The following is a 72089-nucleotide window of genomic DNA, read 5'->3' on the forward strand; positions in this document are numbered from 1 at the left end:
TTACCAACACCAGATACATAAAAAATGTTATGTTATCTAGTATCTTATTTTCTTATTCTTGTCAGCATTACTTTTTTTTTTTTTTTTTTTTTTTTTTTTTTACAAAATATGATGTTAGAGTTTTGAATTGCAGAAATGAAATACTTGGACCAGAAGTCAAAAATAATTAATATGGCAGTTTGGAAATACTTATATAAAAACAGAGTAAAATTAAATAACAGTTGAATGAACAAGATAGATGATGAAGTAGAACCTATAACAAAGGATGCATATAAATAGAAATAAATAGGAAAATTTCCTTAAAGAAATGAAGCAATGTTGATGAACAGAAGTTCCATTCCATCACATAGGAAGAAACTGGAAGTTCAGTCACAAATACCACTTTAATTTCTCAAGATTTTTTAATTTTAATTTTTATTTATTTTTTTTACAAGCAAACTGTTCCTTCCTTTACTTTATCTCCTTCCTTCCCCTCCTGTACCCCCTCCCCTTTGCCGATCCCCTACATCCACTCCTTCTCCATTTCTATTGAAAGGATAAAGGAACTCCCATGGATATCAACCAAACATAACATATCAAGTTCAAGACTGATCTAGGCAATTCAGTATGAGGAAAAGAGTCCCAAAACATGGCAAAAGAGTCAGAAACTACCTCTGATACCACTGTTTGGAATCCCACAGTCAGATAAAGCTACACAACAATGTCATATATGCAGAGTCAGTCCCATACAGACTTTCTGGTTGTTGGTTCAGTCGCCATGGGACCCTATGAGCCCAGGATAGTTGAAAAGCTTTTAAACAGTGACGTTGATCTCTTTTTCAAGAGTTGAAGATGACTAGATAATAAGTTGCAGCTGTTTATGCATACAATATTCTGCTTCCAAAGATCTCCCTATGCTAATATTATTTGAAGTGCAATGATTTTACAATAGGAGTATCATTGATGATAGAAAGTTTGTCATTGGCTTTAACACACAGGCAAGACTTCTGTCGTTTCCAAATGCCATAGACCTGTTTGCTTCATTTCCTACATAGCTGTTGTCAAATCTTCAAACGATAATGTGTTCATCTTTTCAACATGTATAACTTTAACTCTCCAGTTAACAAAATCTTTTCCCCACACAATGAATTTAAAACAATTGCCTGTAGAAAATACCCTATACTTCATTTACTTCAGGATCATTTTGAAGTGCATTTTAAATTTTTGAAGTTCAATTAAAATCTATTGCTTTTACAAGAACACAAATTTATTAGAAAAATAACCATTGAATTTACATTGAAACATGAGGTATAGAATAAGTAAAGTGAAACTAGTAAATATTCATTAAAGAGGGTAATCAAAACAACTATGAAATAAATATGCCATCAATCAAAATAAGCAGGAAAATTTATAGTCATGAGTGCTATGCGTTTATGCTGAAACTTGCCATATTTTGAGATCTGCTCAATTTACTCTAGTTTGGTGTTAGAACAAGTGAACAGTTTTACTGATTTCAACTACAAATTACAACTTTTTTCTATGTCATCATTACATTTTCCAGGGGAGGGGGAACATTATTTATAAGTGTACAAGTTTGTGTAATGCAATACGGTTTAAAACCACATTTTTATTTTCAGTTTTTGAATAGCCTCTTTCACATCCTTGTTCCTCAGACTATAAATCAGAGGGTTTAGCATGGGAATCACAAGAGTATAAAACAGTGAAGATATTTTGTCTTGATCCGGGGAATATGAAGAACTTGACCGAAAATACATGAAGAGTACAGTTCCCTGGAAAATGGCCATTGTTGTCAGATGGGCGCCAATTGAAGGTGTAAGTCACAAACAATGCCACACCAGTTTGGAATTATGATTAATAGGATGGTATTTATTTAAAGGGGAAAAAACTTACAGATCACCATCCCAGACAACAGCCCTCTGCGCAACCAGGAAGCGAGTCTAGTTGCCAGCGGAGCAGGAAGTGAAGAGAGGAGAGGGAAGTGGCCGCTTTTTTAAAAAAGATACCAATGGGCTGGCATCTCAGCGGCAATAGGCTGGAGGAGCAGAAGGACCTCCCGCAACACCTCCCCTTTTTGTTTAAATAAGAGAGTTCTAAACCTACTATGAAATTATATACAATAAATACAAATATCCTATTCTAACTAGCTTAGGTCTTGTATAATAAATAACTTGGCCAAGTAATGAGAGAAAAGTAACTGCATTTATATAGTCTTCAACCCCATTGAAGATCTGAGAAGGGAAATAATGTTACCTGGGTAATTAGGAAGTTCAGTAAAACAACTTCCAAAACATGCAACAAATCAGAGACAACAAGCTACCTGAGCAATCACCCAAAGTCACGTTAGCAGCGTTGAAGCAACCAACTTTGGCTAAGGCCTAACATAACTGACATACCATTTTCAAAGGCAAGCAACTTTTCAAAACTATCTTACCCTGTCTTGGCAGGACATGACAGTCCTGTTTTATCCATTCATGCATGCTCTGTATCTCTGTCAGTGGTTGAGGTATGGGCATTTCTTTGCCCAGAGGCCAGTTCTGCCAAAAAGAAAGGCTCCAGGTGGAGTGTCTTTGGTGCTCAACATTCTCTCGAGAATAGAGTGGTGTTGCCAGGAGCAATTGTGTCTCACTACCACAAAACTCTGAGTTAGATTAAAGGCCATTTTCTACAGCTCTTTGAAGAAGTTGAAGATTATCTATTTGTAAAGAATATAATCTCTATGTATCTAAAGAACCTGATTAGTCTAAGTATAACTATGACAAACATAGATGACTATTGATCTACAATTCTTAATATCTCTTTAACTTAAAGACTAAGACAATAAACAACTGTGCAATAATTGAGGACAATGACCTCCAAATGTAAACAATGTAAAAGTATCTTGATCAGAAGTAGAAATGTACACTGCATTTGGTAAATATATATATAAATACATAAAAATGTTTTAAACAGAGATAGAAACATGCATGCATACAATAGTCAGTATAATTTATCTTTGTATCAATATACAAGAATCAATACCAATATATTTGTCTAAAAACAGTAACTCACAATTATAAATCTATTATCCCATCATCCTTTTTTTTTTCAAAATAAAATTCCTCTCCCAAGCCTCAATCATATACTAATTATAATCAACCCCTAAATTATATCCCTAAACCCAAGGGCAAACTTTACTGGGAGAGGGAACATCGTCCTCTAGAATTACTTCCAGCTGTCATGGGGGCGACGTTCTTTCTGGGGGATCTTGTGAAATTAAAATGATGGTTAAATTTCAAGATCAATGTCTTTTAAAATTGCAAATAGTCTCTGAGTATTTTGTGAAGGTCTGGCCAAAATGTTGTATAAGATGTGCACCATTTCAGCTAACCAAGTTGGAACTGTCTTGTGCAGCTGGTACCCAAAGCAGGTCTTGTAGTAGCCCTATCAGTATCATGACGTCATATCAACCAGGTAGAGTTGTTGTTATGGGGCCTCATCTTCTTTCTGGAAACTTCAAATGTCACTTCAGGAAAAACTCATTGTTCATTGTGAAAAACTTAAACATTAATCATATAGACATATATATATATATATGTGTGTGCGTGTGTGTGTGTGTGTGTGTGTATTCAATGAAAGGCATGATAGATATATTCAATGAAAAGTATGATAGATATGAAGAAAAGCAAAGATGTTTCCTAAACTCACATATTTCTTTCTGTCCCATATCATGGCTCTTGACATGAGACAGAAACTCCAGAAACTCTGGGTTTTTCTCTTACTAATAGGCTTGGAATTGGAGAGGGACTGAGCAAGAGTCCAACTTCAAAACCAGCTTTATAAATTTAGAAATATGGGTTAATATATTTTACTTACATAAGCCATTCAGTTTTCTTGATATTTCCTATTGGGCATGTATTTTTCCATCTGTCAGTATCCAAACATCCAGCTTCCCTTGAATTTTTCAAAGATGAGTGTTTTCCTGTGGAGATAAGAACAGAACCCTGCCCCCATTCTATATGTTTTTCTTACCACCTGTATGAATATCATCATTGTGGATGAATTGTCATTTCTCCTTTCCAAGAGGTTTCTCCTCTTCAAATCGAAACTTTATTAATTTTGATGGTATCCACAATTTTTCTTCTCCTGTGGAAACAAGAGCAAAACCCCTTCCCCAATGTAGCACATCTCCTGGCTTCCATTGAGAGGTCAGCACATCTTTGAAATAAATCGGTTGATTTAGTTCAGCAGACTTTTCCATTATCCAATGTCTTTCTGCTGCTGTCGTTCCTTTCTCATTAGTGTTAAGAAAATTCAAGGTTAATAAAGCATTGTGTAATCTATTTCTGGGGCCCCACGTTGGGCGCCATTTTGTTGTAGTAGGAGCGGCAGGGCTGCATCCCCAGCACCCCGGCCGCCTGCTAACTTATGCCCCAAAATAACAACACACAAACTGTATTCATTTAAACACTGCTTGGCCCATTAGTTTAAGTTTCTTATTGGCTAGCTCTTACGTATCGATCTAACCCATTTCTAATAATCTGTGTAGCTCCACGAGCTGGCTTACAAGGAAAGATCTTAACCTGTGTCTGTCTGGAGTGGAAGAATCATGGCGACTCACTGACTCAGCTTCTTTCTCTCAGCATTCTGTTCAGTCTAATCCGCCTACCTGAATTCTACCCTATCAGAGGCCAAGCAGTTTCTTAATTACTTAACCAATGAAACGACAGATAGAGAGATGACCCTCCTCCATCAGGAGGTGCATGTGGAGAAAGCTTTGAATCTCCCCTCAGCAGAATGGATCTTCAGGACTGATAATATGTTGTAACAATAAGAGACTAGAACTCCTGAGATGGTGCTCAGTTCAATGAAACCAAAAACAGTAAATAAAGTCAGTTCATTGACTTGTATGTCTGAGCAGGAGAGGAGATAAAGTGGAGGCAAATCACAAAAGAAGTGATTGATCTCATTAGACTAACAAAAACATAAGCGGAATTGCCAAGGATGTATGTATTAAACCATCTGTTGTTGCTACCAGGTAAACCCCAGCCATGAGCATGGAACACACCATGCTGGACATGTTCACTGTATAAAGCAAGGGGTTGCTGATGGCCTGGTACCTATCAAAGGCCATCACTACTAGCAGAAGACACTCAGAATCTGCAAAGAGACAGAATGTTAAGAACTGCAGAGCACAACCAGTCATGGGAATTGTTTTCTCCTTCGCTAAGAGATCCACCAGCATCTTGGGTCCAATTGCTGTGGAATAGCAGAGGTCACAGAAAGAGAGATTGCTAAGAAAAAAGTACATGGGTGTGTGGAGCTGAGAGTCCACTCTAATTAAAATGATCATCCCAAGATTGGCCAGAAGAGTAATGAGATAAACAAGTAAGAATGTGGTGAACAGACCTACTTTTGTACCAGGGTTATTGGTAATTCCCAAGAAAATGAATTCATCCACAGAAGAGCAATTTCCCCTGTTCATTTTTCTTTCTTCTTAAGTAAATTTTGAAACATATTTCCAAAATTGAGTAGGTGTATTCTAGTTATACCTGAAAATGAAAATAAATCATTCTCTGAATTTTGATCCCTAAGAAATATACCTGGTCATTTTCTACTCTGAAAGTAGATATTTATGATATTGATCATAATAAAGCATACCTGATAATCTTAGGGTTAAGTTGTCATGACTTTTAACATCCAGTTAGCACTGTGAAATATATAACTTCTTACATATTCAATATTTTTGAATCTCCCTTCCCCTTTTGAAAATAAATTTTGATTAACTTAAACTTACTTAATCTTCAACATATGTGGACAAAATAAAAATCATAGTAATGTGAGGCTGTAAAAAAAATGTTTGATATTTCTTCATATTTTAAAACATTAACCTGAACAAAATATTAATTACTAGTATCTATAGTCTCCAAATTCTAAAAAAAAAAAAATTGTCAGTTCAAATAGCAATGGAATTCCATGCCACTGGTTAGGTAAAATTAAAATCTTTTTATTCTAATACTCTGAAGCATATAACATTCAATAATAGGGAATAAATCAGATTTTTAATTAAGAATATATTTTATTTTCACTTGTTTGCTCCAAAACAATGATATAGACAGAAAGCCTTAGAATCTGGTCCTTTAAAGAGATATAACCAAATTGGAAAATTTATAATTTAATCCATTTATATTTGTTTTATGTCAAGTTCTTAAGTCAAAAATTGTATTTTGAATTTTAAAAGAGCATAAGAAAATAAAGTTTGCAGAGATGTATATGTTTGACTTTTAGTGTATGATACATTTGCAATATTATATGTAGACCCCTAAATGAAACACAGGGAGGGGAAATGGATGGATATACACTGAATACTTTTTCTATTATTTTGGCACAATAATTATTATGTATGACTTGCATGATGTTGAAGTGAAGTTGAAATTTCTCAGGTTGTTATTTATAAAGTGGTATTTCCATAACCTGTTGTAAAATAACATAGAGAAATAAGTGAGCAGATAGAAATTGATTCATGAATATAGTTCATATTGTTTTCCGAAGAAGATCAATATTTTTAATCTTGTGCTTTTAAATGTAGAAACCCAGGAACTTTCCTGAGGTGAACAGATCAATGGCGTATGAATATTGGGCAGCTGGTGCTGTTTTGTACCAGTGAAAATTTCATGTATATATCATCCATCCTTAAAGTTCCATCCCTAAGGCTTTGGTGTAATAAAAACATTTAATTTATTATGTTTCTAGTTCTCTGTTTTCCCTAGTGAATACATATACATTGTAGACAATGCTTTAGTTTAAGTCTTGATGACAGTCATTAATTTTACACTCTAAAATGTAATTTATATGAATGTAATTTGTACTATAAAATTTTATCTGTATTCCAAACTGAAATGAATTGAACTAAAATGTATTCATACTTAAACATTATTTATAACCTTCCTGTATTTATTTCATTTTGAACCATTATTTTAAATCCTCTATTGAATTATTGCTAATTTTCACTGTTGCAATTTTGAGATATAATTAATATACAATGAAATTCATGCAGATCTGAAAGTAAGCACTATTTGCTTTTCCATTACTGTAATTATTTTAAATCCTCTATTGAATTATTGCTAATTTTCACTGTTGCAGTTTTGAGATATAATTAATATACAATGAAATTCATGCAGGTCTGAATTTGCTTTTCCATTACTGTAATTTGATTTTTCTTTCTCTGTGCTTACTGAGCATTCATTGCTTCAATATGAAATACACAAGGCACTTTACTATTTACCTTTGTTCTTTAGAATGTTGTAAAATACTTTCTGATTCCATCAAGTTTGTTTGTATTTTATATATAATATATGTTATATTATATATTAATTTGTACATGACTTATATTGCTTATTAGTTTATAAATCAGGTATATAGAGCTCTATATTTTACAAGATCTTTGCTTTTTCTCTTTTATGTACTGTGGCCTGAAAAAAATACTGGATTCTGAAACCTTCTGTTTTGGTGGTCTATTTTGTTAGAGTATTTGCAAGTCATGCTACTAAACCCTCTTTATATATACACGTATGTGCATTCTGTACATTTTGTTTCTCTAAAGAAACCTGACTAAGGCTTGGCAGGTGGTCAGTACCAAAGGAACAGAGGGGTGAGAAATAAGTAATACTAAGGATGTCTGAAAACTAATAAGGAATCTTATTTTATAGTTACCAAAATTTACATGTAATACATAATATGTATAGAATATATGTATACAAAACATGTGGAAACTCTGAGTAGTTAGTCATGAGAGTCCAGTTGACTCCTAAGGTATATAGGTTATTGCTGTTGACCTTGGTTCCCTTTAAGAGGTTGAAATAAGTCTCTATTGCTGAATACATGGTTAAAGATTTAAGACTTAGAAGACTCTAGCTGTATATGACCTAAATGCCTCTGCCCTGAAGAGGAGAATGCAATATTTCATATTCTCCTAATTTGCCATATAATCTGTCAATGGACAAAAGTAGCCAAAGTCCTGCCTAGATAAGATATGTATTTATCACAGCAATGACCAGCATGATACTACAATGGTGCAATAGGGGGCTTTGCTTGTTCTTTGACATTGACCATCAGCTATCTGATTGGATTGATGTACTCTTATCACTAAGGGAATCATGCCTTGAAGTGGAAGCCTAGACAACCATTCATGCACAGGGCGTCAGGGCTCTCAGATGAGAATATACTGCTCAAACCTGAATAATCTTACAGAAACTATATTAATTACAACGTTAGGCCAATAGCTTAGGCATATTTCTAGCTAACAATTATATCTCAAATTAACCCATTTCTATTAATCTGAGTATCACCATGGGGCTGTGGCCTCCCAGAAAGTTTCTGACAGATGGGTGGCGTCTTTCTCCTGCAGCAGCTACATGGCATCCCTCTAACTCTGCCTATTTTCTCTCCATATCTGTTCAGATTTCCCGCCTGACTTTACTAATCCATTGGCCAAACCTTTTCTTTAATAACCAATGATAATAAAACATATTCATAGAATACAGAGAGGAATTCCACATCACCCTATGATGAAAAGTATGGTATATTTGAGTTTATTTATTCATAGTCTTTACAGATAAGGAGTGCTGGGTAGCCTGGATTCACTCTCAGCTAATATGGGGAAAAGGAACCTCATTTAACCCTGCTCAAACCTTAACAGGTTACTAATATGTAAGGTACTAATTTTCACCACGGTTTATTGATGCAAGATTTTAGTCTAGGAAATTAACTGTTTGTGTCTTAACATTAAAAAATAAGAGGAAAAGACTCTCATTGTTCATTATTTTATATTACTTTTTCCCATCTCTTTAAAGACTTTACTTTAAAACTACTCATTTTTTTATGACTGTCAATACCCCTTTTATTTTCTTATGACTATGCACAATGTTAGACACACTGGAACTGGTTTAGAGGGTTTTTTTTTTCTCATCCAGATATGTATTTACCGGGTATCTCTAGACTCTTTTGTCTGCATGAACACAGAACTGCAAAGCTGCTCAGCCAGGAGGACCTCTGCTGTGACTTTGGCAGCTGGTTCTGCCCTCTTCTTGAGTGTTGAAAGCCACGCCTAAATCTTGATTGCCTGGTTGGAAGTAGCCGACAAAGAACTGTGTTTAAGCTCCCACCTCTTCTTGCACAGTGGCAGGCATTTTTCTTTTTTACTTTGTATTCTTTTTCTATTTACTGTAAAATGTCTGTTTAAATGTTATGTTGCAGAGTTTCTATTCCCTTTTCTTCAGCTTTCTCAGGTCTTACATACATATATGGATATCACATTGGAATGCCAAAATGTACTTAGTTTTGTTTTGTTTTATTTCTTTTTGGGAACCCACCACCCAGCTCCCAAATAAATCCGTGGAGACTTGTTCTTATTTTTAGGAATGCCTAGTCTTAACTTGACTTGTTTCTAGCCAGCTATTCTTAAATTATCTCATATATGTTTTTGCCTCTAGGACTTTTATCTTTCTTTATTCTATATATTTCTCTTTCCTTTCTTCTCCATGGTTTGCTGTGTGGTTGGTGGGCTGACACTGGCCTCCTGATCTCATTTTCATTTTCTCACTTCTCCCTCTTCTCTCTTCTTTGGGGCATAGAATTTTTCCTCCTATTCATTCTCTTTGCCTGGCAGCCTCAACTGTTTTTCTCTCCTGCCTAGATATTGGCCATTAAGCTCTTTATTAGACAAATCTGGCGTTTTCATCCAGGCAAAGTAACACAGCTTTACAGAGTTAAACAAATGGAACATAAATGAATACAACTCATCTTTGTATCATTAAACAAATATTACAAAGCATAAACAAATGTAACATATCTTAAAATAATAGTCTACAATAGAGGTTGACAATAATGCAATTTTATTTTAATTAAGCAAAGATATTGAATATTAAAATATTAAATTAGTGGAAAATAAAAGTAAGTTGATAGAAATAAGCAACCTGGTAGGAATAATCAAAGTTTTAAGCAAACCTTACTCAGTACAACTAAATATTAACATAAGGGAAAATTCCTAATATCCATAGTGATTAAGAAAATCAGAGATCTATTTCATGTTACTATAATGATACTATTATTCTGATTCTTGTCCTGTTTTATTAATTTTAATGCTTTTTTACAATAGCAGACTTAGATATTTTATTAACAATGGTTCTAATATTTTGCATTCCATGATATTACATTAACCTTGTTTATATGAATAGTATCATGTTAAATTAAAAAGAAAACAGTGACAGAAGGTAAACTCAAACTCAGATATTATATCATACTACCCAATAAAACCTGTCAACAGCTAGGTAGTGGTAGCACATGTCTTTAATCACATACTCAGGAGGCAGAGCCAAGCAGATCTCTCTGACTTAGCGGCCAGAGTGGTTTATCATGAGTCGAAAGAGCCAGAGTGGGTTTCGGGAAAACCAGGGCTATACAAAGAAACTCTGTCTTGAAAAAGAAAAAGAAAATCATGGAATAATTTAAAATCTATACAGGAATACCAACAGTTAACATAAAGCTTTAAAACCATATGACTCAGCAATGAAAAGCACGGCCTGCTCTTCCAAAGGTTCTGAGTTCAATTCCCAGCAACCACATGGTAACTCACAACCATCTGTAATGAAATGTGGTGCCCTCTTGAAGAAGAGACCTGGTCAGACATCCTTGTCAATTTAGACCATGAAACCCTATCTGGAAAAGTTTGACAGAACTGTCATACACAGGCTGCCCACACATGCTTCATCATTGTCAGAGCATAAATTTCAAAATTTCAATTTTCAAAGTAAATTTCAGGAAAGTCAGTTCTACACAGAAAAACCATGTCTTGAAAATAGGGGGAAAAAAGAAAAAGAAAAGTAAAACCTGGCAAAATGTAAAACCTATATAGTAACAAAAAGCTTTGGAACCTTAATTTTTCACTTATTTTTATTTTTGTATCTTTTATTAAACATAGGATCCCCATATCACGTTAAGTGTTCGTTCAATTTCTGTAAAGAGTCCAGTTGTAGTTTTGATGAATATTTTATTTAATCCGTTGCTTTTATTTTATTTATGTATCCCCCTTATATCTCTAATTTCTCCAGGACTTTTATCATAAAGGGATATTAGATATTGTCAAAGATCATTTCTGCTTCTAATGAGATGATCATGAATTTTTTCTTCTTTCATTTTGTTTATATGGTAGATAACGTTTATTGACTTTTGTATATTGAACCATACTTGCATCTTTGGAGTAAAACCTACTTGATTGTGGTTGATAATATTTTAATATGTTCTTGAATTTTGCTTGTAAGTATTTTATTTAGAAATTTTACATTTTTGTTCACAAGGGAATTTGGTCTGTAATTCTCTTTCGGTTTTAAATCCTTATGTGGTTTAGTTATCAGGATAGCTATATGTTCCTAGAGTGAATTGGGCAATTTTCATATGTTTTTATTTTGTGGAATAGTTCTAGAAATATTGTCTTTATTTTTTTGAAAGTCTTTTTAGAAATCAGCAGCAAATCAATCTGGTCCTGAGTAGTTTAAGAGTAGGCACTTATTGCTATGAACTGGCTTCTTAGGTTTGCCTTCAGAAGTCCTTCGAGTTTTAGGATGCTATCTTTTCATTTTAATTAAATTCTAAGACAGATTCAAATTATTTCTTAATTTCTTTCTTGACCCATTTTTCATTTAGTAGTGAGCTTTCAATTTCCATGAATTTGTAAAAGTTTAAAAGCTTTTGTTGTTACTGCTCATCTTTTACCCATGGTGATCAGGAAGGATTCATGGCACTATTTGAAACTCCTTGTCCCTTTGGAGAATGGGTTGCTTTTTCACATTCATTCTTTGTCTTTTTATTTGGGAATTAAGACTGTCCATGTTGAAAGATATCCATAAGATGTGTTTGTTGATTCCTGTTATTTTGTTCCTGTGGTGTGTGTGTGTGCATGTGCACGTATATGCTCACACGTACTCCCCTATTTCTCTCAGATCTACTCCTCCTTCTCTACACACTCAAATAGAGTGGTAGAGGTTTATTTAGGTTGTTAATTAAAACATATTAAGTTAAAACTTCATTCTATCAGTATTATATTGAGTGAGAGTGCAGTTTTGAGCTGAGGAGCCTCTTGACCGTCTCCTTCACATCCTTGTTCCTTAGGCTGTAAATGAGTGGGTTCAGCATGGGGATCAGGACAGTATAGAGCACAGTTGCCACTTTGACCAGGAGCCGGGAGCTGTTTGCGTTGGGCACACAGTAGAGAAGGAGGATGATCCCGTGAAAGATGCTGATGGCAGTCAAGTGAGAAGTACAGGTGGAAAATGCTTTTCGGAGCCCACCCTTAGAAGGCATTTTGATAATAGTGAAGACTATGAAGACATAGGAGGCCATGGTGATAAGCAGGCTACTACCCTCACTTAATATGGAAATGACTAAGCATGCCATCTGACTGAATGAGGAGTCAGAACAGGATACAGAGATGATGGCAGAATACTCACAGCCAAAGTGATCAATGATGCCAGGTTCACAGTAATAAAGGGCAGTGAGAGTGTATGTGATTATCACAGCACACAGACCACCCCACATATAACTTCCAGCTACTAAGAGAGCACATAGCTGACAAGACATAGCAACAGTGTAGAGCAGGGGGTTACAAACAGCCACAAACCTGTCATACGCCATCACTGCTAACATGAACATCTCTGTAATCACACATGCACAGCCAAAGAAAAACTGGACTATGCAACCTTTTAGGGAGATAGTTCTCTGTTCCACAACCAAGATCTCCAGTAATTTTGGTGTAAATACACTAGAATAACATATATCCAGAAACGAAAGATGGCTCAGAAAAAAATACATTGGGGTATGAAGTTTAGGGTTGATCCTTCTGACGACAATTATACCAATGTTGCCTACTAGAGTGACTGCGTATATGGCCAGAACCATAAGAAAGAGTGGTGCTTGGAGGTGTGGGTAGTCCGTGAAGCCCACCAGAATAAATGTGGTCACAGAACTCTAGTTTATCTTTGCATATACCATGAGTTACCACTTACAAAAACAAAAAAAAAAAAAAAAGGAAAAAAATGAAGAAATTTTATCAGTAGAACTTGATAGGGCAAAAGCTCAGATGACACCTGATATAAACAACAACAGCAACAAAAATCTGATGATCTTGAACTCAGTGGTGTTCTGCTTCAGGATTTATTCTTTACCTCAAACTGTGCATTTCTTTACAAGTTGGATCTGTTCTTTAATCCTGTAATGTTCTCACCTGGAATAAAAATAATTAATTATATGAAATGCATATAAAATCCTCATGATTATTTCTGATCGTTGGAATGCTTCCTCACAGAAAATAATTTCAAATGAGACATTCAGCTAAATAAGAAAAATCAATATGGTCTGTGCATTCATAGTCTCATGTTTGAGAAAACTGGAAAGTTAAAAACATATAGCATACAAGGAAAATAAAATAATAGGAACTAGTCATACAAATTATTGACATAGAAATTCACAATTCTTTATATTAAAGGTGTTTTATTTTGTTGTGCTATATTTTGTTTGATTTTTTGTTTGTTTTAGTAGTGACTGAACCTATGGCCTTGTGACTGCTAGACAAGAATGTGTCTATGCAGTTAACAAAACCCTCTTTTTACTTTTTAAAAAAATTTGAGGATAACCTGACTTTGGTGCACTAGCTGACTGGCATTAATTTTGTTAACTTCCTAATTTACATCAGAATCAAAACAACATTGATGCAGATTAAAACCAAATGATTGTTAATGACTTCTTTAGTTTTTACTTCCATCTTACCAATACTTTCTCTCTCTTTTTTTTCTGAGTCTCCGCTCCTAACACCTGTAACCTCTTCAGTTTGATTTGACAATAATCATTACACTGATCATCAAAATTAATTCCATATTCAGTTGTGTAGAAGGGAGGCCTTCATTAATATTTACTTTTATTATTATTACTACTAGTAGTAATATTTTCATTAGCTTTCTCAGACTAATTAAATATATATGTATATATATACAATAGTAACAGAGCCTCTATAAAATATTATTTTTATTTTTTATAAATCTTTCCATACATATGTGTTAATCAATTTCATCTCTTTCTTCCTTTAAGTCTTTACATAGTTTTTCAATAGTTTTACCCTCACAAGTTCATATTTTTTAAAAGAAACTATTATAATATTGTCCTGAGCTAAATTCAGTAGTAAAATCGGGATCGACAACATTAGAATAAAATTGTCATAGACAATAAAATTATGAATTAGGAGACCTACTATGAATTTTTTACTCACTGTATAACTATTAAATAAGAATGTAAAGCTGTTTGAACTTATTAATTTTACTGGTCTACAAAAACTATTCATGCATTACACATCAGACAAACACTTCATTCTTATGTACTGAGAAATCTTAGATAAATTGGAGGTCGCCAGTTTATTGTTAAATTACAAATTCCAATTCCCTTTGTTCTAAATTTCTAATATGCCTTTTTTATCAATTTATATGTTATCTTCTTGAATCTTTGACACCTATTTGCCTTAATTCAGGACTCCCAGAATACATAGTATCATTCAGTAAAATTCCAGTTTCCCGAAATTATCGTAAATATTTGTCATAATCTTATCTTTCTACATACTATTAAAATTGGAACATGTATCAATAGTTTTAACTGCTATCTCACTGTAGAAATTTAAGCTCCACACTCACACACATCAGTATCATTTCTTTGGTAAACACAAAGAAGATGAGCATGGGTCTGCATATTCATGACCCAAGGACTCAGGAGTCTTTTGCAAGTGAATAATGGGTTGTAAATTAGACTGAGTTACAGAGTAACACTTTGCCTTAACAAAATTCAGGAAAATCTACAAGAGCACAGTAGCTGAAATATAATGTTAATGACATATTTTTATGAAAATAAAGTTTTCTTTATAACTAATTAAATTAAATATCCTAACTACTTTTGGGATTACTGCAAAACCAGTGTTTATATCATTCAAAATAGAAACCATAAGAGCAGGGGGCTTCAAATATGTATACTTACTCTTAGATTTTTATGATTAACATTCAATTTTGATCTCTGGTGTCCAATGATTTGTCACCCAGGACTCTGGGCTAAGTCACTCGACTTTCCCCTACCATCTTTCAGTTTTTAAGGATTTTCATATACATTCCAGAAGATTCAAACAGTTTCAAGTAACTCACCAAAAGCATGATTTTCAAGATGTGCTTTTAAGATTATGTCATTTTCTTATTAATAAACATGAGCGATATCCTTCAAAATTAAAATGTTTTAAGTTTCTCAAACAAAGGCAGGAACTGATCCTTGTAAAATAGAAATTAAATAAAGAATGCAATCATCAAAATATTTCAAAAGAAACATATAAACATCTTGAAGAAGACACAGGATTTAATCTGTATTAAATATGGTATTATTTAATATGAACCAACTACTTGACTTTGGGGAAATGCACCCTAAAGAACCCTCACTGAAGATTGTCTTGGACTATAAACATCTAATTAGAAGAAATTTCCTCTTTTGTTTTTAGAATGTATAATTTTGCAGGACAATATTGTGTTCTTTTTCAGACCTCATATACAAAGTTTCGCTCAATAGGATTTATGTTTATGAGAATTATTAAATTAACATGTGAATGGATATATGGACAAATCTAGTGGAATTCACCAAGAATAGTTATACTAGCTAAGGTTCAGGGAATTGTCCCATCATATGTACATTTGGAACAGCTCTAACTGAACTTAGTGGTTTATAAGAAAAATGTTGGGAATTTGTAGTGGGCAATGGGAGGTATATTTCATTTTATTTTCATTGTACACATTATACATACAAACATACATTCAATTATAAATGAAACTTTAAATAAGAGAGATCATAATTCTTTATTGCATGTGATAGTGAGTCAAATATATTAGTCCAAAAAATTAAATAAAGATAATTAATATTTTGTTTTAAAGAAAGGTATCAAATGCTGTCAATCATATAACAAATGGAAAATGGATTTGGTTATGAAATTTATGGTTTACTGCTACAATAAGTATGTATCTAAGGAGAAAAGAGAGAATAATGTTGATACATAAGAACATGTCTTTTAAAAGATATTTTATGATACAGCAGGCTCCAAGTTTGAAATAAAAACATATTAAAAATTGTAATTGTCATTGTTTTTATTTGCTTTAGAGTTAAATGTATATTTTTATTTAGCATAAGGATCTGGACCACAGTTGAAAGGATTTTTATAGAGGATAATAAGGAGATGCTAAATTATGTGTAGAGACGAAGAATATGTTATTTATATGCATGAAAATGAATAAAAATATATTATTATGTAAAATATATGCTAATAAAATATAAATACAAATAATTTAATTTCAGTATTGAAATTAGAACATATAAATAGTATTAAAAAGATAAAATACATCCCAAATTATTCCCATATTACACGTGAATTTTGAGAATCTTGTCTAATATTCCCAAACACTAATTAATATATTTTGCTATAGCATTACAATAAAACGTCACTGTAATTTGGTTTTGAAAATTTTCATATTTATATACCTACTCAAATGTGTGCATTTTAAGTCCTCACTCTACTTTAATCACCTGTCCATCTTTGTTAATCTAATTTACTTTTTAATATTCTTCCAAAATACCAACAAAAAACAAGGTTGGCAAGGAAAGTGTTTGCTTGGCTTACACTTTTATTTCACAGTCTGTCAGTAAAGAAGTCAAGGCACAAACTAAAGTAGAAACCAGGAGGCAAGCACTGGAATAGAGGCCAAGGAGAAATGCTATTTACTGAAAAATCTCAGCCTTCTTTCTTATATAAACAACACTACATTTTTAGGTGCGGCCTCAATGTCAATAGACTGGGCTTTCTCACATCAATCATGCACCAAGAGATGCTCTTTGGCCAATCTAATAGAAATAGCTCTTCATGTTCAAGACCAGCCTGGTCTACAGAGCTAGTTCCAGGACAGGCTCCAAAGCCACAGAGAAACACTGTCTCGAAAAAAACAAAAAACAAAAAACAATAAACAAAAAACAAAAAAAAAAAAAAAGAAATAGCTCTTCATGCTATGTTTCCTCTCCAAAAATGACTCTACTGTGTGTCACGTGGACAAAAACTAACCAGCACTCCTACTGAAAGCCTTCTCAATAAACTGATACTTTGATTACTTTTTATGTGTTTTGCTTAATTACAACTGCTAATAGTAGCATGAATGGATAAATATTCAGTGGATCATGGCAATGTGCATACCTTCCCCTACTGCCAATAACATACCTACCTTCCCCTACTACCAATAACTATCCATAGTCCACATTCCCTCATGCATAATGAAAAGAATAAATGTTCAAACTTTGTACTGGTCTGGTTCAAATAAACACAGTTGTAGTATAAGTGCCAATTTTACATTATGTCCAGAAGGCATGGATTCACAGTATTTCTTCAAGACCTCTCATTAAAGTCCTATTCTTCTTCCACAATGTGGAAGACTTGAGGCTTAGAAGGGAAGGTGTCCTGTTTTGTAATGAAGAACAGTAACCACAAGCTAAAGGAATTCGTACAAATGAAGAATACTTGATCAAAAGGACCCCATTATGAAGTCCAAGCACCTCAAAAGACAACATCAGAAATGCTTCAGCAATCTCAGTGTTTATGGATTACTGCTTTGTTATTACTACATATAGTTTAAAAAATTTAGTCAGTTAAAAAACTGACTAAAAATTTATGTCAGTTTGATATAATTACACATTGTTATGATCTATTGGGGTAGAAATAATCTAAAATTTCCTAAATAATTTTATGAATTATCCAAATAAAAATTAATAAGCAATTGTAGATATAATGTCACATTGAAATATTGCAAAAACATTATATGCATATTTATAAAAACACATATTTGTTACAGTTGTTTAGACAAATATAAATTACACTATGAAATGTAAGTGATATGTGCTAGATTCCATAAAATATAAGAAGAAATGAAACCATGTGTAGTGGTGGATATTTTTAATCTCAGTACCTGTAAGACAAAGAAAGACAAAAGGAAGTCAGGTCTGCAAAGCTAGCTTTATATGATGAAACTCTAATCTCAAACAAGGAAAACAAAAAGCTTCATAGAAATTATATCTTTATGTTTATACAAATAAAACTTTCCAATAAAAATGGTCAATGTAGAGTTAAATGTAAAAATTTGTCAATACTTATTATTTCCTGTTTCATAGTTCTGAATATGAAACTTAAATTTCCTTCATACACAAATCAGGATAAATTTCCTTTATATACTTAGACAAATCTTCTAAAAACCCACATAAGTTTTGAAATACAAAATATACTAAAAATCCTACTCAGAAATTATACAACATTTTAAGGAAAATAAATACATAAAATATTTGATTCAAATAGTTTGAGTATCAATCTATAATGATATTTATAGGTTTTCTACTATCAAATCTATGCTTGTGCTGATCTTTATCCTCATAGACTTCTCAGAATACCTGGACCTCCAGTAGCCCTTGTTCCTCCTCTTCCTGATCATAAACATGTGCTGGGAAACCTGGGCATGTTTGCCATCATCAGGCTCAATTCCAAGCTCTATACCCTATATATTTATTTTTTCTTAGTCTCCTATCCTTTGTGGATTTTCTTTACTCCATTGTTGTGATGCCCAAACTCCTAGAAATTTTGATTGTGGAAGATAAAGTTGAACAAATATCTTTGTGCTATGATTGTGCATCCTTTGGGTATATGCCCAAGAATGGAATTGCTGGGTCATGAGGAAGATTGATTATTAATTTTCTGACAAACCATCATACTGATTTTCAAAGTGACTGTACATGTTTGCACTCCTACCAGCAACAGAGGATTGCTCCTCTTACTCTGCATTCTCTCCAGCATGAGCTATCATCAGTGTATTTGATCTTAGCCATTCTGATATATGTAAGATGGTATCTCAGAGTTGTTTTGATTTTAATTTCCTTGATGGTTAAGGATGTTGAGCAATTCCTTAAGTGTCTTTCAGCCATTTGTAATTCTTCTATTGAGAATTCTCTGTTTAGATCTCGACCCCATTTGTTGATATGATTATTGGGTGTTTTGATGTCTAGTTTCTTGAATTGTCTATTTTGGAGATCAGTCCTCTGCTTGATTAGACAAGATCTCCTGAGAAAATTAGGAGTGGGGAGAACAGAGGGCAGAAGGGGGAGGGGATGGGCAAGGGAGAGGGAGGAGGAGAACATGAGGGATCTGGATTGTTGAGGTGAAGGAAGGATAGAGAGGGAGAGAAAGGAAAGTGATATTGTGATTGAGGGAGACATTATGGGAGTAACAAGAAACCTGGCTCTAGGGAAATTCTCAGGAATCCACAAGAATGACCCCAGATAAGACCCTAAGCAATAGTGGAGAAGGTGCCTGAACTGGCCTTTCCCTGTAATCAGGGACTACCTTAATTGTCATCATAGAACTTCATCCAGCAACTGATGGAGGCAGATGCACACATTCACAGCTAAGCAATGAACCAAGTCTCCACAGACCAGTCCAAGAGAGGGGGGAGCAATAATATGAGCAAAGGGATCATGACCATAATGGGGAGACCCACAGAAACTGACCTGAGCTAGTGAGAGCTCACTGACTCTGGATTGATAGCAGGGGAAGTTGCATAGGACCAAACTAGGCCCACTGAATGTTAGTGACAGTTGTGTGGCTTGGGCAGTCTATGGGGCCACTTGCCCTAGGAACAGGATTCATTCCTAGTGCTTTAACTGGTGTTTTGGAGCCCATTCTCTTTGCAGGGATACTTTTCTAAGCCTATAATTAGGGGGCAGAGCCTTGGCCCTCTTCCCTAAAGTGTGAGACTGTTGACTTACCCTTTCTGAGGGGTGGAAGTTGGGCTGGGATTGGAGAAAGGTGGAGAGAGTGGGAGGAGTGGAGGGAGTAGTAAGTTTGAAGTATTCTTCAGAGAGAAAAATATGGCCAAATTTGGCCACCTGGGTGCTGAACTCTTGGGTAGAGTCTGTTGGGGCTTTCTGTAATATCTTCTCCAATTTATCCACATAGTTTCTCTGGAAGTCAAAAGCTGAAGAGTATCTTCACCACAAAGTTGAGGTAGCAGCTGTTCCCCATGCTCTGAATGCCTGTGTAATCAGGCTCAAACAGGCTTGGTGGCCACCTGACTCCTGGATCAGCTCCCATTAACCAATCCTCTGGTTCATGTCTATCTCCAGCTCAGTCTTGTCTGTCTGTCTTCAGCAGAAGTGAGACAAGTGCTCTGCCATGATAGGGTCCAGAACCATATCATCCTTATCATATGAATAGAAATGAGCTCCATCAGGTGTGATAGTGCACAGTTTAACAGCTAATGGGTAGCCAGTCTCTCTGTAATGCTCCACAGCATGGTTGTTGTCCTCACTATTATCAAATTAGCATTGGCAACAGAGGATGGAGCCATTTGTCCATTTCTCTTTCATGTCACACTTGGATCACAAAATGGCCAAAATTAAAATCACTAATAACAGCCTATGTTGGAAAGAATGTAGAGTAAAGGAAACCATCTTCCCCTGGTGGTGGGAGTGCAAACTTGCACCTTGGAAATCAGTATGGAGGTTTCTCAGAAAATTTGAAATCAGTATATCTCAAGACCCAGTAATACCATTCTTAGGAATATACCCAAATGTAGAAATATCTCATTTTTATCTTAGTAAATAAATCTTGCCTGAAGTGCAGAGAGTAAAACGGACACACTGATCAGCCTTACATACTAGGCAGTAGTAACACACACCTTTAATCCCAGTAGCCAATCTAGTTTGCCTTAGAATCCAGGAGGTGGTGGTGCATGCCTTTAATCAAAGCAACAGAGGGTGGTATAAGACTGGAGGAGACAGCTCTCATTCAGTCTCATTCTGAGATTCTTGGAGACTTTTGGACTCTGATAGAGGTAAGAGTCAGTAGCTAACTGCTTTGCTTTTCTGACCTTTGGATTGAACCACAGTTTCTGACTTTGGGTTTTTATTAAACATGCTATACCCAAAGGACATTCAACCACACCTTAAGGAGACTTGTTCAACTATGTTTATAGCATTCTTTAATAGGCAGAACCTGGAAACAACCTAGATGTCCCTCACCCAAAGAATGAATAAAGAAATTGTTGTATATCTACACAATGAATTTTTAGTCAGGGGCAAAAGCAATGGCATCATGAAATTTGAGGGTAAATGGATGGAACTAGAAAAAAAATCATCCTGAGTGAGGTTATCCAGACTCCAAAATACAAACACAGTATGAACTTGGTATGAACTCACTTGTAAGTAGATAATAGATGTAAAAGCAAAGGATACACAATCAGCTCCAGTGAGGATAGGGAACAAGGAGGACCCTAAGAGAGGTGCATGGATCTCCCTGGGAAGAGTAAGTAGATAAAAAGTCTTGTGTAAACTAGGGGCAGGTAGGGAGGAGTAGAGGGGAAGGGATGGGGCATGAGAACAGGAGGGATCAGGATGGTCAAGTTGTGTGAGGGATGGAGGAGACAGTGGGATCTTGATAGAGAGGGTAATTTGGGGGTTAGTAATGATGTGGGAGTCTTCTGTTTTGTGTTGATTTCATTGGTTAAATAAAAAAAAAAAAACTGCCTTGGCCCTTTAATAGAACAGAAAATTAGGTAGGTGGAGTAAACAGAACAGAATGCTGGGAGAAAGAAGCCAAGTTGGGCAGTCGCCATGATTCTCCCACTCCAGACAGACGCAGGTTAAGATCTTCCCTGGAAAGCCACCTTGTGGGCTACACAGATTATTAGAAATGGGTTAGATCAATATGTAAGAGCTAGCCAATTAGAGGCTGGAACTAATGGGCCAGGCAGTGTTTAAAAGAATACAGTTTCCATGTAATTATTTCAGGCAAAGCTAGCCGAGTGGCTGGACACAGCCCCGCCGCTCCTATTTTCAACAGAGTGGCACCCAACGTGGCCAATTAAATGCACTTAAAAACCTGAGAGGGCTTAAAAATAGAGAGTTTACCACAGCTTTTTGCTGTTTGCTAGGGCATGCTGCAAAGAAATTTCCCTGACTCAGCAGCCTTAGCAGGAAAAAAGCTGCACGGGTTTAAAACGCAGCTTCCTGGGCTGTACCACCAGTGCAAACTCTGGCTTTAAATTATTTCAATGGCTTATGGAACTAGATGTTTGTGTTCCCGCTCAGGATCTGGAGGAAAGTAGCTGAGACCATGTCCTTGGCTCAGCATTTCCTGCCTGGGCAGGTGGCAGAATCAGACTTGAGCAGGCGGGAGAGCCTGGCGGATTCCCGCTGCCATTCACAGAGATGTTTTCAGACTGTGCAGTGCTCTGCGTGTCAGATTTGGATGTAACTTGGATGAAAAGAATTTCTGTGCTGCACGCTCAGTCTCGGAGTTAAAGTGCTGAGTTCAACTCCTACCTGGTGGCCCCAGAGCTAGCACAAAATGGTACGTCCTCCATTTTGAAATTTTCCTGACTCAGCAGCAGGACAAAAACTGGCTGTTTTAAAATGCCGGCTTTCTGGTCTGTGCCACCATTGCGATCTCTGCCTGGCTCCTGCGGGAGACAGAGCTTTTGAATGGAGCATTTGGAGTAAAGTGCTATGGCTTGCTTGATGGCAATGTGGACTGCTGTGTGCCTGGAACTGTGATAGAGAGGGTAATTTGGGGGTTAGTAAGAAACCTGGTGCCAAGGAGGCTCCCAGGAACCCACAAGGATGACTCCAGCTAAAACTCCAAGCAATAGCAGAGGGGGTTCCTGAACTCACCTTCCCCTGTAATCAGATAGGTGATTTCCCTAGTTATCATTATAGAGTCTTCATCCAGTACCTGATGGAATCAGATGCAAAGATTCAAGGCAATCACTGGGCTGAGCTCTAGGAGTCCAGGTGAAGATAGGGTGGAGGTATTATATGAGCAAGGGGGGGGAGAGTCAAGATCATGATGGGAAACTCACAGAGACAGCTGACCTGAGTTTGTGGGAGCTCATGGACTTTGGTGGAATAGCTAGAGAGTCAGTATAGGAGCAGCCTAGATCCTCTGCATCTGGGTGACAACTGGGTAGTTGAGACTTTTGTGGGGACCCTAGCAGTGGGACCAGGTGCTGTTCCTGATTCATGAGCTGGCACTTTGGAACCTATTCCCTATAGCAGGATGACTTGTTCAGCCTTGATGCAGAGGGGAGGAGCTTGGTTCCAACTCAGCTTCATCTGCCATGCTTTGTTGATTCCCATAAGAGGCCTTATCCTGTCTCAGTAGAGACAGGAGACATAGGATGAGAGTGGATGGGAGTATAGGGGAAATGTGGGGGGAGGAAAAAAAGGTAGGAAAACAGTGATTTGTTGTACTAATAGGGGTGGCAGGGCTGCGTCCCCAGCACCCCAGCCACCTGCTAGCTCATGCCCTGAAATAACAACACACAAACTGTATTCATTTAAACACTGCTTGGCCCTTTAGCTCTAGCTCTTACAGGCTAATTCTCACATCCCGATCAACCCATCTCCAATAATCTGTGAGCACCGGTCTTACCGGGAAAGGTTCAGCATGTCTAACCTGGTGGCTTGCTTCATCGCATGCGTCTGCCCGGGAGAGCAGAGCATGGTGTCTCTCTGAGGCGTCTGCTCCCGAGAGGAGAGCTGTGGAGTCTGAGCTCACTTCCTCTTCCTCCCAGCCTTCTGTTCTGTTTACTCTTCCCACCTATCTTCTAACCAATAAAATGGGCCAAGGCAGTTCCTCTATTAGCCAATGACCTTTCTCCATCAATTTGTATCTAAAATATATAAATAAATGATGAAGGAAGAAAAAGAAATAAATAAAAAACTTAAATTCTGGCTCCAAACTTTGTTACAAATGTATATCATCACGGCCTTGAAGATCAAGACATTAGAGATAATCACTGAAAATTTGCCTGGGAGGCTAAAGTTTGATCTAACATATTTAACCATGTCATGTGTGATTGTATGTTACATCTCTAAAGCTCTGAGGCATTCATTCTATCAATTGTACTCTAATCATAATGAAAATGTAGTGACTTTAATAGATACAAAATGCAGAAAATCATGGGAAAAAGGGCAATAGCAGTTCAGCAAATCATATATATGGTTATTATGTACATTATTTATGCATACATGTGTGTACTATGTCCTACATGCAACAATTCAAATATAGTCTAAATAATATCTATAATATATAATGTATATATAAACCATTAATATATAAAAGTTTATATATAACTAAAATTATTGTATATATGTAATATATATAGAATTTCCTTAGCTCTCTATGTGCTAATATATAAATGTACATTTATATTTACTATATATTACATCATATCATGCATTATATATAATTTTTGTTCTAAAATATTATATGTGTATGTAAATGTATATGCACACACACACATACCTGTCTTAGACATGTGCTTTTTTATTTCTCTTGATTATTTTACTGAATCAATATTAGGACCCAGTAAATAAAATTTTAATGACATAATCCTGTTACCTTTTAAAAATTTATTTATTTTCTTAGTTTATGTGTAGTTGGGTTTTGTCTGCATGTTTGTCAGTACACAGTACATGTGACTGGTAGACAAAAGCTAGATATGAGTTGGCATACGTGTTACAGGTGACTCTGAGCTCTCATGTTGGACCCAGAAATTTAACTTGGCTTCTCAGCAAGAGCAGCCAGTATTCTTAACCCCTGAGCTGTCTCTTCAACCTTCTTCCCACTCTTTTATGTATGTGTATGTGTCTTTGAGATTTAATGAAGTTATATGCAGGTTAGGTCTTGTGCCTTCGTAGGCCAGGGTGTCTTAAGCTAGAATTCTAGATACTGGCAGACAATACTGGGTCTTATGGAAATATAGGATATGCAATTAACCACTGAGCCATCTTTATTTCCACAGAAATTCATTGTTACAACTAATCACAAATTATTTTCTGTGGATATGTTTGATGTGTGTGTGTGTGTGTGTGTGTGTGTGTTTGTGTGTGTGTGTGTGTGTGTGTGTGTAATATTGATTGTGATTGGGTAACAAAACTTATCAAAACACTTGCACTAGAATGAACCAAATATCCAGACATATTAAATTATATAATAAAAACCTATGCACATGGATGGAGTTTAAATGATAAGGCAATTTTAAATTCCTAACAATTAGTTGCCTCATTTTATAAAAGGCTTGAATATTATGTTTAATAATATTTCTTTATTTATATAGATAATAACCACTAGCTACGATAACTAAAATGCATAGAAAAATCATGTCTGGAATATTCCCCTCTCAGATCCACAGGTTAAGGACTTTAAATTTATTAGCTTGACTGTATATCATCTAGATAAATATGCATATCAATGCTACAATGACATAACATATCACTACAGTAAATATGGATATAATAGTAAAAAACACACCAAAACTAAAGAAAACGTTAATATTTATACAACTACAGCAACCATCTCTGGCCAGCTTTCATGAAAATATCAGCATTTCTGAGGAAACAATATAGACTTGTGGTAAATACATACACATCTATTGTTATCAAATAAAATTTCAGTAAATAACTATAAATATACAACTACTTTTCAATAAATGACTTTACATATTTGTGAATATTTTCAGTGCTATTTCTGATGTATTTTAAAACAAAGTGTGAGCAGAAGTGATTATTCAGTGACTAAGAACATACAATGGGCTTACATTGCGCCATTAAGTTTGGTTCCCAGCACCTACAGTGGTTGTCTCAAGGTTGTATACTCAAGCTTCAGGGGAATTTATGCCATCTATTGGTCTCAAGAAAGAAAGACACACACACACACACACACCAGAGAGAGAGAGAGAGAGAGAGAGAGAGAGCCTACACACATCTAAATAAAATTAAAACAAAAATCTGTTTAAAAGAAGGAGGCACAATGTAAGGGAAACTGGTATTGACATGTAAAAAATTAATAATAATATAATAAATAATACCAAATATATTTTAAGTATACTAATTCTAAATATGGCAAGAGTTATTTTTAAGATTTTTATTGCACATTTGTGTCGAGCAAAATGTCCAGTGTAAAAATAACCGTTAAAGAATTACATGAAGCTTTCCTCTCATTTTCATTACTGGTTATTGAATAGCTCTAAATATTTGCTTTCAAATTATTATATAAACTTCCTTGATGAGTTGCTTTAGATCATCTGAAAAGTCCTGTATTTTCAATATACAACTTGAGTTAAACATTTTCCTAGGCAGCATTATGCTAGCATACACAAACATGGAAATATACAAGAAGTAATTGTTCTTAAAATATCTGAATAAAATATGGGAAAATGGCCTGAGATTCATTTTCTAACAATATTTAAAGTTTGGAGGTTATTGTAATGCATAGTTTGTGAATTGGAATATTGGAATGATTTATATAGGGAATCTGAACAACAAGATTACTGATTGTTGTAACAGACTATGGGACCTTAATAAAAATACCCCATCTTTCTAGAACTACATTTTCTTTTTTAATATTTATTCATTTATTTATTTATTTATTAAAGATTTCTGCCTCCTCCCCGCCACCGCCTCCCATTTCCCTCCCCCACCCCCATCAAGTCTACATTTTCAATGACCAATGAGAGCTCATTAGTTTCTTCACTGCCTCCTTCACATCCTTGTTCCTGAAGCTGTATATCAATGGGTTCAGCATGGGAATGATGACTGTGTAGAACACTGAGGCCACCTTGACCAGCAGCCAGGAACTTTTGTTGGTGGGAACACAATAGAGAAAGAGGATGGTGCCATGAAAAATGCTGATGGCGGTCAGGTGGGAGGCACAAGTGGAGAAGACTTTGTAGCGTCCCCCAGTAGCAGGCATTTTCATGACAGTAATAACAATGAAAAAGTAAGAGGTGAGAATGATCATCAGACTGCTTAGCTCATTGAAAGTGGCAAAAATGAAAATGATCTTCTGACTAATGGAGGGGTCAGAGCAGGATACCGCAACGATGGCAGCATGCTCACACACAAAGTTATTTATGAACTTGGTCCCACAGAAGAACAGAGTTAAAGTATATGAATATAAAGGAGCAGAATATAGCCCACGAGTACGATGCAGCTACCAGGGAGCAACAGAGCTTCGGAGACATAGCCACTGTGTAGAGTAGGGGGTTGCACACTGCCACAAACCTGTCATAGGCCATCACTGCCAACATGAATGTTTCTGTCACCACAAATATGCATGCGAAGAAGAACTGCATGACACAGCCTGTGAAGGAGATTCTTCTGTCTTCCACAACCAAGTTTTCTAAGAGTTTGGGTGTCACAACAGTGGAGTAACAGAAATCCACAAAGGACAGGTGACTGAGAAAAAAGTACATGGGGGTGTGAAACTTGGCGTTCAGCCTGATGATGGTAATCATGCCCAGGTTTCCCAGAACAGTGACTGAGTATATGGTCAGGAAGAGGAGGAACAGGGGGACCTGCAGGTCCGGGTATTCAGAGAAGCCCACGAGGATTAAAGTCACTGCAGAAGTCTGGTTTTCAGGAAAACTATAGAGAAAAGAGGAAAGGATTATCTGTTAAATTCAGAACTAATATTTGTAATAGAGAAAAATTAGAAAAATATAATACACAGTTTAACAGGCACTATAGAATATGCCTGAAAATAAAAGAACTTCATTTCTAATATTAATGCCTATTTACAAAACATGTATCCCATAAACCCATATTATTTTATGATTTAACTTAAAGTAAATTTCTTGATGAAAGGAGAAAGATTGTGGCTAGATATATTTAAATAAAATGATTCAATACTATCACACATAGCCTCCTGAAAACATCTGTTCTAACCACATACATTAATTGAACTAAAGGTAAGGTGGGAAATTTGCTGGAGGAACCATACATCAAAAATTTCAAAACTTTTCATGTCTTTAATGGTTACTATTATTTACCACATAGATAATATTATATGCTTTGGTTTCCAGTATTTGGGAGTTAAAGCAGAAATGTAATACTATGGTATATTTTATGATACTGCTTCACAAACAAAAAGAAAAAATTAAAAAACTTATCTTTTTAATTTTATGTTAACTTCGGTGTTATATTGGTCATTTTAAATTTTGCTCTGAAATGCTATATTTTAAATTTTGAAACAAATTATTGGAGACATTATGGATATATACTGTGGTGATATAAAACATTTAAATTATTGATTAATTTGAATTAATCGTATTGTGTGTACAACAAAATACAGACTTTGCCTGCCATGATATAATAGTTAAAAAAAGCAGTGAATATATAGCTGCTCTTTTTCTGAGTTTTGGTATTTTTCAGAAGATAGGAAATACAGACACAATAGCCACTGTGATACACTAGAAATACAAACATATTTTAAGCCATTGAAGAAAATATTTTCTGGAATTTTAAAGAAATGCCAAAAATAAGTATTAGAACAGAGATCTAATATCCTTGTTTTTATACTTTTAGTGGAATCCTAATTAGTGGATTTACTAATATGAAATGAGGTTTATGATGACATATAGTTTATAAAATACACTGTGATAGATAGCAGATACAAATCACTAGTTCATCAGGCTTTGAGACATTAGTTTTTTTGTTTTATTTTTTAATGAACTATAAATGTCTCATAATCAGGCCCACATGTGGACAGCTGTCTGTAGTGTTCACTGCTGGGGATTGAATAATCACAGTCTCTCTCCCTGAAACTGCAAAACTGATATGCAGAACCTCATCTGGGAACCTAGTCAAGGAATTCTTGAAGGATGTCTTCCTATCCTCTTGTTGCCTGTCTTTTTCCTTTCTCTGCTTCCTCTGGGCTTCTTCTTGTAGTAGCAGTATCTGTCAAAAAAACATATCAACCAATTGCTAGACAACACTCAACCATTTTAAGTACAACACGTCTGGATTCTGATCATACTATTACCAATATCTATAATTTTAAAATCATCTTTGTAACACTATGAAGATAATTTACCTCACCACTCAAACCGGATTGTGGTGATTTTATTGATTTACATATTTTATTAAGGAAACATAAAATCTACATTCTCCTGACATCTAACATTATCCAGCTAAACATTTTCAATCTCAGTACTAACAACACAGATTCTATAACCCTATGGTTTTATCTACCTGATATATTGTACATATTCATCACAAATGTTAGCTCTTCCATGGCATTCTCAATACTATGATACATTACTGTACCGTGGTATATGGCAAACTACCTCTTGTTCTCTGTATGGAAGCAGGCAATAAGGTTTTTAGCTGTCAATTACAAAACCTTTATTCTATTTTTTCCTTTTTACTTTTTTTTTTGATATAAGGTCTCATAAAATTCAGGCTGATCTTAAACTCCTTTCATGTCCAAAGCTAACGTCACACTCACAATTTAGTCCAGAGGGGTCTTGAAATGTTGAGGGTGGCCTCTCATTCTGATCCTTTCTTGTACCTTCTGTGTTCTGGAATCCTAGGCCTGAGGCACCATTTACTGCTTGATTACTCTTTTATTATATAATTTTTTCAGGTGGGAGTGTTACTCTCTCTTAATTTCTCAGAGATTATAATAATTTGAAGTTGCATTTAATAATTAACTAATATTTAAATGTTGATTTATTAGTTCATAACAGACACAAAAGTAGAAAACTAAAAAAAATCAGAATATAGGTATCATATTCTTAGTGGCAGTTTCATTACTTCATTTGAGGGTGTTAAGGTCTGTTCTTTCCTCCTGAAATATGGCAGTCAGTATTCTCTCATTGGAAGGCAACAGCAGGAGAGAATCAACTTACCTAGACATGTGGGCCTCTGAGTAATACATTTACTGAAAATTTCTTTGCTAAGAGTTGTGAAGTTCTAAAAAGTTCTTGTTTAGTAGTTAATATGAAAATATAGCCATGGAAATGGAGTCCACTGGATATATCATCAATCATGACATATGATGTTAGGCTACACTATCAGGAAAATTCAGAAATACCAGATTAAACATTGCCTCTAAGAATTAAATATGGGTACCAAATCATGTCACAAATATGTCATCATCAGGGACCTGAAATCTAGGGAGTGTAATAAAATAATTCCAGGGAGGCTACAGGTGGAGCAATTAGGAACAAAATGTCTCATGTGATATCTTGATTGTATATTACATTTCTAAAGCCCTGAGGCATTTTCATAATCAACTTTAACAGTCATAGCAAATACATAATGCCTCTCTAGGTTGTAAATGTAGAAATACACAAGAAAAATAAGTAATTTAATGATAGCTCAGAAAGATGTTATTAAGTAAAGCCTTAGAAAATATGTTATTATATTTCTAATTATCAATTTGCTCCAAAATTAAATTCTATTGTCATTTTCTTTTTTTATTTATAAATATTAGGCCAAATACATTTTCTGTTTGTGTGACAATTTATGTTAATGTATAAAGGGCACTAAATACAAACGCAAATATAAAATATAAACATAAGGACTACCAGTGTCTTAGTAATGAAATCTAAATTCTTATTAGTGTGTATTGCACAAACAGGGCAGTGATCCTCTTCCATTGATATAAGGATCCTCTTTCATTCACTTGTGGGATTTTCATCATAATGAACCACAATTTATGGTTTCTTTGTCATGAATGTTTATAAAATAAAGATTTACAACTGTACTTTCTTTAATGGTGGCAAATGAACTTACCAAAATAAATATCAAATTTATTGCTTCAATTTTTGAATACTTTTAAAGCAATTGTTAAATATATTGAAAAGTTTAGATTTATTGAAAAGGAGTCAACATAGTCTTTAAAAAAATGCTCTTTGGGCTGACGAGGGAGGGGGGCTTAATTGGGGGAGGAGGAGGGAAATGGGAGGCGGTGGCGGGGAAGAGACAGAAATCTTTAATAAATAAATTAATTAATTAATTAAAAAAATTCTCATAGATTTGAGGTTATAACATAATTACATCAGTTCTCTCATCTCTCTCGTTACTTCAAACTCCCTCATATACCTTCTTACTCTCTTTCAAATTCATGACCTCTTTTTTCATTAGTTGTTCCTAGGTGGATATAATCCCACTATTCCTAATTTCAGGGTAATTAGTATAATATATTTTATTGTTGTGAAGTTCAGTGCTCAGCCCATTTTTATTTTCTTTTTTCTATTGTTTTTTCACTTTATTTAAAAATTTCTACTTTAATAGAAATTATTTTTATTTCTATTTTTAATATAATATAATATATTATAATATAATATAATATATAATATAACTGAATCTTGGGAAAGATTTAGTAAGAGTCAAAAATAAGTTTATATTTTAACTTTGACATACATATATAAGCAAGTATTTAATTTGCAAATGTATTGATTTCATTTATTGTTCTGTAGCTGAGAAAATGAATACATAAGGCATATGGGAGCATTACAGGATCAAATAGCGTGCAAAGATTCAAGCTGCACAAAAGAGACACCAAACCTAAGAGCAAGAATACTCACTTGTTATCTTTGTCACAGTCATCAAGATTACTACTAAAGGAGCACTCCAAAAAGCATTCTCCATCTGTGCCCCCACCTGACTGCTATCTCCTTCTGCTATGGTTTCATTCTCCTTCTCCTTCTCTCCTTCTTTTTCTTTTACTTTTCCTTTGTTTTTTTTTTTTTTTTTTTTTTTTTTTTTTGAGACAAGGTTTCTCTGTAGCTTTAGTGCCTGTACCGGGACTAGCTCTTGTAGTCCAGGTTGGCCTCAAACTCCCAGAGATCCGCCTGCCTCTGCCTCCACGTCCCAAGGGCTGGGATTAAAGGCGTGTGCCACCACCAACCAACCATTCTCCTTCTTTACTGTGTGCTCAAGTCTAGAGCCTAGGCAGTTTGGATGCTCACCTTACTAGACCTAGATGGAGATGGGTGGTCCTTGGACTTCCCACAGGGCAGGGAACCCTGATTGCTCTTTGGGCTGATGACGGAGGGGGTCTTGATCAGGGGAGGGGGAGGGAAATGGGAGGAGGTGGCGGGAGGAGGCAGAAATCTTTAATAAATAAATAAATAAATAAAATAAAATCTCATTGGTCTTGGTTATGACAGTCACTGTGTTTTACAGCATGATCACCCCTATGCTCAATCCTCTTATTTACAGCCTAAGAAATAAGGATGTGAAGGACACCGTCAAAAAATTTTGATTCATATGAAACTGGCATCTCACTCAGTATAGACACACATGCATGCCATACACGAAAGCACATAGCAGAACACTCAGGAAGATAATGGTACTTAATAGGCTCAGCCATCTCAAGGAGTTTTCCAAGGCCCTTTCCAAGGTTGCATAACTCAGACAAATTTCTGGAACAGACAAAACTCTTCAGGGGGAGCTGCCTACTAGTTCATCAGACAGCACCAAGAAAATAGCTTTTTGTGAACTGTCATCAGTTCTCATGTGAGACTTTTGGTTATGATTTCAAAGCACCTATTCTCCACACCTCTTTCCTTTAAGTAAGGACAGAAAATTCATTGGCTCACCAATGTAGACATGAGTCAAGTTTTTTCTTTATAATTTCTACTGTCAAGGATAAATCTGGGGTGAATAAACTCTATTGACCTTGTCCCAGGAAAATTTACTTAGCATCTATATATTTTAAAAAAATCCATGATGCCTTAAATAATATCATATATTAAAAACAAATCCCAACACTAAAAATCTATCATGAGTTTATGCCATAAAGACCTCAGGAACTTGAAATTAAAGATGATTACTAAATTCAAATCTTTTATTAGACTATTAAATATTACATGTGATTTTTGGCTGTATATAATTATTGCAAAATTTTAAAGCCTTTTTATTAGTATCTCTGTTTAATTGATAATGAACATATCATATTTTCAAGAATGTGTAATATATAGATATTCAATAGGATAATCAAGTTTAAGACAAAAAATCATATATGGTTCAGTGGACTTCTAATGTGGTTAGATATTAAGGTTTATCTGCACATCCTTAAAATCACTTCTTTATATTAAATACTATAGAGAATGACTAAATAGGAAAAAAGAAAATACAAAGGGACAATGATAATATTGATTTTTAAATCATAAACATAATTGACAAATCTTTAAAAAAAAACTAAAAAAGAGAGGGAACAAGATTAAAAACAGTTAGAAATAAAATCAAAATATTGCAGCATTTGTGGATGAAATTCAGAGATTTCTTAGGGAATAACTGGAAACCTATGTTTAAATAGAATAAAATAACAGAGATATTTCTTAATGCTTATAAACTTCCAAATGTAAAACAAGATGAACTCAGGTTCAATATGAGAGGATTTGCCTTGTCTTATTCTAACTAATTTTGTACTCTTTTCCTGTAGCTCTCTTGGAGATCTGCTCTTTTCTGAAGAATAAAGGAGGAGAAGTAGATACAGGGGAGAAGAAAGGTTGTGGGAAAAGCTGGGAGGAGTGGGTGGAGTAGAAAGTGAGGTCAGGATGTTTGGTATTAGAGAAGAATCCATTTTCAATAAAATTGAAATAATCCAACTGCTAGCAGATGGAGGACAATGTGGCTGTAAACACACATAAGCCCTGACACTGATGGGAAAAGACTCAAATACCTCTATTTCCAAATGGCATGATCCTACATATAAGAGACCATTAAGATTCTTCCATTTCCCCTTCCCAGGGAGTTTCGAATGTCTCCCTTTGTGTTCCCGTCTTGTTACCTAGCCTTTTTGGGTCTGTGGATTGTAACATGAATATCCTTCACTTCAGCAATAATATTCATATATAAGTGAGTACATACCATATTTGAGTTACCTCACTCAGGATGATTTTTTTTTTTAGTTCTATCTATTTGCCTTCAGATTTCATGATTTCATTGTTTTTGACAGCTGAGTAATACTCTATTGTGTAAATGTACCATATTTTCTTTATCCATTCCTTGGTTAAGGGACATCTAGATTTTTCCAGTTTCTGGCTATTTTCAATAAAACTGCTATGAACACAATTGAGTAAGTGTCCTTGTGGTATCATTGAACATCCTTTAGGTATATGTCCAAGAGTTGTATAACTATGCCTTGAGGTAAATAGACTCCTAATTTTCTGAGAAACTGCCATATTGATTTCCAAAATGGCTGTGCAAGTTTGCAATAGAGGAGTATTCCCTTTGCTCTACATTTTCTCCAGCTTGAGTTGTCAATTGTGTTTCTAATCTTATCCATTCTGTCTCATGTAAGGTAGAATCCCAGAGTCATTTTGATTTGCATTGCCCTGATGGCTTTTGTAGCTGGACTGGGGGTTGCTTGGGATGAAAACAAGAGGTATCAGGTGGGGGAGTGGTGGTGAGAGTACTGCAAGAACTGACTGGAAAGAGGTTCATTTGGGGTTAGGTTGAAACCTAGTGCAAGGGAAACTGGCAGGAATCTGTAAGGATGACTCCAGCTAAGACTCCTAGCAATTGCAGACATGTAGCCTAAACTGGCCATCTCCTGTGACTTGGCAAAACTTGCAGTAGAGGGATTGGGACACAAACCCAACCATATAACTTTCATCCTAAACTCTGCTGTGCCTGTGGGATATGCTTGAGTAAGGGTGGCACAGTGATCACACGGGCAGCCAATCAATGATTGATTGATCCTAGCCTGAGACCCATGCCAAGAAATTCAGCGTACCCTTGACACTGCCCAGAGGGCCAATATCCAGAGGCTTGATAGCCCAGAGACCTCGGAGAGAACCAAACATTAACTGAAATTAAAAAAATAAATAAATAAATCAATGCAATGATACCTAACAATGTTCTGCTGTACTCATAGATCGGTGCCTAGCCCAATAGTCACCAAAGAGGTTTCATAGAGTAACGACTGGAAATAGAGGCAGAGTTCCCCTTCCCCTACTCAAACATTAGGTTGAGTTTAGGCAGTCCTGCTAAAAAGAGGAAGGATTGCAGGAAGCAGACAGGTCAAGGATACCACAAGAAAACCCTCAGGATCAACTAACCTGGGCTCATAGATACTCAACCAGACTGAACGGACCACGAAGGAGTTTGCATGGGACTAAACTAGGTCCTCTACATATGAGCGACTCTTATGCAGCTGGGTTTTCTGGGGCTCCTAGCAGTAGAAGCAGGGACTGTTTCTGAAACAGTTAGTTTCTGAAATACTATTTCTCATACTGAGTTGCTTTGACCAGCTTTAATACATGGGAAGGTTCTTAGACTTACTACAACTTGATATGCCATGTTTTGTTGATATCAGTGGGAGGTCTGCCCTTAACAGATATGGAGAAGTTTAGGTGGAAGTGGCAGAGGAGAGGTGAGAGAAATTGGTAGGAGAGGAGGGAGGGAAAGCTGTTTTCAGGGTGTTAAATAAATTAGAAATAAACAAACAAAAATAAATGAGAAAAAAAACTCGACCAGCAATCTCATATAACAGAATACCATATTAAATGGAATAGAATAAATGAAAAAAAAATTCTCAAGTAAGTGATAATTTGAAATTCAATTGACTTCCTTTTGGCAAAATTAATAGACAGGTAGTAACACTTTCCTTTCAGTGTATTGAAATGTCTTAACTTCTAGTTTTAAGGCTGGTAAGAGTGTAATCCAAGACACACATTTTGGTAATGCTTTAATAAAATAAGATTTGGGATACTATGCCTGAAATAATCATAAATAACAACAAACTTTAAGGATATCCCCTTAAAATTTCTTCTAGTGCTTCTGTAATACAACTCAGTAAATCCTCAAAATATTAACACAACTATCAATTGACAACAGGTATTTATATGTATAATCATCTTTATTATAAGATTAGCAATTTACTTAAAATGAGAAATTAAAAGACAAATAATGCTACAATGCAAATTTTAAATAAGTTTGCTATTAACTTATTTAAAAATGCAAGCTGATAAACAAGATAGAATTTTTGGAGATGTAATATTTTAAACAATAAATTATTATTTATAAATTCAGAATATATTATTTTGAATTGCACTGTTGTTGCTTTAAGTTGGTTGTAATTGTCTATTAATGACTACCAGCCTATTTACATGTCCCATATGATTTGGTGATTCAGTTAATTATGCTCTTAATTGGGAAGCAGTTCTTAGTCATCTTCTTTCTAGTTCATGGTAAACTTTCTCAAGATTTCTGTGGTTTGATTCCCAGGGGCCATGCTTTGAGACTTAAAACACAGTCTTTGACAGTCATATTTGGTTTCTGAGTCTTTCTTACATTGTAAGAATTTTTATGATGAACATTACCTTTTTAGTAACAAATAAAATTTTCTTGGCTCTTCTCCTGACATATTTTGAAAATGGAACTCATATGGCTTAATTCCAAATTAAAGTCATGTCTTTAATCAAAGTTTTATAATTTTTTTTGTAATTTATGGAATTGATTAAAATAACCTTTAATTAATGAACCTACAAAAGGAGCATGGTTTTGGGTGGGTAGTTAATTAAAATGTCATATCATAATTCAGATGTGAGAGACTCTAAGTTGAAAGTATAATTTATCAGGGAAAGAGCTCTGTGACAAAATATGATTCACCGGAGATTCATAATACAAGGTACTGAACTATTATATTAGTAAAAATCTTGACTTGATTTTGTGTTTGAGGTTTATTTGTATATTGACTGTATAATAGATCTTGTAGAATTAAAATAATATTAATTAAACATTTTTAATTTTAACAGTAATTTGGCAGCATGTACATATACATGCTTCTTGTTGAGACATTGGTAATTTTATAAGTTTAAATGCTGTGGAGTTAGAATCCACACAGAGTGCATGTTGACTAATTCTTGTATTGCACCTTAACAGTAACAAAAAAAAAAAAGATGTAAACAATGTGGGATAGTTTGAGAAAGTGCAGGAACGTAAATCAGAAAGTTTAAAAGTAATCACAATAAGATCAAGGAAGAACACCGCTTCTAGTGTATCTCTGTAGAGTGTTTCCAATTATGGTTTCTTATTTAGTTACACAAGTCATAATTTACAAAATAATAATGATAATTCTATATTTGCTTTTCATGTATTATAAATTTTAAGTAAAATCAAAAAAAACATGAAATATCAGGGGAAAAAAAACAGCTTAAATTTTGTGGGCATTCACTGATATGTGTAAAACAGTATTTATTGCTCTAAAAGTAACTTATTTAAGATATATGATAACTGTGACACCACTACTGTTAGTTATTAATTACTCATGTTTTCATATCCAAGGAAATGAACAATAGACATTACATAACTTGGTGGAGCCACATATAAATAGTTTGTTTAAGCAGAATTTCAATATATGCTTACCAAATTCAGTCAATGTCTTACAGAAGTCTCATTTGCACATTCAAAAAGACTCAGTAACTTGCTTTTTATTAAGACTTGAGTAGCAGCAATCCCTGCTATTCACAATACTAAGGCATGGTTATTGAATGGGAGGATGTTAGGTCTAGAACAAGTCAATTAAATGTCAAATTAATGCAAAGAGAAAGGAGAGACATTTCAAAAATTTGTGAAGCCAAAAGAGTATTACATCTGAAATAGTAATAAGGGTAAAACACATATTGAGAACCTATATTGTGTACTGTTGAAAAATATTGTATTCCTCTACCCAAGTTTCCATTATCAGAAATACAAGGAAAATCTTATATATGGAAGAGAATAGAACACTACTGTTTTTCATACTTGCTTATAAGAATGTTTCAATGAGGAAAAGTATATTTACTTCTAAAGGTAAAATTCCAAACAGAACAGTATAAACTTTTGAGGTTCTATTTTAGAAATTTAGGCTTGCTAGAAAATATTAAGTAATCTAAGTATTCTACGATTACAAATGAATAGACAAAAATTGTAGTAATATGAGCAGCGGGGCTGCATCCCCAGCACACAGGCAGCCTGGCTAGCTTATGCTCCGAAATAACAACACACAAACTGTATTCATTTAAACACTGCTTGGCCCTTTAGCTCTAGCCCTTACTGGCTAATTCTGATATCCTGATCAACCCATCTCTAATAATCTGTGAGAACCCGTCTTACCGGGAAGATTCTAGCCTATGTCCATCCTGGGTCGGAGCTTCATGGCGTGTGTCTGCCTGGGAGCGGGGCATGGCGTCTCTCTCAGGCGTCTGCTCCCGAGAGGAGAGCTGTGGAGTCTGAGCTCACTTCCTCTTCCTCCCAGCGTTTTGTTCTGTTTACTCCTCCCACCTATCTTCTAACCAATGAGGGCCAAGCAGTTTCTTTTTATTTAACCAATGACCTTCCTCCATCAAAAAATAATTTGTGCTTGAAGATAATACTGTATGAGATATCCCATTAGGAGGGAATCTCAGTCTTGGTATTCTCAATGTAGAGAATCCAGACCAGGTAGAATCCTGCAGAACGAAATTTTAACCTAAGAAACAAGGAATGGAAAAACCACTGCAGATGGCTTGATATAAAAAAGATAAAACAAGAACTTTTGATTTTCATTTTTAAAAGGATGATTTATATTATATCTCTATCTTGCAAAACAACAAGGTTTCCTTAAATTACATAAATTAAATTTTTGTACTAAAAATGAACATTTTAATTATATAATTATCTGTTCAACAAAATAAGCAATGTAGGAGACAAGAGATATGACTCTCTATCCTTTGTATTGATGTTTTATGGGTAAGATGAGTCAGTACTGAAAAAGACCTTTATAATTTTGTCTTATATTAAAAGATTCTGTGGAGTGTTGACTATTATAGTGTATGCTAAATTTTATCTATGTTTCATGTCCCAAGTTCATAAAATCATGACTATGATGCTAAATTTATTTGTAAATTTCTGTACTTTTTACATTATGTATATATCATTATATTTCAAAAAAATTGAGATTTTATATTATATTTCTTTCCATGCATGTTCTTTTACCAACATGCACAGGAAACTCTGCAATTTCTTTTAGTAAATATTTTAATGTTCATAAATACTAATAAAGGCATTTTGTATAGAAACAGGAAGGCAAAAATATAGAAATAGACACTAAAACTCAAACACCATACAATTTAAAAAGAAAATGTTTAAATTTTTCATAAAAATACCAAACATTATTTAAGAAGAATTATTTGGGAATCTAAAGCCTTTACAAATATCTGTATATTAAGAGCCTTGTTTATAAGCTATACTCCATTACCAGAATAATCAGAAACAGTATCTTAAAAACTTTGATAGTGAAATGGGATTTATATCCAGTTTGGAGTGTTGGCTATCCCTGAGTCATAACATTAAAATGTTTAACACAGGTTTGTTCATGACTTCTTGGTCTATATTAAATGAGGTAATGTTTATCCCTAACTGATATAAGAAACCTATATGTATAAAAAGTTTCTGATTCAAAGCCACACTATGTTCTTTTTAAATACCAGTTGGTGTATGCTATACCATGAACTAACATATATTCTTCTGTCTCCTTTCATACTATCCACATCTTCCACTGTATCCTGCTGCCTGGAATGAATTGTCTGATATTCTCCAATAGGATCCAAATGCATCACTCAACGCATCAGAGTACTGGAGTCTTATTTATCTTCTTGGGATTTTCAGAGTATCCACACTTACAAGTGCCTTTGTTCCTGGTGTTTTTGATCATATACACCATCACCGTTTTGGAAAATCTGGGTATGATTTTGGTCATCAGGATCAATGCCAAACTCCATACTCCCATGTACTTTTTCCTCAGTCATTTATCCTTCATTGATCTTTGTTACACCACAGTGATTGCACCAAAACTCTTAGACCTTTTGATAACGACAGACAGAACTATGTCCTTAAAAGGATGCATAATCCAGTTTTACTTTGACTGTGCTTGTGTGGTTGCCCAAACCTTCATGTTAGCAGTGATGGCCTATGATCGCTTTGTAGCCATTTGTAACCCTCTGCTCTATACTGTGGCTATGTCTCGTAGGCTCTGTACTCTCCTTGTAACCATAACTTACCTCTGGGGTGGGCTCTGTGCTACCACACTGACATATTTTCTTCTGGCACTATCTTACTGTCGATCTACAACCATTAACCACTTTTGTTGTGAGTACTCCGCCATCCTCTCAGCCTCCTGTTCTGATTCTTCCTTCAGCCAGTTGGCATGCTTATTAGTTTGTATGTTCAATGAGATTTGTAGTCTCCCAATCATCATTGTCTCCTATATTGTTATCTTTGTCACTGTCATCAAGATTCCTACTAAAGGAGTATTCCAAAAAGCCTTGTCTACCTGTGCACCCCACCTGACTGCTATCTCCTTCTGCCATTGTATCATTCTACTTCTTTACTGTGTGCTCAAGTCAAAGAGCTCACTGCTTCTTGTTAAAATAGTCACTGGGTTTTATAGCATGGTCATCCCTACGCTCAATCCTCTTATTTACAGTCTAAGAAATAAGGATGTAAAGGAAACTGTGAGAAAGTTAATCTATGTAAAAATCCTTTCTCCCTCATAGCAACACACACCCCTAATTATCTTTTCTTAATATTTTTATTCATTGATTTCATATTAGCCAAATAATGACACAAAAAATTCTGAGAAACGGGATAATGTGTGTGTAGAATAGTCACATTATTCACTACAAATGGCTTTATAGAGAATGGAAATCATGTTTTTTAATCTTAGAATGGAGAGAGCTAAATCATGATTCTATTATGATGTCTACTTTTCTCTTTTTTCATTCTTTCTTTTCCTTTTTTTTTTTTTTTTTGGTTTTTCGAGACAGGGTTTCTCTGTGGCTTTGGAGCCTGTCCTGGAACTCACTCTGTAGACCAGGCTGGTCTCGAACTCACAGAGATCCGCCTGCCTCTGCCTCCCGAGTGCTGGGATTAAAGGCGTGCGCCACCATCGCCCGGCTCCTTTCTATTTCTTAACTTACACCTATTCCTTCCCTTTCTCTGCCCTTTATATTTCCCCCTTGTATGCATGTTAACATTTGTGCAGGAGCACCTGCACCTTTATATTTATATATGAGTACATATGAATGATAATTCCCTTTGTTTGTTTCTCCAGCAAGCAATAAGAAGGCATATTATATTATGCACATTCTTCAAACTTCATAAGAGCACTTTTAGAATCAATTGTCTTGCCTTCCATCAGTAAGGAAGAAATACATTGTGGAAATTATAATATTTATAACTTTTTGACAACCAGAGTTTCTAACTGCTGATTCTGAGATTACATAATTTGCTTTTGCATACACATCTGAAACTTATGCATATAAAATTTTAATGATTAGAACATACAAAGGGTATATAAAATTTTTAAAGATTTTGTTCAAAACAGTATTTACATTATTATTTGAAACATCACATACTTTTAAATGTTCTTTGAATATCTGTTTATCTGTATTACAGCTGGATTCGTGCTTTGTTTTCTCTTGTCAGTCCTGCATGCTTCAGGCATTTAATCTTTGTATGTATCTTATTAAATAAATTTATCTTATTATTATGTGTATGTTGGAGTTTTGGCTTATGAACTTGAGTGCAGTGCCCATAAAAGTCACAAACAGTCTCGGATCCTTTGGAACTGGAATTACCATCACTTGTGGAATGCCCTTTGTAGGAGTTGATACATGAACTCATATCCTCTGTAAGAACAGTGTGTGTTCTTGACCACTGGACCATCTTTCTGGACGCTGCTAATAGGTGCATCCATGTTGGCAGGGGTTAGACTATGGCTATTTGTGGTGATCTATAATCATGTTTTCTGTAGTCTTCAGCAGGCTTCTTCCTTGTCATTGTCTATGTCACACTCTTGAGCTACTGTTGATTCTTTAATATTAACATGCTATTTGTTGACCTTATCCTTTTCAGTACTAAGTTCATAAACTATTCTCTGTGAGCTTATTGGCACTGGTGCACTATCCTATTCTGAATAAAACATCAGTCAGAAGACTGCTTTTATTATCTCTAAATTTTTGGATAAAATACATAGCCTGAATTATTTTTCTCTCTTCCTATGTTTTCATTTAAACCAGAGTCATCATGATTTCAATGGTGGGATGATACACAGCTGTCCATATGTGTCTTTCATCTGTCACTAAGATTTTCATGGTACCTATTTTCTCTGTCTTATTTTTTTCCTCTAAAGATTTCAAGGCTTTCAGAAGGTATCCTTTGTCTTTGATAGATCATCACAGAACTATGGCCCAAGCAACAAAGATGTGATGGAGATAAATAATAAATAACAACTGATATAGTAAAGCATATCATTTTAGAAATTTTATTTGGCTTAGAAAGTAACTGTGCTATTGTTCAATGTCAAATCACAAATGTGAAGCAACCTATTGATAAGCATATCATTATCACATCACATTATTTTACATTACAGAACTTAATAGGACTAAAATCACAGATGACTTAGAAGTAATCAATGTAGTGAATATTCTAGCAAGATTTGAGTATCAGTAGACTCTTCCATCTCTACTCAGATCAACATTCATTTCAACTTATATTTCATGAAGTAAGATTATTTTGAGATATTCTCAAGTGCATGTAACTTTAGTGATGAATATTCAACCAACACTTATTTCCACAATTTGTGTAGCTGTATGACAGCCTTCACTGAAGTTTGCTAGATAAACTTCACTGACTCAGACTCTTAGTGATGGATATAAACATATATATAGAAGGTGGCTTCATGCTAAGCATCAGAATTAAGTCTACCCCTAGATTAAATATCCTACCCTTTGTAGGTATTTGTAATAGATTTACATTACAAACTATGGATTCCTTCCTATATCCTGTAGTGGGTGGCAAATCTAATTCTAGAGTGGTTGGTTACCCCAATACAATTACTTTTTTGTTGTTCTGTTTTCTTTATAAATGAGGAAAGTCAGTTATAATGTCAAAATTATAATTGAATGTATAACTATCAAGTATGTTTTTTTTTTAATTAAAGATTTCTGTCTCTTCCCCGCCACCGCCTCCCATTTCCCTCCCCCTCCCCCAATCAAGTCCCCCTCTCTCCTCAGCCCAAAGAGCAATCAGGGTTCCCTGCCCTGTGGGAAGTCCAAGGACCACCCACCTCCATCCAGGTCTAGTAAGGTGAGCATGCAAACTGCCTAGGCTCCCACAAAGCCAGTACGTGCAGTAGGATCAAAAACCCATTGCCATTGTTCTTGAGTTCACAGTAGTCCTCATTGTCCGCTATGTTAAGCGAGTCTGGTTTTATCCCAGGCTTTTTTAGACACAGGCCAGCTGGCCTTGGTGAGTTCCCGATAGAACATCCCCATTGTCTCAGTGTGTGGGTGCACCCCTCGTGGTCCTGAGTTCCTTGCTCATGCTCTCTCTCCTTCTGCTCCTGATTTGGACCTTGAGATTTCTGTCCGGTGCTCCAATGTGGTATGGTTTTTAAAATATTGAGATATACATTAAAAGTCCTTATACGACAGATAGAGTTTATTTTCAAAATATTGGGATATACATTAAAAGTCTTTATAAGACAAATAGAGTTTATTTTTATTGTGATTTCATTCCCCACTATATTGTTTCTTGTTCAAAATATTATTTTATTTAAATGTATATAACAATTGGTAGAGTGTTTTGTTAAATGCATGTAACACCTAATTACAGACCACCAGATATCCCTATAGTTAAACTCCATGATTGTTGATATATTACTGTTTATTTTTAAACACCTAGAAAGCTCTAATTGGATAAGTTTTTTTTTTACAAATCATTAGTAATAAAGAAAATTATAATATTTGTTTTATAAATAAGAATCAACAATTCCAAAATAAGAAGAACTTTATTTTGCAATTTGTTGTAGAATATCATTATTGACATTGAACTTTATGAAGATTTTGATATTCCAAAAGACATCAGTTTCGATTAGCAAGTGAGAGCTGGAAAGATATAGGAATTTACTTCAGGCAATTAAGTAGCCTACTAATTACAAAATAATTTAATCAATTCCATGTATCTAAATTTTTGTTAGTTAATGACTGAAAAAAAGGAAGAAATTTGTTTTATAATGTATGTGTGCTAGCTTAAAAATTGTGGACATTGAATTTCAAGCAAAAAATCTTCACTTAAATAAAAAACTGATGACTACATTCTTTATTATTTTTAGCTAAATACTCAACCTCGAGTTAAAAAGAAAAAACTGGTTAACCAGGTAACTTGGAGTTAAATTCACTGTCTTCTTTATTTTTTTCGTTTTAATTTTGCTTATCATTATAGAAAGTGTGAGAAATTTTGTACAATATTTCTTTAAAATGAATGAATATGGCATTATATGTTTTTACTGATCAACTTCCTGACGGTCTCTTTGATATCTTTATTCCTGAGACTATAGATCAGGGGATTTAACATGGGGATGAAGACAGTATAGAACACTGAGGCCACTTTGACCATGAGCCATGAGCTCTTTGTGTTTGGTACACAGTAGAGAAAAAGAATTGTTCCATGGAAAATAATTATGGCAGTCAGATGAGAGGCACACGTAGAGAAGGCTTTTCTACGGCCCCCAGTGGAAGGCATCTTCATGACAGTGATGAAGATGAAAATATAGGATGTGAGAATGATGACCAGGCTAGTTATTTCATTAAATGTAGCAGAGACAAAAATTATCTCCTGGCTAATGTAAGGGTCAGAATGGGAAACTGCCACAATAGCAGCATGCTCACACACAAAGTTATTTAAAATATTAACGCCTTGAAAGGATAATCTCAGCAAAAAGTAAGTAAGTGTTGTGGAACATATTAGACCCCAAGAGTATGATGCGCCCACTAAAAAGGAACACAGTTTGGGGGACATGGCAACTGTGTAGCGAAGAGGATTACGCACTGCAACAAACCGGTCGTAGGCCATCACTGCCAACATGTAGGTTTCTGTCACCACAAATGTACATGCAAAGAAGAACTGCATGATGCAGCCTGCGAAGGAGATGGTTCTGTCTTCTAAAATCAAGTTCTCTAACAGTTTGGGTGTCACAACAGTGGAGTAACAGAAGTCCACGAAGGACAGGTGAGCAAGGAAAAAGTACATTGCGAAGCTTTGTGTTGACCCTGATGATGGCAATCATGCCCAGGTTTCCCAGTACAGTGACTGAGTATATGATCAGGAAGAGGAGGAACAGGGGCGCCTGGAGGTCCGGGTATTCTGAGAAGCCCAAAAGGATGAAGGTCAATGAAGTAGTCTGATTTTCTTGGTCCCTGAGATAAAACAGAAAAATTGAAAAACAGACACAATTAATAAGACAGGGTGAAAAATGTTTGCAAGGAACTACAAATAATTTTATTTCAGTGGTTAAATTTTTTAATTCAAAACAAAAGTTGACATATTAAAATATATGCTTTCATCCTTTGCAGTATAATGTTGCTTACTCCATAATAAAATACAATTCACAAGATCAAAGATGGATCACTCAAACATAGGATAAAATTTCATCATAAAATTGTAGAAAGTGTTACTGCGTGTTGCAGCAGACACACTGTAAACTCATGCTGTATCACGACATATTTTAGTTATACAAAACAGCATCTACAGTGAAACCTTGGCTATTTTAATTTCCTAATTATTCAAAGTAACTACAACTACAAAAAAAATGAAAAGGAGTTACTCCTATATGTGCTATGCTCTTCCAAAATGTCTTAAATGCTCCTTTCTATGATTTTAATTACATTTTTCTTAGAACTACATTATAAGCATTTACTGACCCTGAGTCTATTTAGCATCAAATTGACACTGTTGCACATAAGATAAGAATGACATGTCTGTGTGCCAAAATTAAAGCCTCATAGTATTCACTATATTGTGATTTTATTGATTAAAATAATATTAGACTTGTGCCCTCCATATAAAAACTATCATTGACATATACATGTAGTTTTTCTTCAAATACTACTTTAGCTTTCATTAATTCAATACACAGTACTTATTATATCATGAATAACTTTACAAATTACACAAAAACTTTACTGAATCCAAAATCTATAACTAGACCTTTCAAAACTTTACACAAAACGCTATTCTTTCTCTGATTCCAATATAACAAAATGTGAGCAACTTAAGAGTTGAAGAAGTAATCTTTTTCACCAGTAACAAATGTGCTTTCAACAACTTCTGATATGTCTTTTCAACATGTGTAACTCTTCAGTCCATTTCTCATATTTGGTGCTTATCATCTATATTCAGTTGTTTGAAGGCTCTGTGTGCTGTACATATTGTAAATATGTGACTGTAAAGTGAAAATTCCTTCCTTTCTTTCTTTGAGATCCATTTTAGGCTTCTCATTACATTTCCTCTATGTACTGAATATCATACTGAATATTTTAGAAACTACAGAATTATCAAATATAATTTGTATCCTCAATTTTTCTTTTGAGAATTAATATGGAGTGATATATGTATACACATATATACATATATAATTACAAATAAGTATATCATGAATGTCTTATAATTGATTACAGTTAAAATGTTTGATATATAAAGAAAATACATATAAATATATGAACAAATAAAATGCTTTGGAAATATTGGTAATACAAGAACCATACAATGGGAAACAACATGATAAATTCATCTAGTTAGCAGGACTATGTGGTGATCTCAAAGAAGGTAGATTTACGCATAAATTTTAAAGCCTCGGAAGACTAGAACCTTACATCATTTTTCTTTTGAAATAAAATAAAGTGAGAGTTGAGTAAACTCACCACAACGCAGAAAAGTTTGATGTATTCATTTACTTAAGACTCTTAACAAAAATTAATAGCCTCCAGAGCTGCCTCTGCTAAGAATTCAATTTATTTTTTAATTAATTAATTGTAGGAAACATAATAAAAATCATGAAAACTGCAAGTTTTATTCTACTGTCAAGAAATATTTTAGAAAAAAAAATGACTTCTATTACATAACTTTTACAAAAATGTCTCAGTGAAAACTGAGAGAAACAGAAAGAGAAAAAGCAGAAATCCAGCACCAAACTGTAACCTACATATATGCCACAAAGACTTTGGGGATGTGAACCCTAGAGAATGTGACTGAAGAATTTCCCTGGGGGCACAAATCAAACAATTAGGTAAACCAAAGCCACATGTGATATTTTGCTTGTAATTTTATCTAATATTAGTAACATTTTCATAGATAATTTTAATGATTCAAATATCTTATTAAACATTTTATGAGATGCTAGTATTCTTTAAACTTAAATACCTACAAGTAGCTATAAAACACCTATAAATTAATACATAAACGGAGGACTAGCTTTTATGTTATCAGAAGCCATCAGTCAAGTTTCCAAAGTAGGGGAGAAACCAACAGTTCTATCTAGCAATGACTCCTTGAACTACAACAATACCAGCATAGCATGATGATGATGCCCCTAAAGGTACAGTAATCGCATACATACATTGTGGTAACCAACATCTCTCTGATTATACTCAAGGTCCAAGCATCAAGAGGGAAGCCATGCCAAGTCAGAAACATTGATAAGTACTCAAATCTAGTAGAGTACTTGGAGTAGAACCTACGACTACCACTTCACTAAATAAGCATAATCTCTAACTACTCTCTAAATATTCGTACTTATACAAACAGATAAAATCATCAAGAGGACTCTTTTCCACAGTCAGAGACCATTACAGAAGATCACAACCAATCAATATGCAGAGTTCTGGAGCCCAGCCTTAGTGCATGTATCTATGAAACAACTATAACTAAAGCTAAGGGAATATTGCAAAAGAGGGGCCAATACACTAAAAAACAACTTTGGGTGTAGCTGAAAGAAGACAGTTTAGATCCCAATAATTCTTTATGTGTGTGTGTCAAGAGAGGATAGTTTATGTAAATTAACCAAAACTTAATTTTAATAAAAGGAGATAGTTGGTCTAGGTCTTTAGGTGCTTGGAAGGAAAGAGGAAGTTAAATACATTAGCAACAAGTATGTACTCAGAGAAAAGGAGGAAGGGCTGCAGAGGGTGGCAGGGAGAAGGCCTCATGGCACCTCCCGCAACAGATACCACATACACACATGTTGCACACACATATATGCACACACATGCACATGTGTACAAATGCACACACATGCACAACACACATTCACACATTCAAACACAATCTCACACACAGTGTACAATTTTATATGCTACACAATGACTGTTTCAGGGGTATGATTTGCAGGCTTTGTCTTTTTCTTTTTTCTCTTTTTAAAAATAAGTTTGTAGGGGCTGGAGAGATGGCTCAGCCGTTAAGAACATAGTCTGTTCTTCCAAAGGTCCTGAGTGCAAATTCCAGCAACCACATGGTGACTCACATGAGGTCTGGTGCCCTCTTCTGGCCTGCAGACAGAATATTGTATACATAATAAATAAATATTTAAAAAAATAAGTTTGTATCTCCTAGACTATTAAAAAGGGGGGAAAAGTGTTAAGAGGATTTTGGAAAAAATAATAGAAGATAATCTTTTTTTTTTTCCCCAGAGAAATGTGATGTTAGATTTCAATTCTCCTCATGAAGAGTTAAAAGTTTCAAAGAGTGGTTCTCAGTCTTGTTAACGTGCTGGCTACATAGTGAATCTACAGCTGCTTTCTCCCAAGCATACAGCAAGGATGCCACGTTAATGGGGGGGGGGGGCAGAGAGTCAGCTCTTGGAGTTGTGCCTTGAGGCAGAGGCGGAGAAGCCTCCAGGACAGGTGATCTGTGTTGCTGCTTGAGTAGCTGTGGGCCTGTGAAAGCATCACCTGGACACTCAGACCTAATGAATGTAGCTTTGAAGCTGGCTTTTGGAGATCATGGTTTTGAAATTCTCACATTGACTCTATTGCTTTTGAAGTATTAGAACACAGAGTTAGGGGATGTATGGACAATGTTAGAAAAATAAGGTGAGATCAAAGAGGAGTTTTGTTTGTTTGTTTGTTTTTTGTTTTCCTACATCTGGGGCTCACGTTTCAACAGCTATTAACTGTTTTTTCTCTTATGTTTATGCGTGACCAATGGGCCTCCGCATTTTCATCACGGAGCTGTTTTGTTCCTCCCACTCTCCTGTCTAGAGCAGGGTGTCTCAGCAGGGCATCGCAGGCAGCTGGTGCCAGGAAATTGGTCATGGGAGGTGATCCTGTTTGCAGTAAGGCTTTAGCAGCCTTGCAGGCCTCTACCCACTAGATGCAATGAGCATTCTCTCATTACCAACAACCAAATATTATGTAGGCACAGTCAAATGTGCCCAGGAGGTAAAATCATCCCAGTTGAAAAACACCAGTTGAAAAAAAAAAAAAAAAAAAAAAGATCAATACCCATTAAGTTGCCACACCAACCCCAGTAGAATCTGTGTGACAAGTTCCACAGACTGAGGTGTTTGACTCCAGAGGGAGGAGGTCTCCTGGAACCAGCTGTGGAACTCTCCAGCCAGAGAGAAAATATTGAGCCTTAGTTCTCATGGCAGTCTGTTTGCTTCTATTTCCTTTCTGTATTTACGAGATTGTCCTGATAGCCTGGGCCAAGAAGAAGCTTGAAGCATGGTCACTGGCCATGACCTCTTTTCTAAGAGGAGTCAGCGCTTTGCTTCATAATCATTTACATAATTATAAAATAATACTTTGATAGACTATCTTCCTGATAATATATGAATTTGTATGGCTATGCATGTGTCGATGAGGCTGGCTTTGGCATGATGGTATAGTAAGCATTGTTTAAGTATAGTTTTAAATTGAACTTTGAAGATTTTTAAAAAGATAAAAGTTAGATGTTAGTTAAGGACTACATATGAAAATTTATTAACTTGATCTGAACCTAGGAGTCATCCATTAACTATAAGTGATATATCTAATTTTGTTTTGTTTAGTAACTAAATATGTTATCTGTTCCATTTGTAATTGATTCTTTGAACCCACTGTCCAGCAAATGTAATACTTGATTGATTTTGTGCCTTTTTGTGCCAGGTGATTATGATAAATTTCTTCTTTGTAACTGCTTTACTGACCACATCTTTTAAGAACTGTAATACCTGTTCTACTTGGATAAAACCCCTTATATGAGAGCTGCAAAATACACTCAGATTCAAATTGCCTCTGTGTTTGTTTCTGTTTGTCATCACTGAATCCTTACCTATCTGGTCTTTGAGAAACCACGTCCCACAAGACCCCCCATACCCGGCTGGGATGGTCTGTGGCATTAAGTAATATTGTATTTTCTTTATTTATTAAAAACATAAATACCTGACAACTAGAACATGAGAAGGTAGGGTTTTCTGACTCCACAGTTCACCACCCGGGCCTGGTCTCTAATATGTTGACCATGAGTGCTGTTAGGGGTTCTTTTGAAGGTTGTTTTTTGTTGTTTTCGTTTGTTTGTTTTTGGGTTTATCAAAAGTAAACATGAACAAACTATTTTTTTTCCAGATGCTCTAATCATATTACAAACCTCTTCAGAAACAATGGCTATGAAATTTTGGTTTTGTTTGCAAGCAAACTCCACTAGGTGGCAGAATGACACCATAATTCTAATAAATTGGGAAAAAAACAATCTTAAGGACAGAAATATTGAATAAGCAATATTTATATTTTTATTAGAATTTGATTATTGATTCTGATGCTTTATCAATAAATGGACAATAAGCAAATCTTCAGAAATAATAAAAGACATGGCTGAATTAAAATGTTCATGTACTTTTTCCCCTATATTTTAAATTTTGACTAGAAATAATTCTTTGGCTGTTTACCATTTAAATTATCACTAATTAAAAATAAAAAGTATAGTTAACAACAAAATAACAATTAATATATGACTAAAGTCTTAATTTGAAGTTATTATATTTACTGGATTTAATGTTAATGTTAAACACATCCATGTACTACACATGTGAGCACTTCTTCAACACAAAATTAGTTTTGTGGTGTTTGTTTGTTCCTCATTTTATTTTGGAGGACAGAGAGAAGAGAGGGAAGAGAGGAGAAAGAGAAAGAGATACAGACATACACACATCAACACAGAGGGAGAGAGAGAGAGAGAGAGAGAGAGAGAGAGAGAGAGAGGATAAAGTTAATTGGGAGGTGTGTAAAGCATGAAATAATAATTTAAAAAGGAAAAGACTGACATACATATTTGTGGTAAATCCTCTAAATTACAATGAATTTAGTTTTGCTAATTAGTAATATATATATATATATATATATATATATATATATATATATATTATATGGCATTGAATATCTGTGCCAATAAATCAGACACTCTGTAGAAAAACCTAGTATAAAATCTTTAAGTAGAGGCAGCACTTACTAATGCATGATGATATCTACTATACACAAAACCTACTTAATGAGGATTGAAAGGCAGACAGACAGAAATAAAGAAAGGTATGAAGAAAGAAATAAAGAGGGGGGAGGAAGGAAGGAAGGAAGGAAGGAAGGAAAGAAGGAAGGAAGGAAGGAAGAACCAATGATGGCAAATAGGAACTCCATCTTCTCCACTGTTTGGAGATTCTTTAGGTGGAGTCCTGGCCTTCAGCTGCTCTTCCCTGCTAGAGCCTTCTAATTAGAGTTACTAAAAGCTGTGCATTGCCTTGAAGATCACAGGATAAGGTTTTCACCTGTTGGCCCACTTGACTGTTAGGTATATAAGCCTCCATGGTGCTATTAAATAAAGCACTTCTTAACAGTGACTAGAGGTTCGTGTCTGTCTCTCTGTCTCTTTGTGAGTCTGTGTTTCAACCTCCAGCCCCTTGCCCGAAGCTCGCGAACTGAATTCTAGCACATAGAGCTCAGACAGGGGCGCCCAGTGAGCGGCAATAAAATTCTTATGAAATCTCAACTGCACTAGCTTTCATACGCCCCTTCAAATACCCTTCAATTCTATCAGACAATCCCCAAATTCCCTTTCTCTACAACCCTTTCAATTCTTCTCCCCACCTGCCCCTTCTAATTCAGTCCTCCCCCTGGATCTACAGTTGTAGCTTGGTTATCATTTACATGATATCTAGATCCATATAAGGAAACGCTTAATATATTTATCTTTTTGGGTCGATGTTACCTCACTTGGAATTATTATTTTTTCTAATTTCATCCATTTGCCTGCTAATTCTTTTACTAATATATTTTATTTGCTGAGTAATACTGCATTGTGTAAATATACTCCATTTTCTTTATCAATTTATTTATTGACTGACATTTAACTTGTTTCCAGTTTCTGGCTATTCATAAATAGAGCAACAGTAAACATGATTGTGCAGATACAGCTTGCAGGGGAACTCTCAATCTGAATATGGCCTCACAGACAAGGTTGAGAGGGTAGTTGGGAATAAGAAGACTCATGCAGAAAGTCATCAAAACAGAATGTGGAACTACACCCATTGTCCACCTATGCCTGCCTGGATCATACTGTCATGCCTATTTGATTGAAGGGATTTGCTGTGCTTGCTAAGGAAAGACAACCAAATCACAATGAGTTTCTAGCATCTTATCTGTTAAAAAGTAAGGCACAGTCCTGAAGACAAAACCAATTTCTCGAGAAAAAAAGAAACATTTGTTTACAATTGAATGTAGTGGTATTTTTCTTTGGAATACTAGCTCACAAATAATGACATGGAGACTTATTATGAAAGTTCAACCTCAGTCTAGGCCTTTTTTTCCACCTATCTTTTATGATTTAAATTAACCCATATTTTTATCTATGTTTTTTCATGAGGCTTATTACCTAATCTCATCAATGACCACCCTGCTTCTTCCAGGTCTGCTTGGCAACTCTATGTTTCTTCTTTCCAGAGTTTTTTTTTTTTCCTCTGCCCTGAAGTCCTGTCTGTATTCTTCTAGATATTGATCATTCCGTTTTCCATTCACCAATCACAATGTACCAATATCTCACAACAACTGTAAATTTGCTTAATTGCAAAGAAACTTCAATTGTCATGTTTTCTCTCCTCCATCTAGAAGTCTAAGAAAGTTCAGTACCAGAGAACTCATTTCTAGAGTTGCTGAAGAGAACATACCCCCTCATCTTATTTAATCACCAACTTATTTAATGACTATCATCTGTATATTTTCTCTTAGATTGTCTTTTATTTTGTTTTTAAAACAACCTTCAACATAAACTGCTAAACAAAAATGGAAGGAAGAAAAAGAATCCATTATGGTAGGGTAGAGACAAAGCCAGAAGAGGCAGGTGCGTTGACAGGACAAGGAAGCAGGCAGGCCATATCATTAACAACAATTACTTGGTTAGAAATTACTTGGTTAGAAATAACCAGGCCGGGCGGTGGTGGCGCACGCCTTTAATCCCAGCACTCGGGAGGCAGAGGCAGGCGGATCTCTGTGAGTTCGAGACCAGCCTGGTCTACAAGAGCTAGTTCCAGGACAGGCTCCAAAACCATAGAGAAACCCTGACTTGAAACACAAAAAAAAAAAAAAAAATAAAACAAAAAAAAAAAACAAAAAAAAAAACAAAAAAAAAAAAAAAAGAAATAACCAGGCGTAGACTGAGGTTTTAACACCACAAAGCCCACTCATGTTGATGTACTTCCTCCAGTAAAACTGAACCTTCCCATATCCTCTCTAAGGAGCATGGCCATTTGAAGATCAGATGATCAAATGCTTGAGCCTTTTTGGGACATTTCTCATTCAAACGAATCCCTACCTCCAGCCAAATCCACTCTACTTCTCTACCTACATATTCATCCAATTTATGTCTCTTTCTCTCTCTGTCTGACTGCCTGTGTCTGACTCTGTCTCGGGGTGTTTCTCTTTGTCTGTCTGTCTCTTTCTCAGTCTCTCTGCTTCTCTCTGTTTTTGTGTTTCTGTCTCTCATCTCTGTATCTTCCCACCCACAGAGTTGTGTGAATTAAGCCCAATTTGTGTTGCCCAAATATTCTTGCATGTTTTGCCTGCCTTAGATTGATGCAATACTAGTCAAGAAACTAAAGACAATTCCCTCTCTTATACTATCTATCAGTCCCCAATAGCACCTCAGTTATGGGAGAGACTATACGCCTACTTCCTGATGGTTCATGTCTATCTATATTTCTACACCTTCCTAGGATTTTTATTTTTCTAACGAGTTTCTGCTCTTGTGTACTACGTCATATCTGCTCCTTGACCAACTGTGAGGTCTCTGTGTTAAATACCCAAAAAAAAGCTCCTTGAAGAGGATTAAGCAATGGTATAATGATAAATCAATAAGAGTCATTTTTTATATTATATCCATTTAACAGAACTATCGTAGCAGCCTCTCCTCTTGGTTCTATGTGATGGTTTTGATGATAATGGCCCCTATGGACTCAAATATTTTAATGCTTGGTTCCCAATCGGTGGGCCTATTGTGGGGGAAGTGTATCACTTGTTTCCAATTGATGGGGAAGTGTATCATTGCATGGGCATCAAAATTTCAAAAGTCCATGCCATTCTCAGTTCTTGTGCTTATAGATTAGGATGTATGATCTCAGGGACTTCCTTAATGCCATGCCGATATGTCTGCTGCCATTCTCCCTGCAATAATGGTCATGGGCTCTAACTAACCACCTAAAACTGCATGTCCTAAGAAATTCTTTCATTTATGTGTTTTCTAGGTCATGCATGGTATCTCTTTACAGGCATCGTACAACTAACCAAAACTACCTATTAACTCTCTAGCCACAGGTTTTTGGACATGCAATAATGGTGTCACATAGTAGTTCCATCTTATAAAATGGTCCTGAAATCACATTAGAACAGTTTTTTCATTCCATAAAATTCATGCTACCATTGTAATAACTGGCATGTGTCAGCAGGTCATGAACTGCAGCTCTCAGGGCATGTAGCTGGATAACATTGATGATTGCTTTCATTTCTAGTAGGTATTATCACATTCTAGGCATGTTAAAAACAACCTATAATGATGAATCCTTTACAAAAGTACTTGCTTGATGTCTCTATTTTTTATGATTTGTGTATTGTGTCTTCAAAACAGTCTTACATTCAATTTTTAGGGGGTGACCAAGAAAAATGACAAGAATTTAAAATGTTTGAGAGTTTATGGGACCTCTTGGTTAACAACGCAAAAGGGAGGTAGCCTATTCCTTTTACCTGGGTATTTATTTGTTTTTTTTCTGCATTTATATATTTTTGCTTGCTTATTTTTATATATGAGTGTTTTGCCTGTATATATGTATGTGCACTTTATGTGTGTCTGGCACCATGAAGACCAGAAAGGAGTAGTGGCTTCCCACTATTGGACTTATGAACAGATGTAGGGTACTAGGTGGGTGTTGAGGACTGAAGTCAGGTCCTTGGCAAAAAGAGATTTTCTTAACTACTGAGACATCTCTCTGGCCATTAACATGTGTTTTCACTTGTTATAATGAGATGTGTGGCTCAGGCATTGTCACAAGAAGTGTTCAAAAATATACCCATACACAAAATATATATGCATGCACATACATATACATCTATGTATACATACATGACCAAAACTGCAAGAAATAGAAAATTATCTATTTACATCTGTACCTTATTTTTAAATGGGTTATTTGATTTATTGACATATAGTATATTTTCTTCAATATATTTTGGATATGAGTATTCTATCAGAGATTTAGTTGGTAAATTTTTTTTTCAAATTTATTAGCTGCCATCCTGTCCCAAGGATGGTGTCCTTTGGAATTTTTTGAAAGACAATAACTGACATCACCTCTAATGGAGAGAAACACAAAACAATTCCACTAAATTCAGAAAAAAAATATAAGCTTGTCCTCTCCCCATACTGATTCAAAATGGATGGAGAAATAACATAAAAAAGATAAAGAGGATAAAAATTGGAAAAGAACAAATCAAAGTATCTTTACTAGAAGATGATAAGTTAGTATACATAAGAGATCCTAACATTTCTACCAGGAAACTTTTCACAGCTGAAAAACACTGTCAAAAAAGTAGCTGGATACAAAATTGACTAACTAATATCGATAGCCCTTGTATAAACAAATGACAAATGGACTGAGAAAGAACCAGGGAAAGAAAACTTTTCACAATAACCTCAAACAATATAAAATATCTTGGGCTAAATAATGATGCAAGTGAAGAACTTGTATGATAAAGTCTCTGAAGAAAAATTGAAGATTTATAAGAAAAATGGAAAGATCTCCTATGTTCATTGATCAGTAGGATTAATGTAGTAAAAGTGGACATTTTACTAAAATCATTCTGAAGATTCAATAAAATATGCATCAAATTTCCAACAAAATTCTTCACAGATCTTGAAAGGATAATTTTCAGCTTTGTATGGAAAAACCACACCAGAAAAGGGTTACCTAAAGCAATCCTGAACAATCAAAGAACTGCTGGAATTTTCAGTGGTCTTGATTTCAAATTGTATTACAAATTTATAGCAATAAGAACAGCAAGGTATTAGCAAAAAAGAAGAAATGATTATTAATGAAATCAAACTGTAGGCCCTGACATAAATCTACACACTTACAGACACATGATTTTTTTTTTATAAAGATGTATATACTGGCAAAAAGACAGCATCTTCAAAAATGGTGCTAATCAAACCTGGATGTCTGCCTGTAGAAAAATATAAATATATCCATGATTATCACCCTGTACAAAACTCAAGTTCAAATGGATTAAAGACCTCAAGAGAAAATTGCATACTGTAAAACTGATATATGATAAAGTGGGAAATATCCTTAAACTCATTGGCACAAGAGAAGACTTTTTGCACAGAGAACAATGTTAGTATGGGCACTAAGATCAATAATTAATAATGGGCCGTCACAAAACTGAAAAGTTTCTCTATGGATCTCTGATATTTATTGAGTTTTTATCCAAGCTAAATAAATGAGCTCCAGGTTTATTGAGAGAATTCCTTCCAAACAAGGTGGAGAACTATTGATGAGGACAGAGGAAGTCAACCTTCAATCTCTGTACTCATTCATATATACACGTAATCTCCAAAATGTGCATACACTCACATGAACACACACACACACTACACATGCACAGAGAGAGAGAGACAGAGAGAGAGAAATGGAGTGGGGGATGAAGGCAAGCAAGCAATGGTGTTAATTTTTAAAAGGTTCCATTAGATGATAGAATTTGTGGGAAAATTCAAAAAATGTAGCTAGAGTTATCACATTTCTCATGAATTTGCCACATTGACTTTCTAATTCTATCATTATTATTATTGTTGTTGTTGTTCAATATCTACGTATTTTTTTTTTTTTTACAAACAATCAGTTTCCCATGACTACCTCCTCACCACAATGACAGGTGATTTTATTGTGGCTTTCTGATATTCACAAATGGTGGATTCATTGATGCTTGCCCTTTTTAGACTCCACGAGGGGTACACCCACCCACGGAGACAGTGGGGCTGATCTATTGGGAGCTCACCAAGGCCAGCTGGACTGTGACTGAAAAAGCATGGGATAAGACAGGACTCTCTGAATATGGCGGACAATGAGGGCTGCTGAGAAGTCAAGGACGGTGGCACTGGGTTTTGATCCTACTTCATGTTCTGGCTTTGTGGGAGCCTAGCCAGTTTGGATGTTCACCTTCCTAGACCAGGATGGAGGGGGGAGGACTTTGGACTTTCCACATGGCAGGGAACCCTGACTGCTCTTCAGACTGGGGAAGGAGGGGGAGAGGAGTGGGGGGAGGGGGAGAGGAGTGGGAGGAGGGGAGGGAAATGGGATGCTGGGAGGAGGCGGAAATTTTTTTTCAATAAAAAAAATTAAAAAAATAAAAAAAAATAAAAAAATAGACTTCTGAACAAAGTTTTAAAACAAAGTTCTGCTTAACCTTGGTCAGCTGATCTTAATGAGCTACTCTAGACACGGGGATGCTGTACTGCATTTCTGACAGCACTGTATCTGCCCAGAAAACTAGTTTGAAAGTGAACAGAAACCATGAAATACCTATGTTTTCACTTCCCCCAGGGAATAAAGTAAATGTGATATTGGAAGAGATCTGTGAATATTTGCCAATACGCATGACATCAGCTTCCTTACCTCTTCAGTTATATTAACTAAAGCTAGAAAGAGTCAAGTTTGATTTGGAAACAAACTACAAGCCTTTTCCTTCAAAACAAGTAAGTTTTATCTTCAGGTTATACAAAATTACTTGTAAGTTAAAACTTACTAACACATATCCATTACATTTAATGGGAGATTGCAAATTAATAGTAGCTGTGGATCATGCTGCATAAAATTTAAATCAAGTGTATGAAAATTAAATTAATTTCCTATATCAGCTATCAATAAACATTCTGCATGGAATAATATGAATCATGCTTTTATAATATATTTTTCAAATATAAATGAAATGATTATTTATGATTTTTCTACTTTTTGTTTAAAATTTTAGGGACAATTTGCGAATAGTTGAATAAAAGAAAAAAATCATTATGTTTGTTCTTTGACAATTTCATATGTATAATTTTATTATGTTTGTTCTTTGACAATTTCATACATATTATGATTACTTTCTCTTCCCATCCTTTTTGACCTTTCTCTATCTAATCCTCTTCCTCTATCAATCCTTTTCCATGATTGAAAGCTTTTCATTTTGTTTTATATCCATTTAATTTAACCAGAGTCATATGTATATTACATTGTAAGTATGTATATTTCATTTTAAGTATTCATTGGAGCCAGGTGAGGTAACGAGTGAGTAACTGATTACATTTTATTATTGTAGCCAATTTATGAAATAATGCACAATTTCTTATCCATTTGAAAATCTTGCTAACAAACAAAGCAGGTATTTATCTTCCTAAATAGCAATCTTAGACTATACTTTGTGATTTTGGGATTTGACAACCTTGCATAATACCTACCACAGAGTAAGCAGTGATTGAAAGATTAATTTTATGCAAATTAACAGAATTTGAGTTTTATTTTTCTTTCATGACAAATTCAGAAACTTTGTATAATTAATCCCAAAGTCAGATAATCAAGATTCAAAACAAAATTGATTCATTTAGTCTAGTTTTGTTTTATTCTGTTCTGCTTTCGATTATGTTGTTGTAAAAGAAAACTAACATGATGTCTCTAATACTCATAAAGATAGAATTTCCGTACAGAACCAAGCTATGGAATTTAATATTCAACAAATAAACAATCCATATAAAGCAGTTAGTTTTAGCACCAGAGGGCACAGTGGTTTTGAGTATACATACTATTGTGATAAATTAATTATGAAACATTTTGGAAACTATTGGAATTATGATAAAATTGAAAAAAATTGAGACAGGAAATGGCATAATGTCCAACTTTATCTCAGTACAATTTCAAGAAAAAGCAGTGAAGGCCGTGGAATTTAAACTAACTCTGATCTGATGATTTCTCATTCTGCGGCAGGAGAGCAGTGTGCAAAGAGTTGGAGTCAGTATGCTAGTAATAATACAGGCAGATGAGAGAGACGAACTTCAGTATTATCTCCTGAGTAGTGATAAAATGGCTTAATGATGGAATATAGATTAAATACATCAATAGATACATGTATAGTATTGTTATTATATGTATCCCCCTGTTATTCTTTCTTACTCCCTACCACTCCTTCAGAAAACTTCAAATAATCTTCCTTCTTTTATGTCTTCTTTGTGACTTGCTGAATTACGAACAGCACACATATGTATACACATTCAATTCACACATGTTACTCTAAAGGATGATTAATAATAATAATAATAAATTTGAATAATTTCTAGAACATTGATTAATTTTTTGACTTGTCTAATTATTTGACTTTTATATAAAATGCAAAGTAAACTAAATGTTAGCCTCTTTAGCATGTCTCTAAATTCATTTGTACTCAAGTATACAAATATTCCTTTAAAATTAATTCTGTGAATCCAAAATGTGCAAAGCAATGATCTTATAATCTTCATTTGAAAAGAATTAAGTTCTTCAGATTTTTTGTTATTGTCATGATAAAAAATGCTTTAGATATTTTTAAAAACTGATTTAGTATGATGTTTTGAAGAATCTCAAAGAGCTGCAGTGGTTAAGAACAGGCAGAGTATTATCTTATAAAAATTGTGGTCAATTCAGTTACATTTTAATTAACAATACGAGTCACTCAACTTTTCTAATTGACCCTTTGCTGTAGTCAATTTTTGTGTTGTTGTGCTAAAACACTGCCAAAAGCCAGCTTTGCTTTTTTTTATTTGTACAAAAACCAACTTTTCTAGGTTAAATCTATAAACCTCAAGTTAAAAATCAAGACAAACATAGGAATTTTTAAGAGAATATATGAAGGTTACTTAAAAAAGACATGGGTAGATACTAAAATACAAACAAAAGTTACTATTTCCTCAACATGTAGGGTGTAATTACACAGTTGACTCTATTAAATATAGAACGCTTTTTTCTTGCATTGATATTTATTCTGTGAGTTGAAAATAACCCTTTATGTATAAAAATACACATTCCTAAATATGGCAGTTGAAATTATTGAGACTAGAAACAGATTTTTCAGTTAGGTGAAAAAAGAAACTCTATATAACCATGCAGTTATTCCAAATACACAAGCCCATTATTCACATATATTTGCATAGAGAATGTGTGATTCAACATATTTTAGTTGTGACAATAGCCAAGTATTGCACTTCATAAATTTACATATAAGTGTGTTCACATTTAATCATTTGTTTCTGTATCTCTTCTCAAAAATTAAAAGAAAAAAAGTAAACTGGACTGGGATGATTCTACAGAAGTAGCTATCCTATAGTTCTTTGGTGGTGTCATATCCATTTTTGTTTGACAATGCATCACTATAGAATCCCTATACAAATATATTTTATTCCACAACATTAATATTCATCTCAAATATGTAAAACTATTTAGCAGCTATTTCTGTTTTATTACACAAAAAAACCACTGTTGGAAATCGTTCTTAAATAAAGATGACATTTTAACATTCTTCAAACTCTGAACATTTTTTAATCTAATCTGCTCCCTGAAAGGGGACAATATGCAGCATTGTGCTAAGTGTATTTCACACATGTTTAAATTTATTTCAGATTGATACAGACATTTGCAGATCATGGACTATAGGACCAATATCACAGAATTTGTTCTTCTAGGACTTTCTCAGACAAAAGAAATACAAGCTATCTGTTTTGTGTTGTTTTTACTTTGTTACATTGCAATTTTATTCGGGAACCTACTTATCATGATTTCTGTCACATGTAGTCACCTTATCAATCAACCCATGTATTTCTTTCTAAGTTACCTTTCATTCTCAGATCTGTGTTACACCTCCACTGTGACCCCCAAGCTGATCATCAACTTAGTAGCCACAAGAAAGTCAATTTCCTACAATGGCTGCATGACACAGCTCTTCACCATGCACTTCTTTGGGGGCATTGAGGTCTTTATCCTCACAGGAATGGCCTACGACCGTTACGTGGCCATCTGCAAACCCCTGCACTACTCCATCATCATGAGCAGGCAAAAGTGCGATGCCATGATTGCTGCTTCCTGTGCTGGGGGATTTCTGCATTCCTTTGGTCAGTTTCTCCTGGCAGTATTCTTACCTTACTGTGGCCCAAATGAAATAGATCACTACTTCTGTGACGTGTACCCTCTGCTCAAACTGGCCTGTACTGACACCAGAAATATTGGTTTCTTGGTAATTGCTAACTCTGGTCTGATGGGTTTAGTGACTTTTGTGGTCTTGTTGATATCATACGCTGTGATCATATATACTGTCAGGTCTTACTCTGCAGAGAATCGTCGTAAAGCCCTTTCCACTTGTAGTTCCCACGTTACTGTAGTCGTCCTTTTCTTTGCTCCTCTACTCTTCATTTACATTCGACCAGCAACGACATTACCAGAAGACAAAATATTTGCTCTCTTTTACACCATTATTGCCCCCATGCTCAACCCGCTGATTTACACACTCAGAAACAAGGAGATGAAGAATGCCATCAAGAGACTGTGTCACCGTATCACAGGGGATGAAGGAAATAGACTGAAATCATAACTGCTTTCTACCATCACAGTTTCTGGAAGGTACTTCTAACTTAAAGCATCAAATGGCAAATAACCTTTTGATGTTATGTAGCGATATGTATTTCACTAGTATATATGTATTGCATGCTAGTGATATGTATGGGGCTGTCTGTAAGAAAATATTTACTATTCTCCATATTAAACCAGACCTCCTAACTGTAATCCTGGTATTCTGATTTGCTGTTGTTGTTGATGTTCACATTGTCTGTATTGCATTTCTTGTTTGGTTCTATAACAAACTATGCTTGACAGGAGATCATCCTTAGCAATGTGTTCACCAGTTATAATGAAGTGAACACAGAGAACAAATAAAATTTTTTATACGACTGTTCAGTAAACTAGTAATTAATCAGATTTCAAAAATATTAAAAATGACTCTTATTTAAACCTACATAAGAGAATAGTCTAAAAGATCTACTTTATGGGTCACAAAATATTTCTCAAAAGTTTCACATTATGACTTAATTTGAAAAAAAAAAAAGGCCGGGCAGTGGTGGCGCACGCCTTTGATCCCAGCACTCAGGAGGCAGAGTCAGGCAGATCTCTGTGAGTTCGAGACCAGCCTTGTTTAGCTTTTCACTTTTCTAAAACCAATACATTTTTCCTAAGTCAAAAATTATCTTTTACAGCAGTCCTCTCCATCTTCTGATTTTTATACAATTTCTGTCAACCCTCTTCTGCAGTTTAAGGTACTGCTGTGCTACAGATGTTTTATTTAGAGATGAACACTCAATGCTTATTCTTTGAGATTTGACCTGCCATGTGTTTATGTAATAATCATTTTAATTCTAATGGAGTCATTTAAATCTAAGGGAAGATTCTCTAATGGTAGTTGAAATATTTTCATTTATTACTTATACTGTAAAAATCAAAGAAAAATTTAGTGATAACTGAATACCACCCTTGAGCAAATAAAAGAAACAGAAAGAAAGACATGTAAACTCCGGATGAAAAAAAAATGTCTAAAAGCCCAATAACTACTTTATTCCGAATGCAGAAGAATTCAAAGGACTTAGAAAAATGCATAAAGATGAAAAAGATTACAAAATAAACAGAAATACATGTAATATAGAGAATGGTATCAATTTTTCGAAACCTCAAAGTCTGGTATTAGGGACACACTCCCTCTAACAGTGTCACACTGGTGAAACTTCCTCAGACAGTACCACCAACTGGTCACCAATTATTCAAACAAATGAACCTACAGGAATTGTTCTCTTTCTAACCACCACAATAGTATAAAAGTTCCATTTGAGCTTGAACATCATGCTCTCTCTTCTCTGCACCTTGGCCAGCTGTGAGTCTCCATGTTAATCACCATCTAATGCAAATAGAGGCTCTCTCAAATGAGAGCAGAATGCTATATTGATCTATGAGAATAATAATAAATCATTAGGAGTCAGCCGAACACTATCGCCATTTAGCAAATTAGTAGTAGTAGGCTTTTCCCTATATTCAACTAGTAGAGCTGTTGGTTCTTAGCCTAATAAATGCTTTAGGTATTGGCTTCATTTTGTAAATTGGGACTTAACCCACCCCCCTCCAAATGGTTGATTACTATTCTGGTGCTGCTAATGCATTTGGAATGAGTTGCCAAGCCAATGTTTATTATAGTTTTAAGTATTTAAAATTGCCTGTGGTTGCTGTTTACTGTTCTCTGATCTGGGATTCCCCTCTGTATGCTAAAAATTAGAAGAAAGAAACAAGAAATGCACACACACAACAGAGCAAGAGATCTGACCCAACCCCTTCTCGTATACCTGCTAAGGCAATCAAGAGATAGAGGGCCCTGAATCTAGCTTGCCTCAGCAAAATAGGAGCGCTGACCCTGGTGAAGTGAGTGTGAATGAGGTCCCTAGTGCAGGGGAAATGGCCCAGCTCCTTGCTTCAGGCTGCATTGGGTTTGCTAGCTGATGCAGTGCTGGAGAGTTCATCTGTGTAGTGAGGATGAGGGAAAGCTAGCTAGCAAGTTCACCAACATCTGAAATTGCTAGGATTTGGTCTCAATTTTGGGTACCTGCTAGATTCAAGCTCAGTTATTAATTTATAATCTATTTGTTTGTATATGTTTGGGTGCAGAGGAACATATGGAGACCCAGAGTTTACATTTGGTGTTTTCCTCATTTGCCCTCAATCATATAGGTATTGAGGCAGGCTTCATTTAAACAGCATTCTCCAAATCCACCTAGTCTTGGTATCCACTCAGATCCATATCTTTGAATTCATTGCCCATTTTTCTACTTTCTTAAAAGTCTACATTCCTATTCACATAGACCTTGATGTAAAATGTGTGATATAGTCCCAGCAAGGAGGAGACTAAAGTAGAGCAGCAAGTTCGAGATCAGCCTGAATTAAACAACAAGGGAGAAAAAAATCAATAAATTTGATAATTTAAGGATTTCTACAACCATCTCTGCTTTATTTCCTGTTGCAAACAATGCATTCTTTCCAGTCCCCAATACAAACCAAGCCTTAGCTCCTCTGTGGAAATGCAATTATCTATAGTACCATCCCTTTTATCTTACTTATTCACTTAAGTCTAGGACAAGACCAAAGGTAGACGCTCAAAAGAACTCTTTCAGAATGAACTGAAAAAGATTTGAAACCATATTTGCTTAAATGGATATAAAGGGATTGCTGTGAAATTCTACCTTTGGTTTAAATGTTATTTCACAGAGTGGTCAGAAAGACAAATGAGAATGAGATCCCAAACTCTCTTTGGGACATGAATGTTATGAAGACGTTGCGTGATCCTGGTAATTCAATGAGAATGGAAGCAAATCTAACAAAATGTTCTGAATTAGGGAAGAGATTCTTCTGTGTTCTTCATGAAATCTTTGGGCACTGTTGGAAGTAGTTTCTTTATCTATCCAAGGTTATCTCATCTACCTGAATTCTGACAGCTATTTCATCCATCTCAACTAAGCCATAGGATTAGTTAACTTGCTCTTGAAGAGGTGCTCTTATCCAGGTTCACAGATCCAAAGGGGGCTTTGCAGGGGACTATGAATCCTCTGGAAATGCATACTTAACATCTGGAATAGAGATATCCAAAGCAGTGAGTCATGAGGCTCTCAGAAAGAACTAACAGTTACAATAGTTTTGAGGTGGTGAGATGCCTCTGTGGGTAAAGTATTTGCTGTGCAACCATGAAGACCTGAATTTGGATCCTCAGCACTCATGGATTTAATCTACATGGAAAGTAGAAAAAGACAAAATCTCCTGAGTATATTGGGAGCATGGGGACCATGGGAGAGGATTGCAGGGGGAGGGTAGAGGAAGGGAGGAAAGCTGAGAAAAATGTATAGCTCAATAAAATCAATCAATCAATAAATAAAATAAATAAAGATAAATAAATAAAGATCATACAAAGAAACACAAAGTGTTGGGAGCAGTGAGACCCCAGATCCTGAATTTCTTGTAATCTCCTGATCTGAGTGCCTACAGCAGCTCTGAGCACGAGACCTTCAGGAGTTCCTGATGGCAGGAGAGCGGTTTCTGGTGGGTTTGGCTGGGGCATGGCTATCTCTATATAATCTACCCCTGAACACAATAAAGGGGGCATTCTTGAGGAATTCAAGGATGACCCGTGTCGCTGTCTCTCTGTCTGTGTGTGTCTGTGTATTTTAACCTCCAGCCCCCTTGCCCGAAGCTCGCAAACTGGGTTCCAGTGCATAAAGCGCAGACACGGGGGTGCGGTTCTCGGCAACAAAGTGGCCTGAATGCTTCACTGCATTGAAGGAATGCATTGGCCTCTCACATCCTGAAAGTTACATTGTGCTCCAGGAGGAGTGGACACTAACCTGAAAAAAAAATATGGCATATGCCTTTCAAGGAAGTTAGGTCAAGCCAACTCCATGGTTCCCTGCAGTTTGAAGAAAATCCGCCAAACAAATATCTGACCTCCTACAGTTCGCTGCTTCTTTCTTTGTATTCTGACTGCATACACATGGTAGATTTTAATTTGATTATTTGGAAGCACAAGTAATAGAAAGTCCTGGCATACTGTTCTTCTCATGTCTATTACTACTAAATACATGTATATACATACATATATAATATGATATGTATACAGGAAGACTCAGGAAATATGATACAGCAGTTAGTACTATAACATGTAGTGCTGAATCTGGTACTTTAAGTATATTAATAACAGAGTGACAAAATTTGATAGTAATCCTTAATCCTTATCTTGAAAGATATGTTACTTACAATTCACACAGGAAAGGTACCAGTATTTACTATTATTGATTAAGCATTGAATCTCATACATCCAAATATTTTTAAGATTTAGAAAGACAAACATCATGATTTAGATTTCTCATACTCTGATTTAGCAGAAAATATTATAATTATTTATCCAAGAAAAGTAGTTTATGACACCAAACTTGCCTCAGGACATTCTTCATCTCCATGTTTCTCAGAGTGTAGATCAGAGGGTTGAACATGGGAGCGATGATTGTGTAGAAAAGAGCAAAAATTTTATCTTCTGGATAAGAGACAGATGGTCTAATATAAATGAAAAGTACTGGCACAAAAAACAAAGTAACAACTGTGACATGAGAACTGCATGTAGAAAGAGCTTTGCCGCGGTTCTCTGCAGGATAAATCCTGATAGTGTATAATATGAAAGAGTACGACCATATCAAGACTATGAAGGTCATCAGTCCCATCATGCCTGAATTGGCAACCACCAGAAGTCCAACTTTGTATGTATTGCTGCAGGCAAGTGACAGCAAAGGATAAACATCACAGAAATAGTGATCCATTTCATTGGGGCCACAAAGGGGAAGGCTGATAACAAGGAAGCTCTGGAAGAAAGAATGTATAAAAGCACCAATACAGCAAGCAGCAACCATGGCACAACACCTCCACCTGCTCATGATAATGGTGTAGTGCAGGGGCTTGCAGATGGCTACATAGCGGTCATAGGCCATTACTGTGAGGATAAGTATCTCAATCCCCCCAAAGAAATGCATGGTAAAAAGCTGAGCCATGCAGCTGGTATAAGAAATCATGTTCCTTTCTTTGAGAAGGCCAGTGAGAAGCTTGGGAGTCACTGTGGACGTATAGCACAGGTCTGACAAAGCAAGGTAATTAAGGAAGAAATACATTGGTTGTTCATTTAGCTTGCTGAAAATGATAGATATCATTACAAACATATTTCCCCCCCAAATAGCTGTGTAACAAAACAAGAACAGGAGGAAGCACAGAATTTTAATTTTCTTGTTCTGGGAAAGTCCTAACAGTATAAATTCAGTGATGTTATTGGTACATTCCATATTCCAAAGAAATTAAGATTCAATGGAGCTAGCTGAAAGCAAATGATAGAGAAAGATTAAAAATTTTCATTAATCATGGTATGAATCATATAAAATACTATGAAAGTTACATTAATTTTTGAAAATATCTCTCTTTTCTCTGTGTATTTCTAATTCTTATATTCTAGAAAAAAGTCTTCATTTGAATATCATCATCATCATCATTTTAACCATATTAATCACTTTAGTAAAAGTGTGTAGTGCTAAAAGTCACACTTGTGAAAAGTACAACCAAAGATGTATGATTGCACCATACAGAATATACAAAGGTGAATTTAGGTGCATGAGCTCCTGATCACAGTGTAATTTAGCCTTTTAGTAGCTTAGGATTGCCAGATAAAGAGAAGGAGACAATAAAAATAACTATAGACTACTGCTTTAGAATTAATATTTTGTTATAAATTTTTAGGATATGTTAATAAAATATTTATTTTGTTTATTAAATAGTTTTTTATGAAAAGCATTGCAAGTACAAATTCCCAAAAGAATCATGTACTTATGGACACTATGGAAAACAGGACAGAGTACATCATATCATGTAAAAATTTAGGAGTTTTAAATTTCATAATTCAAAAATAATAATTAAACTATAATGAAATAATTTAATGCTGCAACAAGATGCAGGAATACCAGAATTCAAATCAATGCTGATACCAAACAAAAAACAAAAGTTTAATAATGTGTAAATTAATGAGTATTTAAAATTTAGAAAGTTCTGAAATTATAGAAATGACTTCATAAAAGTAAATATAACCCTATGTTTTGTTATGCTAGTTTGCACAGGATATAGGAGGAGGAGGTCCCTAGCCTCTGTGTCCATTTTGTATAAACTTAATACCCTAGTTTTTTTTTTCATTGCGCTAAACCTCAAAAGCCATTATTTTCTCTTCAACCCTGAGGAAACTCCCCTATCCTCTGCCACATTGTCCAGTCTCTATATCTTCCAGTTCTCCCATGAGTCCACCAATATTGTCATTAACATGCAATGTTAGTGTTCACTTTTTTGGGATTCTTCAAGGCACTTCTTCAGACAAGCAACTACAGCATCTTACATTCTTGTTGCCCTTCATAATTTGCTGCTGTAGTCGTTCTCTTTCAGTGAACAAGTTTGATATTCAGATGCATTTGTTCATTGAAAAGTTAATATGAATGATATCATGATTTAGATAAAACAGCATATCACGGATCTTAAACAAATCAAGAGAAATGATAATATGTGTTTTCTTTTTATCTTTCTGTCAGGATACAATCTCAAGCTTTTTACACACAATGTATCATTCATATTAGAAGAGTCCAATACAACTCTCTACTTTTAAAGAACAAAACCAATTGTTATTGATAATGTAGAGCATAGATATTGCAGACTATTTGTAGAATAGTCTTTAATATTTTTCTTGCTATCTTAATCCTAAAAACCTGCTTTACCCGTTTATACTACTTTCTTGTACATAGTTTCTTTTTATTTTTATTTGTTTATTATTGCATATAATTTATCACAACTCAGGAAGTTAGGGTTATTAATCTTCTGTTTCAGAGCATCTCACATGAAGATGAGAGAAGCTTTCCTTACAGCAGATAGTAATTAATACAGAGATCCATACTGGTAACTTTTGAGGGAACAGAAGATGTGAGAGTGTTCAGCCTTAAAAGAAATATTCATACCTCACCCTAATGCTCAGGGATCTTTGCCAAAGAGGAACCAAAAAGTTATAAGAGTGAGAGATGACTGGTAATATGTATATAAAAGAGTGTTTTACAGACAAAACATGACAATGCATATACAAACTTGCAATGATTGTGATATATACAGCTTGCAATACTTCCAACTAGACAAATCCCAACAATGAGAGTGGAGAATGGGTCTAAAATTCAATCACTAGCTAAGGAGTTATTAACCTTTGATGGCTTCTAGGAGAGGGATAGTCAGATGTTTTGTGATGCTAATCCTTGTAGTCTGACCAACCACCAGAATAGGCTTCAACCTCAAGACTAGCTGAGCAACACAAATTGTACTTGGTATGGAAGGAAGAAAAACAATAAAATTAAGAAGTGATATCAAAGTTGGGCAGAACAAGATAGGAGGATTGAGAAGTTGGTAAGTGGAGGAAATATGTCCAAGTAACATTGTATGACTTTCTGAAAGAATTAATAGAGAGGAAATTTTAGAGTCAAGGTAAATAGTCAATTTACCCCCAAAGCATTGGATTATTCTCTCAAAAAATTCTAAGTCTCCATCAGTTTAATCTTTACTCCATTTCCACTCCGCTATTATTATTATTTTCTTCATTTCGGGGGGAGTGCTGAGACACATGGACTTTCTGTATAACCTTGTCTGCCTTAAAACTAGCGTTGTAAACAAGGCTGGCCTAGAATGCAGGGATCTGCCTGGTTTGCCTCTGTCTCCAAGTGTTGGGATTAACGTCATTTGCCAACAGCACCCAGCTTCATTATGTTATTCTATTGATCAACTGTGTTCCTCATTGGTGTTCACAATTTCATATGAAATTATAAATCACAATATTTTGAAATTTTCCTTTACCATTCTCTAAGCATTTATCTTATAAGAAAAACAAAAAAGGAAAAAAAATCCTTTCCTGTCTGAACATATTCCATTACTTTTTATTTACTTTTTGTTACTTTTCTTTATTCTTCTGTATAAATTAATAGTTCATTAATCTATCAATAACTTTTATCAATACATTTATTTGAAATTTTTTGATAAACCAAAAATGTGAATGAAAGAGGAAGATAAATTTATAATACAATTAAGTAAATATTTATATGATTTATTCTGTACAAGTGTAAGTTATTCATTTGCTGTAGCTATTACTTACATCTGGGTCATTGTAGTGTTACTTACGAGGTAATCCATAAGCCTATATGTGTTCAGTCTCTAGGACTTTCCTGCTCCTTTCTGAGAGAAAATATACATTCCTCAAAAATAACATCATTGGAAGTTTCTTGTTTCTGTCCTTAAGATATATGTAAACCATGGGTTTAGAGGGTAATAAATATAGTTAAAATTCTCTGGTTAAATTCCAAGATGTATAAAGTGTATGACCTGGGAGACTAGATCTAACTTTTTCTGAGTCTTGAGGCATATCCCACAAGAGCATTGGGCCAATGATGTGGGATTTCCCTCTGTATGCTTTGATGATCATTAATGAATTAAGAAACTGCTTTGGACCTTTAGCAGGGCAGAATTTAGATAGGCAGAGAACACAGAACTAAATGTTGGGAGAAAGAAGGGCAGAGTGAAAGAGACACACACCATAGAGCTGCCAGAGTCAGACACGTTGAAACTATTGTGGTAAGCCACTGTCATGTGGCGATACATAGATTAATGGGGATAGGTTAAATTAATATGTATGAGTTAACCAATAAGAAGCTAGAGCTAATGGGCCAAACAGTGCTTTATTTATTCATTTATTTTTGTTATTTTCTTTTTTTTAGTTGTTGCAAAAAAAATTTCCACCTCCTCCCCGTTTCCCATTTCCCTCCCACTCCTCGCAAACATCGCCCCTCCCCCAATCCCCCTCCTCTTTCCCTCCCCCCTACTCTATTCCCCCTCCCTCTCGAGAATGAAGAGCACTCCAGATTCCCTGCCCTGCAGGAAGTCCAAGGTCCTCCCATTTCTATCCAGGACCAGGAAGGTGAGCATCTAAACAGGCTAGGCTCCCACAAGCCAGTTCATGTATTAGGATAGAAACGTAGTGCCATTGTCCTTGGCTTCTCATCAGCCTTCATTGTCCGCCACATTCAGAAAGTCCGGTTTCATCCCATGCTTATTCAGTCCCAGTCCAGCTGGCCTTGGTGAGCTCCCAATAGATCAGCCCCACTGTCTCCGTGGGTGGGTGCACCCATTGTGGTCCTGACTTCCTTGCTCATGTTCTCCCTCCTTCTGCTCCTCTTTGGATCTTAAGAGCTCAGTCCGGTGCTCCAGTTTGGGTCTCTGTCTCTATCTCGATCCTTCGACAGATGAAGGTTCTAAGGTGATATGCAAGATATTCATCAGTATGGCTATAGGATAGGGTCATTTCAGGTTCCCTCTCCTCAGTTGCTCAAGGTACTAGCTGGGAACATCTCCCTGGACACCTGCGAGCCCCTCTAAAGTCAAGTCTCTTGCCAACCCTAAGATGGCTCCCTTAATTAGGATATATATTTCTCTGCTCCCGTGTCCACCCTTCCTTTATCCCAACCATCCCATTCCCCCAAGCTCCCCCATTCTCCCCTTCTCACGTTTCTCACCCCATTTCCTCTTAGCCCCATGCAACCTCACCCCCAAGTTCCCAGGTTTTGTCCTGCAATCTTGTCTACTTCCCATATCCAGGCGGATGAATATATGTTTTTCTTTGGGTTCACCTTCTTATTTAGCTTCTCTAGGATCACAAATTATATGCTCAATGTCCTTTATTAATGGCTAGAAACCAATTATGAGTGAGTACATCTCATGTTCATCTTTTTGGGTCTGGGATACTTCACTCAGGATAGTGTTTTCTATTTCCATCCATTTGCATGCAAAATTCGGGAAGTCATTGCTTTTTACCGCTCAGTAGTACTCTAATATGTATATATTCCACACTTTCTTCATCCATTCTTCCATTGAAGGGCATCTAGGTTGTTTCCAGGTTCTGGCTATTACAAATAATGCTGCTGTGAACATAGTTGAACAAATGCTTTTGTCATATGATAGGGCATCACTTGGGTATATTCCCAAAAGTGGTTATTACTGGATCTTGGGGTAGATTGATCCGAAATTTCCTGAAAAATCACTATACTGGTTTCCAAAGTGATTGCACAAGTTTGCATTCCCACCAGCAATGGATGAGTGTGCCCCTTACTCCACAACCTCTCCAGCA

General features: G+C 35.3%; 5 protein-coding genes and 2 pseudogenes across 5 annotated transcripts; 2 read left to right on the plus strand and 5 right to left on the minus strand.

Annotated features, from left to right (window-relative positions):
• Window positions 1-1592: 1592 nt before the first annotated feature.
• On the minus strand, window positions 1593-5464 carry LOC121466606 (annotated as a pseudogene).
• A 6605-nt stretch (window positions 5465-12069) lies between these two features.
• Window positions 12070-13020, minus strand: LOC121466567 (annotated as a pseudogene).
• A 13594-nt stretch (window positions 13021-26614) lies between these two features.
• Window positions 26615-29821, minus strand: LOC121466406 (olfactory receptor 5D13-like). The gene is given in 3 exon segments (XM_041680102.1): window positions 26615-27068; window positions 27070-27549; window positions 29814-29821. Coding segments are annotated over 3 exon segments (942 nt in total).
• A 9637-nt stretch (window positions 29822-39458) lies between these two features.
• On the plus strand, window positions 39459-40436 carry LOC121466407 (olfactory receptor 5D13-like). Its single transcript, XM_041680103.1, has one exon. The coding sequence runs from the start codon at window positions 39459-39461 to the stop codon at window positions 40434-40436; it is 978 nt and encodes a 325-aa protein (XP_041536037.1).
• Window positions 40437-43029: 2593 nt separating this feature from the next.
• Window positions 43030-49457, minus strand: LOC121466409 (olfactory receptor 5D13-like; the record flags this gene model as incomplete). The annotated part of the gene is given in 4 exon segments (XM_041680105.1): window positions 43030-43046; window positions 44232-44974; window positions 44976-45140; window positions 49402-49457. Coding segments are annotated over 4 exon segments (981 nt in total), but the record flags the coding sequence as incomplete, so codon positions are not given.
• Window positions 49458-60938: 11481 nt separating this feature from the next.
• On the plus strand, window positions 60939-61880 carry LOC121466549 (olfactory receptor 4P4-like). The gene has a single exon (XM_041680305.1). The coding sequence runs from the start codon at window positions 60939-60941 to the stop codon at window positions 61878-61880; it is 942 nt and encodes a 313-aa protein (XP_041536239.1).
• A 4381-nt stretch (window positions 61881-66261) lies between these two features.
• On the minus strand, window positions 66262-67191 carry LOC121466595 (olfactory receptor 4P4-like). Its single transcript, XM_041680377.1, has one exon. It carries the CDS (start codon window positions 67189-67191, stop codon window positions 66262-66264), a length of 930 nt encoding a protein of 309 aa, XP_041536311.1.
• Between the last annotated feature and the right edge of the window lie 4898 nt (window positions 67192-72089).

The sequence above is a fragment of the Microtus oregoni genome, unplaced genomic scaffold, assembly GCF_018167655.1.
Source record: "Microtus oregoni isolate MIOR12 unplaced genomic scaffold, Mior012 000033F_ref0000390, whole genome shotgun sequence".
Lineage (NCBI taxonomy): Eukaryota > Metazoa > Chordata > Mammalia > Rodentia > Cricetidae > Microtus > Microtus oregoni.

What these genes read in the sequence shown, in the direction of transcription:
- LOC121466595 (XM_041680377.1), bottom strand. Translation starts at nt 67,191, where the DNA reads ATGGAATGTACCAATAACATCACTGAATTTATACTGTTAGGACTTTCC.
- LOC121466407 (XM_041680103.1), top strand. Translation starts at nt 39,459, where the DNA reads ATGAATTGTCTGATATTCTCCAATAGGATCCAAATGCATCACTCAACG.
- LOC121466549 (XM_041680305.1), top strand. Translation starts at nt 60,939, where the DNA reads ATGGACTATAGGACCAATATCACAGAATTTGTTCTTCTAGGACTTTCT.